General features: G+C 44.2%; 5 protein-coding genes, 1 long non-coding RNA gene and 1 pseudogene across 7 annotated transcripts; 3 read left to right on the top strand and 4 right to left on the bottom strand.

The window, feature by feature from the left end:
- The first annotated feature begins 1,623 nt into the window (after positions 1 to 1,623).
- Positions 1,624 to 3,236, top strand: LOC147981472 (uncharacterized). The gene is made up of 5 exons (XM_087515982.1): positions 1,624 to 1,746; positions 1,943 to 2,112; positions 2,377 to 2,386; positions 2,675 to 2,802; positions 3,194 to 3,236. Exons 1-5 carry the CDS (start codon positions 1,624 to 1,626, stop codon positions 3,234 to 3,236), a joined length of 474 nt encoding a protein of 157 aa, XP_087372108.1.
- A 28,760-nt stretch (positions 3,237 to 31,996) lies between these two features.
- On the top strand, positions 31,997 to 34,161 carry LOC147981471 (uncharacterized). Its single transcript, XM_087517119.1, has 2 exons — positions 31,997 to 32,292; positions 33,268 to 34,161. The coding sequence occupies exons 1-2, from the start codon at positions 32,071 to 32,073 to the stop codon at positions 33,814 to 33,816; spliced, it is 771 nt and encodes a 256-aa protein (XP_087373245.1). The 5' UTR covers positions 31,997 to 32,070; the 3' UTR covers positions 33,817 to 34,161.
- Positions 34,162 to 36,459: 2,298 nt separating this feature from the next.
- On the bottom strand, positions 36,460 to 37,359 carry LOC125549172 (uncharacterized). Its single transcript, XR_007301271.2, has 2 exons — positions 36,794 to 37,359; positions 36,460 to 36,712 (listed from the first exon to the last, which is right to left on the bottom strand). It is a non-coding gene; the product is annotated as an uncharacterized LOC125549172 (long non-coding RNA).
- A 16,100-nt stretch (positions 37,360 to 53,459) lies between these two features.
- On the bottom strand, positions 53,460 to 59,441 carry LOC147981470 (F-box protein At5g49610-like). Its single transcript, XM_087513980.1, has one exon. The coding sequence runs from the start codon at positions 57,708 to 57,710 to the stop codon at positions 56,532 to 56,534; it is 1,179 nt and encodes a 392-aa protein (XP_087370106.1). The 5' UTR covers positions 57,711 to 59,441; the 3' UTR covers positions 53,460 to 56,531.
- A 127-nt stretch (positions 59,442 to 59,568) lies between these two features.
- Positions 59,569 to 60,402, bottom strand: LOC147981469 (uncharacterized). Its single transcript, XM_087515981.1, has 3 exons — positions 60,333 to 60,402; positions 60,175 to 60,282; positions 59,569 to 59,893 (listed from the first exon to the last, which is right to left on the bottom strand). The coding sequence occupies exons 1-3, from the start codon at positions 60,400 to 60,402 to the stop codon at positions 59,754 to 59,756; spliced, it is 318 nt and encodes a 105-aa protein (XP_087372107.1). The 3' UTR covers positions 59,569 to 59,753.
- A 700-nt stretch (positions 60,403 to 61,102) lies between these two features.
- LOC125549171 (F-box protein At5g49610-like) lies at positions 61,103 to 64,462 on the bottom strand. 2 transcript variants are annotated; one of them, XM_048712645.2, is made up of 2 exons: positions 62,995 to 64,462; positions 61,103 to 62,402 (listed from the first exon to the last, which is right to left on the bottom strand). In XM_048712645.2, exon 1 carries the CDS (start codon positions 64,370 to 64,372, stop codon positions 63,230 to 63,232), a length of 1,143 nt encoding a protein of 380 aa, XP_048568602.1. In that variant the 5' UTR covers positions 64,373 to 64,462; the 3' UTR covers positions 61,103 to 62,402; positions 62,995 to 63,229. The 2 variants fall into 2 exon arrangements, with proteins under 2 accessions (XP_048568602.1, XP_087370105.1); XM_087513979.1 differs by having other exon boundaries at positions 63,165 to 64,462.
- A 3,854-nt stretch (positions 64,463 to 68,316) lies between these two features.
- Positions 68,317 to 69,771, top strand: LOC147981468 (uncharacterized; annotated as a pseudogene).
- The last annotated feature ends 1,639 nt before the right edge of the window (positions 69,772 to 71,410 follow it).

Here is a 71,410-nt window from a genome sequence, read left to right as displayed (position 1 = left end):
TGGCCATTAACGGTTATCCATGGCACTAAAACTACTTGATCTCAATACATTCACCTCACAACACTTGTTGGCGAAAACATGTGCTATAGCACCAAAGAAGTTGAGGTCAAATTAATGAGGTGATAGCTAAACTCCTTAAACTGGATATATTTGTGTTCTGTTTGCTTCAAGTATATAGACATATATTCCTTGATCAAAACTCATTGACACTGCTACCACTAATTTGCTTCAGGTCATCGACTTGAAGATTGATAAATATGGTTCTGTTATTATGCAGGAGTTGTGTGATCTGAGGAGAAACTATTCTCATGCAAATCGGATAATTGTTGTAGGAATTAAAAGGCACATGATTGTACTGTTGTTCTGGGATTTCGTTTCTCACGTTCCTCGACCCTAATGTCTACATGAGATGTGAGTTCAACGGATAAAGGAAATCACATTACTAATAGAATGGTAGGTAGAATCACGGTGATTCATACAAAAATTCACTTAATTTATCATATAACGAATCATATAATTTATCAGCTGCCTCAACGGCTCACACTTTTGCAAGTCTTCATATTTTAGAAAATACGAGTGAATTTGATAATTGGATCAAATGTAGTTATATGTCTTGTACTTGCTTTGGTTGAATCTGAAATTTTGTCAGAAACATAACGAACCACTTAGATATATAAAACATTGATCTGTGCAGAACTGAGAGATGTTGTGTTTTTACAGTTCTTACGCTGTTGATTGAATTTTCTTATCCCACATTTTTTTTCAGATGCCGCAGCAAAGAAAATGCTCTCAGCCTTGGACGATCCATTCACTCGATTCTTGAAACCATTACCTTTTCTGAAGCAAGACTAGCTAGCACCCAAGGTGCCCTGGCAGGTGTAGGTTTACCCATTGGCTACCCGTTGGAGCATCACTTGCGGTGCTCTTTGTAATGTCACTTGGTGGGTTTTGTAGAAATGACTGTCTAGAGACGTTTTATCTTGATAATTGACAACATAAGAGTGCAAAATATTTGACAGCAGATCGCTTATGGTAAGACCTAGCTATTATCAATAATTTTAGTCCATTAAATGCGGTCTTAGTGAAAGGGTGTTCCTTTATCATGGTTGAAGGTTGCATGACTTCTGCTAGGTGTTTTGATACTTTTCGGTCTCTACTTGAATGTTGCGTACCTAATTTTTTAGTGGCCAACAATCTTGCACTGATTCTTGCTAGGGGTCATCAAGGAAACTCAATAGATGGCTATTTCGGTGGAGATTATACCAGAGATGTTGTTTTGAAGTAAGCTCCTGCACACCATTCTTTTGTAGTTCTTTCAGAAGTAATGTTTCATTCTTTTACTTGAGACTAGAGTGGTTGATGCTCATTCATCTTAATTTAATACAGAGTATATGCCAGGAGAGAAAGATATACTTGAAACCCGATGAGGTCAATGATGTGGAGATTTTACCAGAGATGTTGTTTTCAAGTAAGATTTTGTGTGGGATTATACCGATCGCACCAGCACGCCACATTGTTGCTCCATGGCAAAGGCAGCGAGGTAATTTTTCTTTTTGCACTGATGTAATTTTCCTTTTCTTTTAGCCCACTCTTAGGTCTCTTCCGTTCATATTCTAATCACGCATGGTGAGCGGCTGTTTCGACGGCGACTGGTTGGCTGCTGCTGGCTTGTACGTGTGGAAGGCAGTTGTTCACGGCAGACCAGTGAGCGGCGGCGGGTGGGCGCGACCACATGGTGGTTGGAAAGTAGGCTTCGCGGTGTTCAGCCTCGGCCACCATCGTACCACGATCTCGGCCCACCCGGAAAGTCGGATGAAGAGGTGGTGGATGGTGAGGACCAATCATTATAGCTACTGCTCCATTACTTCCGCTCCTCGAAAAGCTCCCTGAGCCCGACTAACAATGGGATCTTCCTCTGAGGTTCACGCTACCCCTTGTCCAGACTGATCCCAGAGAGGAGAACAAGCCTCCAAGCACGTGCTCGTCAACTCCATGCCGGCCGCTCCAAGCGCCCCTGCTTCGTGTCTTCGAGGCAGGCGCTGAGATAGCCTTTGCAGCGAGCTGTGGTGTGTGGACTCTGCGGCGAGATAGGATTCAGAATCCTTTTCCGTGGTGAGATAAACCTGCCACCACTCATATGCCATTGCATATAAGTGAATCTGTTTTATAGAAATCAATCTTGCACATTGGTTAGCTCCGTAATTTCTTTTATTCCGTAGCAGACTGAGTTGCTCACAGCCTATTTGCTGGAACGCCAACGAGGAGTCATTTTTCCATCTCCACAAATATTCTTGGTCTCTTCAAATTAATTGCTTCTTAATCCAACTACCATTTTTCAAGATTAGTTTGTTTAAATAATACTTATTTTTGTACCAGTATTGATCAAGTAGGTTATTATTGTGAGGAATCAGCAGTAGGATGCACATGTATTTGTTTCTTGCCACTGGTTGCAAAAGCCTAAAAAATGATATGTTTTATTCACCTCTTAACAGTAATACGAGTATTTTGTTTATTTCCTACTCCCTTTTAGTGATTACTGATTAGTCACTCTTAAAGGTGAATGCATGTGCATAATAGGTGTGTCATCTGTCATGGCTGCATTTTGCGGCCCCTGACTACTGGAAAGTAATCTCCTTTGGATGATTTGTATTTATTTTCTAGAATTTGTACTTAGATAGCACCTCCAAGGAAGGAAGGAAGGAGATTGAGGTCGGCACCTCCTGAAGGCATGCATGCTCTCGACCGAGAGAGAGAAGGGCATCTTTTTCTTGGGTTGCAGTTTCCACCTTGTTGTTGGGTGAGGTGAGTCATGATTTCTCTCCTCCCGCTTCATTCTTTAAAGATACTGAACTATAATTTCTGTTTTGTGCTCATGAATTGCATACTTGGAGGTTTATTCGATTTAGAGATATCACACACACACCCACCCACACACACACACGCGCGCACGCACACGCACGCACGCACGCACCCACACGCGCGCGTATGCGCGTGCACACACTTACACACACACACATTTACACACTTATGATCTATAAGAGAAGCTGCGATTTTGGCAATAGATGCGCGACAAAGTAGTGGTTAGTGTTGGGTTTAACCAGTTATCAAATGTTTTTCCAATAATAGAAAATTACCTTCCTCGTAAATTTATTGTCCTTCTGTTTCATGGTCCAGCTGATTCGTTGTTTGTCAGAGCTCTTGTGGATAATCAGACATGGGGTTCATGGCAAAATTAGGACAGACTGAAGGCAGCAAATTCCACGTTGGCCGTGCACTTTGAGGAGAAGACATTGTCTTTGTATAAGTGCCCCTACAATCATCTCTTTACAGCAGAGATAAGGCCTTCAGGTAATTTGTGATGATCTTTTTAGCATTCTTAATTGATGACATTTCTGAAGGGAGATGATCCTCAGCATTTCATAGTTATTTTTTGTACTGTTGTAATCTCAAATTTCACATTAAACTTAACTTGTTATCAAATAATTTTGGAACAAAATCTTACTTTTACCTGCCCTCCACAAAACCAAAGGTTCACGAGGACTTTTGTTGCTCTAATGCTTCTTCGATGACCATCTCGCCATTCGCCCTTGCAGATAGATATGGCCGCATAAATCGCACCGATGGATCCAGTCCTTCGCTAGGTCCAACCTACCCCGCACCAGCCTCAAGCACGCGAGACACTGTTACCTTGTGTTCTAACTGGTTACCACAATCAAATCCATTTTTGCCCAGTTAAATTAGTTAGCTCATTTTGTTGATAACTGAGTTGCATTGGTAATATATACTGAACTGTCTTTGGCATTCTGTTTTGCAATATATTCTAATTGTCAGGAATTTTGCTACATTTTTGGTGTAGATTTTAGGGACATTAATGTAGTGCTAATGCCTTCCGTGCAGGTTATTCAGTCAACGCATATTCCGTCTTTTGACATGTGTATGCTTGCTCTTGTGCTCATGTTGTAATCGTGATCTGTAATCAGTCCATGATCCTTGTGTGACCAGAAGTTGGGCATAACTGCATTGTTACTGAGAAGATGTGAATATTAACTTAGGGATCGGAGCTGAAGCTCTAGCCGATAGCAAAGATATGAAGTCTGTGCTCTGTCTTATGTTTGCAAGTATATTGATGTAACTTCACATCTTGCCCCCGTATTTGGCAGATGCTTCAGAATGGAGTCACTCCTATGTGTACTACCGATGTAATCACACAACATGAATTTTCCATTTTTGTGATCAGAAATTTTGCCAAGAAACTTGTTGGATTAACTACGGTTTTGTCCTATTTACTACTAGCATTTTTATTCTTATCTCTCAACATATTCTTGCCCCTATCTAGGACAGTCGGAAGAAGAGAGCTTCGATTGGGAAACAACGTGTTGAAGCAATACCTCTTGTTAAACCACCCAAAACCAAAGATAGATTGCGAGAGGCCTGTTGTGTTTAGTAAGAAACTTGGCGTAAAATATCCAAAATATCAGGAACACTATGTATTGGGCAGACCTGAAATACCAATATAAGTGTATCCAATTTTTCCTACGATTCCCTTACTCGCCCATGGACGTGGACCACGTCTCTGGCTTTGCAAGTCCAAGGCTCCAAGTTAGGCGTTATTTTTCATAAAGTTTCTATCGATTTCTAATCAAAATATTTCTATTAGCGTAACCCTATCCGGCGACCTCCATCAGCCGGAGGCATTCCTGGAGTCAAGGCAAGCATGTTGACCAATTGACGTAAATGTGCAATGTAAATTTACCTCGGCGCTTTGTTTTTGAATGTGATGGGCGTTGTCTGATACGTCTCCTCCGCACCATAAATTTACATAAGATTAGATTAATGATAAAAGACCCGCAGCAACGCACGGGCATTGTACTAGTATGCATGAGTGCATGACACGTTAACCTTTTGCTTTGACAATTTTTTTTATCTATACCAATATAAAAAGACCTAAAGAGGCAGATCGAATTAATCTCGGCCATTAAATCGTGTCAATCCAACGATCTAGATTGCTTCAATGTCGAGCGCTCAGCACATTTAGCGTGCAGTCAATTTCATGTCAAATATAGTGCTAATCACATAATAACACGCAAAAAATATCCTACTTAATATCCGCATGCACTTAATATAGTTCCAAATTAACGTGCATTGCACGTACACTATACTAGTTCCACAAAAGGAGCTACCACTCCGCAAGAAAACCAGGTTTGGGATCCGATGACATGGTATGCGCATAATAATTTACAACAAGGATATATGGCTTTTTTGTGTAATACTCTGACAGGGATAAAAGAATTACTCCCTCCGTTCCAAAATAGATGACCCAACTTTGAATTAACTTTGTACTAAAGTTAGTATAAAGTTGAGTCATCTATTTTGGAACGGAGGGAGTATCACTAGAGAAGAAGAACAGTGCTATTAAGGATATATAGGTTTAACCCGCCAAAGAAAAGGATATATAGGTTTGGAAGTACTTTGCACAATGTACTTATAAGATCTATAGTTCCTCTTTACAGGGAAAACGAAATAGGTACAAAGCTGTGTCCATGGACCAGGTTGCGTACCTTCAATCTTATTAATGAAACGAACGGAGGTTCTTAAGCTCTAACTTACATGACTGCGGTGGTAGTAATTCTTTCCTCACATTGGCACCGAACAGCCTATTTGGTTTTAAATTCTTCAGCCGCCTTATGGGCAGCCAGATTACTCATTCAGGTTTGTTCCTTCGCAAGGACAAGCTCAGTCCGAAGGGCCTCCACCACAGCAGCACCATATGTAGTTACACATACCTCAGTGTACAATTCCATCTTCATGCTCATGTTATCATGCGTAAATATACCGGCTGACCCAAAAACATACCTTGCGCCTAGTCGAGACGCTTGTTGATCAGCGTGATGTCATCCGCCTCTTCAATCTTCCGCTGCAGATCTGCAACCTCCGCAGATCGGGCAGTTGCAGGGGAAGTAATAACCTGTGTTCAAAGTAGTCATATTATTTCCTGGATAAATATTTTTGATCCTCTGATTGCCTCCCTTGGGGAGCCTATCAGAGTCTCAGGGGCTACTATCTATACATAGAAGTATTTTGTGAATAAAACACAATTGAAAGCATTGCAGCACAAACCTCGAAACCTCTTAACAGACTCGTGAAGGCTTCATTCAATCCGCTTTTCGCGGATAGGACCTTTTTAACCACCGTGCCCATCAAGGTACGATGGTCTTCGGAGACAGACGCCTGTCGCAGCATGTTCGTCAATATATCCGGCGTTTCTGGGTCTCCGGAAGCAGCCGTAGCAGCACGGCCTCCCTTCAAAGGGATCCGTTCGTTCGCCCCTAGAATTGTCTCCGGCTGAAAGCCGGACAGTCCGGGGCCTTGACTGTTGGCCCCCGGACCCTGGGCTACCGAAGTGTCATCTTCGGTTCGTGTTTTCATCACCCCTCGCATCACTTGCGGATCAGGAGAGATCCTCCGAGACGACACCTCGAGGTCATCCACCTTATTGGATGAGGAGACTGGTGGAGGCGTCTCGCTTTCCATCATCTCTGGGAGAAGGTCTCCTGAGGAAGATGATTGTTGAGAAAGATTGTGCGCCGAGCTGCAAAAAACATACATTTTAGATGTTACCCTGGTCACAGGGGAGGGACGGGGTATGTGTAAAATGCCCTTGTTTACTTACGATTTAGGCTTGGCCTCGCTGGAGGACTGTGCGATAATGTCGTCCTTCAAACCTGAGCCGCCCGACAGAGGCATCGTGCCTCGCTTGGGAACCTTTTCTTCCCAGTCTTCGGAGATGGTCCTTTTCTTACCATAGGGGGAATGAATGTTGGCTTCCCCTTTACTTTTGCCTTCGGGCGATGGAATTTTCATCTCCCCGGACACGGCGTCTAAAGTATCTTCGGGATGGAGGCCCTCTTTGGTCCTCCCGCACCCCGTATTGTCCTCCTTTGCAGACATCTGGTATGGTGCCGGGGGCAGCATCCTTGCTAATACGGGATCTGTTGAGGCTTTGGGAAGGGGGGCCGAACACCTAATTAGTTCCGCTTTCTTTATCCAGCCCTGAAAGAAGATAGTTTGCTCGGTAACATATCACGATATACTTAACTACGAAGTGTTCGAAAGACAAGTGCTTACCGGGGTGTCCATATGGTTGCAGTCAAGGCCGACGTCTTCGGAGGTGTCCGGCCAATGTTTTCGTTTCCCAAAAAATATCTTCCACGTCCCTTTGTGCGTAGCACCGAAGAAGTGTTGGAGGGTTCGTGGACCTTCCGGACTAAACTCCCACATGCTGAGAGGCCTACGCTGGCATGGCAGGATTCGGCGGATCAGCATTACTTGAATCACGTTGACAAGATCGATGTCCCTCTCGAGGAGGGTTCGTACGCGGCTCTGTAGAGTCCACACTTCGTCAACTGATCCCCAGTGCAGCCCCTTATTGACCCATGATGTAAGCTGTAACGGAGGGGCGGAACGGAACACAGGTGTAGCCGCCCACTTGGTGCTACGGGGTTCGGTAACATAAAACCACTCTCGCTGCCATTGATTGGAAGCTTCGGCGAAGGAGCCTTTTAGTCAAGGAGTGTTGGTAAGTTGGCTTACTACTGCACCGCCGCACTCCACTTGTTCCCCATCGACTACCTTTGGATTCACACCAAAGGTCTTGAGCCATAAGCCGAAGTGTGGGGGGATTCAGAGGAAGGCCTCGCACGTGACAATAAACACCGAGACGTAAAGGAAAGAATCCGGAGCTAGATCGTGAAAATCTAGTCCGTAATAAAACATTAGCCCCCAGACAAAGGGGTGGAGAGAGAACCCTAGCCCTCGGAGGAAGTAAGAGATAAATACAACCCTCTCGCCAGATCTGGGGGTCAGAATAACCTGTCCTTGAGCAGGGAGCCTGTGGTGGATCTCCGCGGTCAGGTATCGAGCCGTCCGAAGCTTTGTAATATCCTCCTCTGTGACGGAGGAATCCACCCATCGACCTTGAGGGCTGGGTCCGGACATGATGGGAAGCTTGAAGCAATGAAGTCGAACCTTGGGTGCTAGAAACTCGAAGTTGGAGAGGTTAAGGAGAGGCTTGGTGTAAAAAGACGGCCCTTGGTTCCTTTATAAAGGCCACGGGTATTGAACGCCTCGTCCTAAGCCTAAAACCTGCCTGTTCCCAAGGAATCTTTCCAGTGGAACGGTTGGGTTACCCACGCTTGTATTAATGAGGATCCCGCAATAAGGGGACATGATCTCTGCTCCGACAGAACGTGCCAATAAGGGCCACGCCTCGAAACGTGGAACAGAAAACGGTTCGAAATAACAACCGGACAGACGTGATATCATCTTGTAAAAAATTGTCGGCAGATGGGACTCGTGAAAAATTATATTCTCTGCAGTCGTGTGTGGTATTTATGTTGCAGATCTGAACACCTTCGTTTTATCCGAAGACTATCTTGGAGTATTCGGAAAGTGAAACCCATCTTGCAATGCCAAAGACAATCTGCGCGCCGAACACATTGTCATTGAAGCCTGGTTCAGGGGCTACTGAGGGAGTCCTGGACTAAGGGGTCCTCGGGCGTCCGACCTATTGGATATGGGCCGGACTTTTGGGCCGTGAAGATACGAAGACCGAAGACTCTACCCGTGTCCAGATAGGGCTCTCCTTGGCATGGAAGGCAAGCTTGGCGACCGACTATGAAGATTCCTTTCTCTGTAACCGACCTTGTGTAACCCTAGATCCTTCCTGTGTCTATATAAACCGGAAGGCTAGGTCTGTAGATAACCCCCGAATAATCATAGCCAGGTTAGACTTTTAGGGTTTAGCCATTACGATCTCATGGTAGATCAACTCTTGTAATACTCATATTCAATAAGATCAATCAAGCAGGAAGTAGGATATTACCTCCATAGAGAGGGCCTGAACCTGGGTAAACATTGTGTCCCTCGTCTCCTGTTATCATCGATCCTAGACGCACAGTTCGGGACCCCCTACCCGAGATCCGCCGGTTTTGACACCGACACCTGCCAATGTCATTTTCTCTAGAAGACTGAGAACCGATAGGATTCTATTTGTATTTACACTGACATTCTCTCTCCTTCGACTAACTGAACATCGAATTACTGTGGTACATGCATCCTACTTCATATGAGCAGGGCTTGTGTTTCGAAAAAAACAGTGTGAGTTTACTATTAAAGGGGATGCCTTGTTTCTCCAGGCCCGAGCTTAAAAACACATGACCTACTGTGACTAGGGTCCACTTGATTAGGTGCATGTGTTAGTTTTATGTTTTGTAACATGTTAGGCGTAGGCAGTATTTTTGGACTGAGGCCATTGATGCGTGCTTTAGTTGTCAGCTTCAGTTTTGGAAAGTGCATACTACATTGAGGAATGTAGCATTTACAATGACTAGTAGAATGCCCGTGCGTCACTACGGGCTACAATGCATAAAAATGAATCAAACAAATAATTAACCTCGTCTTCAAGGCCAAAGCTTATTTCTCCCTCATACATCCGGCCATGTTTGGACATCAAACGGGCTCCCCAAAATCCAACACGTACAGTCCGGGCTGTTGGGGAACGTAGTAATTTCAAAAAATTTCCTACGCACACGCAAGATCATGTGATGCATAGCAACGAGAGGGGAGAGTGTGATCTACATACCCAGTAGATTGACAACGGAAGCGTTTGGTTGATGTAGTCGTACGTCTTCACGGCCCGACCGATCAAGCACCGAAACTACGGCACCTCCGAATTTTAGCACACGTTCAGCTCGATGACGATCCCCGGACTCCGATCCAGCAAAGTGTCAGGGAAGAGTTCCGTCAGCACGACGGCGTGGTGACGATCTTGATGTACTACTGCAGCAGGGCTTCGCCTAAACTCCGCTACAATATTATCGAGGACTATGGTGGAAGGGGGCACCGCACACGGCTAAAGAAAAGATCACGTGGATCAACTTGTTTCCTCATGGGGTGCCCCTTGCCTCAGTATATAAAGGATGGAGGAGGAGGAGGCCGGCCAAGGCTTGGTGCCGCCAGGATGTGGAGTCCTACTAGGACTCCAAGTCCTAGTAGGAGTCCACCAAGAGGGGGGGAAGGGAGAAAGAAGTGGAGGAGAAGGAAAGGTGGCCGGCCCCCTTTTCCCTAGTCCAATTCGGACTACAGGGGAGGGGGGGGGGGCGCAGCAGCCCCTTGGCCCTTTCTCCTCTTCCCACTAAAGCCCATCAAGGCCCATTGCCTCTCCCCTAACTACCCGGTACCCCGAAAAATACCCGAATCACCCGGAACGATTCCGATATCCAAATATAGGCTTCCAATATATCGATCGTTATGTCTCGACCATTTCGAGACTCCTCGTCATGTCCATGATCACATCCGGGACTCCGAACAACCTTCGGTACATCAAAATACATAAACTCATAATGAAACTGTCATCGTAACGTTAAGCGTGCGGACCCTACGGTTCGAGAACAATGTAGACATGACCGAGACACGTCTCCAGTCAATAACCAATAGCGGGACCTGGATGCCCATATTGGCTCCTACATATTCTACGAAGATCTTTATCGGCCAGACCGCATAACAACATACGTTGTTCCCTTTGTCATCGGTATGTTATTTGCCCGAGATTCGATTGTCGGTATCCAATACCTAGTTCAATCTCGTTACCGGCAAGTCTCTTTACTCGTTCCGTAATACATCATCTCACAACTAACTCATTAGTTGCAATGCTTGCAAGGCTTATGTGATGTGCATTACCGAGAGGGCCCAGAGATACCTCTCCGACAATCGGAGTGACAAATCCTAATCTCAAAATACGCCAACCCAACATGTACCTTTGGAGACACCTGTAGAGCTCCTTTATAATCACCCAGTTACGTCGTGACGTTTGGTAGCACACAAAGTGTTCCTCCGGCAAACGGGAGTTGCATAATCTCATAGTCATAGGAACATGTATAAGTCATGAAGAAAGCAATAGCAACATACTAAACGATCGGGTGCTAAGCTAATGGAATGGGTCATGTCAATCACATCATTCTCCTAATGATGTGATCCCGTTAATCAAATAACAACTCTTTTGTTTATGGTTAGGAAACATAACCATCTTCGATTAACGAGCTAGTCAAGTAGAGGCATACTAGTGACACTTTGTTTGTCTATGTATTCACATAAGTATTATGTTTCCGGTTAATACAATTCTAGCATGAATAATAAACATTTATCATGATATAAGGAAATAAATAATAACTTTATTATTGCCTCTAGGGCATATTTCCTTCAGTCTCCCACTTGCACTAGAGTCAATAATCTAGTTCACATCGCCATGTGATTTAACAGCAATAGTTCATATCACCATGTGATTAACACCCATAGTTCACATCTATATGTGATCAACACCCAAAGGGTTTACTAGAGTCAGTAATCTAGTTCACATCGCTATGTGATTAACACCCAAAGAGTACTAAGGTGTGATCATGTTTTGCTTGTGAGATGATTTTAGTCAACGGGTCTGTCACATTCAGATCCATAAGTATTTTGCAAATATTTATGTCAACAATGCTCTGCACCGAGCTACTCTAGCTAATTGCTCCCACTTTCAATATGTATCTAGATTGAGATTTAGATTCATCTAGATTAGTGTCAAAACTTGCATCGGCGCAACCCTTTACGACGAACCTTTTTTTTCACTTCCATAATCGATAAATATATCCTTATTCCACTAAGGATAATTTTGACCGCTGTCCATTGATCTACTCTTAGATCACTATTGTACTCCCTCTCTTAACACAGTGTATGGTATACAATAGATCTGGTACACAGCATGGCATACTTTATAGATCCAATGACTGAGGCATAGGGAATGACTTTCATTCTCTTTCTATCTTCTGCCGTGGTCGGGCTTTGAGTCTTACTCAACTTCACACCTTGTAACACAGGCAAGAAACTTTTTCTTTGACTGTTCCATTTTGAACTACTTCAAAATCTTGTCAAGGTATGTACTCATTGAATAACTTATCAAGCGTCTTGATCTATCTCTATAGATCTTGATACTCAATATGTAAGCAGCTTTACCGAGGTCTTTCTTTGAAAAACTCCTTTCAAACACTCCTTTATGCTTTGCAGAATAATTCTACATTATTTCCGATCAACAATATGTCATACATATATACTTATCAGAAATGATGTAGTGCTCCCACTCACTTTCTTGTAAATACAGGCTTCACCGCAAGTCTGTATAAAACTATATGCTTTGATCAACTTATCAAAGCGTATATTCCAACTCCGAGATTCTTGCACCAGTCCATAGATGGATCGCTGGAGCTTGCATATTTAGTTAACACCTTTAGGATCGACAAAACCTTCTAGTTGCATCGTATACAACTCTTCTTTAGTAAATCCATTAAGGAATGCAGTTTTGTTTATCCATTTGCCAGATTTCATAAAATGCGGCAATTGCTAACATGATTCGGACAGACTTAAGCAGAGATACGAGTGAGAAAATCTCATCGTAGTCAACACCTTGAACTTGTCGAAAACCTTTTGCGACAATTCTAGCTTTGTAGATAGTAACACTACTATCAACGCCCGTCTTCCTCTTGAAGATCCATTTATTTTCTACGGCTTGCCGATCATCGGGCAAATCCATCAAAGTCCATACTTTGTTCTCATACATGGATCATATCTCAGATTTCATGGCCTCAAACCATTTCGCGGAATCTGGGCTCATCATCGCTTCCTCATAGTTCGCAAGTTCATCATGGTCTAGTAACATGACTTCCAGAACAGGATTACCATACCACTCTGGTGCGGATCTCACTCTGGTTTACCTACGAGATTTGGTAGTAACTTGATCTGAAGTTACATGATCATCATCATTAGCTTCCTCACTAATTGGTGTAGTAGTCACAGGAACAGATTTCTGTGATGAACTACTTTCCAATAAGGGAGAAGGTACAGTTACCTCATCAAGTTCTACTTTCCTCCCACTCACTTCTTTCGAGAGAAACTCCTTCTCTAGAAAAACTCCGAATTTAGCAACAAAAGTCTTGCCTTCGGATTTGTGATAGAAGGTGTACCCAACAGTCTCCTTTGGGTATCCTATGAAGACATATTTCTCCGATTTGGGTTTGAGCTTATTAGGATGAAACTTTTCATATAAGCATCACAACCCCAAATTTTAAGAAACGACAACTTTGGTTTCTTGCCAAACCACAGTTCAGATTGTGTCGTCTCAACGGACTTAGATGGTGCCCTATTTAATGTGAATGCAGCTATCTCTAATGCATAACCCCAAAACGATAGTGGTAGATCGGTAAGAGACATCATAGATCGCACCATATCTAATAAAGTACGGTTATGACATTCGGACACACCATTATGCTGTGGTGTTCTAGGTGGCATAAGTTTGTGAAACTATTCCACATTGTTTTAATTGAAGACCAAACTCGTAACTCAAATATTTTACTTCTGCGATCATATCGTAGAAACTTTCATTTTTGTTACGATGATTCTCCACTTCACTCTGAAATTCTTTGAAATTTTCAAATGTTTCAGACCTTTGTTTCATCAAGTAGATATACTCATATCTGCTCAAATCATCTGTGAAGACCAGAAAATAATGATACCTATCGCGAGTCTCAATATTCATCGGACCACATACATCAGTATGTATGATTTCCAACAAATCTGTTGCTCGCTCCATTGTTCCGAAGAACAGAGTCTTAGTCATCTTGCCCATGAGGCATGGTTCGCAAGCATCAACTGATTCATAGTCAAGTGATTCCAAAAGCCCATCAGCATGGAGTTTCTTCATGCGCTTTACACCAATATGACCTAAACGGCAGTGCTACAAATAAGTTGCACTATCATTATTAACTTTGCATCTTTTGGTTTCAATATTATGATTATGTGTATCACTACGATCGAGATCCAACGAACTATTTTCATTGGGTGTGTAACCATATAAGGTTTTATTCATGTAAACAGAACAACAATTTATTCTCTTACTTAAATGAATAACCGTATTACAATAAACATGATCAAATCATATTCATGCTCAACGTGAACACCAAATAATACTTATTTAGGTTCAACACTAATCCCGAATTTATAGGGGAGTGTGCGATGATGATCATATCAATCTTGGAACTACTTCCAACACACATCGTCACTTCACCCTTAACTAGTCTCTGATTATTCTGCAACTCCTGTTTCGAGTTACTACTCTTAGCAACTGATCCAGTATCAAATACTGAGGGGTTGCTATAAACACTAGTAAAGTACACATCAATAACATGTATATCAAATATACTTTTGTTCACTTTGCCATCCTTCTTATCCGCCAAATACTTGGGGCAGTTCCGCTTCCAGTGACCAGTTCCTTTGCAGTAGAAGCACTTAGTCTTAGGCTTAGGACCACACTTGGGTTTCTTCACTTGAGCAGCAACTTGCTTGCTGTTCTTCTTGAAGTTCCCCTTCTTCCCTCTGCCCTTTTCTTGAAACTAGTGGTCTTGTCTACCATCAACACTTGATGTTTTTCTCGATTTCTACCTTCATCAATTTCCGCATTACAAAGAGCTTGGGAATCGTTTCCGTTATCCCTTGCATATCATAGTTCATCACAAAGTTCTACTAACTTGGTGATGGTGACTAGATAATTATGTCAATCACTATCTTATCTGGAAGATTAACTCCCACTAGATTCAAGCGATTGTTGTACTCAAACAATCTGGGCACATGCTCACTAGTTGAGCGATTCTCCTCCATCTTTTAGCTATAGAACTTGTTGGAGACTTTCATATCTCTCAACTCGGGTATTTGCTTGAAATATTAACTTCAACTCCTGGAACATCTCATATGCTCCATGACATTCAAAATGTCTTTGAAGTCCCGATTCTAAGCCATTAAGCATGGTGCACTAAACTATCAAGTAGTCATCATATTGAGCTAGCCAAATGTTCATAACGTCTGCATCTGCTCCTGCAATAGGTCCGTCACCTAGCGGTGCATCAAGGACATAATTCTTCTGTGCAGCGATGAGGATAAACCTCAGATCACGGATCCAATCCGCATCTTTGCTACTAACATCTTTCAACACAATTTTCTCTAGGAACATATCAAAATAAACACAGGGAAGCAACAACGCGAGCTATTGATCTACAACATGATTTGCAAAATACTACCAGGACTAAGTTCATGATAAATTTAAGTTCAATTTAATCATATTACTTAAGAACTCCCACTTAGATAGACATCCCTCTAATCCTCTAAGTGATCACGTGATCCAAATCAACTAAACCATGTCCGATCATCACGTGAGATGGAGTAATTTCATTGGTGAACATCACTATGTTGATCATATCTACTATATGATTCACGCTTGACCTTTCGATCTCCGTGTTCCGAGGCCATATCTGTATATGCTTGGCTCGTCAAGTATAACCTGAGTATTCCGCGTGTGCAACTGTTTTGCACCCGTTGTATTTGAACGTAGAGCCTATCACACCCGATCATCACGTGGTGTCTCAGCACGAAGAACTTTTGCAACGGTGCATACTCAGGGAGAACACTTCTTGATAATTAGTGAGAGATCATCTTAAAATGCTACCGTCAAACTAAGCAAAAATAAGATGTATAAAAGATAAACATCATATGCAATCAAAATATGTGACATGATATGGCCATCATCATCTTGCTTCTTTGATCTCCATCTCCAAAGTACTGTCATGATCTATATCGTCACCGGCATGACACCATGATCTCCATCATCTTGATGTGTCTGTGTCGTCACGTGGTCGTCTCGCCAACAATTGCTCTTGCAACTATTGCTATCGCATAGCGATAAAGTAAAGCAATTATTGGACGCTTGCATCTTATGCAATAGAGAGACAACCATAAGGATTTTGCCAGTTGCTGATAACTTCAACAAAACATGATCATCTCATACAACAACTTATATCTCATCACGTCTTGACCATATCACATCACAACATGCCCTGCAGAAACAAGTTAGACGTCCTCTAATTTGTTGTTGCAAGTTTTACGTGGCTGCTATGGGCTTAAGCAAGAACCAATCTTACCTACGCATCAAAACCACAATGATAGTTTGTCAAGTTGGTGCTGTTTTAACCTTCGCAAGGACCGGGCGTAGCCACACTTGGTTCAACTAAAGTTGGAGAAACTGTCACCCGCAAGCCACCTATGTGCAAAGCACGTCGGGAGAACCGGTCTCGCGTAAGTGTACGCGTAATGTCGGTCCGGGCCGCTTCATCCAACAATACCGCCGAACCAAAGTATGACATGCTGGTAAGCAGTATGACTTATATCGCCCACAACTCACTTGTGTTCTACTCGTGCATATAACATCAACATGTAAAACCTAGACTCGGATGCCACTGTTGGGGAACGTAGTAATTTCAAAAAATTTCCTACGCACACGCAAGATCATGTGATGCATAGCAACGAGAGGGGAGAGTGTGATCTACATACCCAGTAGATTGACAACGGAAGCGTTTGGTTGATGTAGTCGTACGTCTTCACGGCCCGACCGATCAAGCACCGAAACTACGGCACCTCCGAATTTTAGCACACGTTCAGCTCGATGACGATCCCCGGACTCCGATCCAGCAAAGTGTCGGGAAAGAGTTCCGTCAGCATGACGGCGTGGTGACGATCTTATTGTACTACTGCAGCAGGGCTTCGCCTAAACTCCGCTACAATATTATCAAGGACTATGGTGGAAGGGGGCACCGCACACGGCTAAGGAAAAGATCACGTGGATCAACTTGTTTTCTCATGGGGTGCCCCTTGCCTCAGTATATAAAGGATGGAGGAGGAGGAGGCCGGCCAAGGCTTGGTGCGGCCAGGATGTGGAGTCCTACTAGGACTCCAAGTCCTAGTAGGAGTCCACCAAGAGGGGAGGAAGGGAGAAAGAAGTGGAGGAGAAGGAAAGGTGGCCGGCCCCCTTTTCCCTAGTCCAATTCGGACTAGAGGGGAGGGGGGGCGCAGCAGCCCCTTGGCCCTTTCTCCTCTTCCCACTAAAGCCCATTAAGGCCCATTGCTTCTCCCGTAACTACCCGGTACCCCGAAAAATACCCGAATCACTCGGAACCTTTCCGATGTTCGAATATAGTCGTCCAATATATCGATTTTTACGTCTCGACCATTTCGAGACTCCTCGTCATGTCCCCGATCTCATCCGGTACTCCGAACTCCTTCGGTACATCAAAACTCATAAACTCATAATATAACTGTCATCGAAACCTTAAGCGTGCGAACCCTACGGGTTCGAGAACAATGTAGACATGACCGAGACACGTCTCCAGTCAATAACCAATAGCGGGACCTGGATGCCCATATTGGCTCCTACATATTCTACGAAGATCTTTATCGGTCAGACCGCATAACAACATACGTTGTTCCCTTTGTCATCGGTATGTTACTTGCCCGAGATTCGATCGTCGGTATCCAATACCTAGTTCAATCTCGTTACTGGCAAGTCTCTTTACTCGTTCTGTAATACATCATCCCACAACTAACTCATTAGTTGCAATGCTTGCAAGGCTTAAGTGATGTGCATTACCGAGAGGGCCCAGAGATACCTCTCCGACAATTGGAGTGACAAATCCTAATCTCGAAATACGCCAACCCAACATGTACCTTTGGAGACACCTGTAGAGCTCCTTTATAATCACCCAGTTACGTTGTGACGTTTGGTAGCACACAAAGTGTTCCTCCGGCAAACGGGAGTTGCATAATCTCATAGTCATAGGAACATGTATAAGTCATGAAGAAAGCAATAGCAACATACTAAACGATCGGGTGCTAAGCTAATGGAATGGGTCATGTCAATCACATCATTCTCCTAATGATGTGATCCCGTTAATCAAATAACAACTCTTTTGTTTATGGTTAGGAAACATAACAATCTTCGATTAACGAGCTAGTCAAGTAGAGGCATACTAGTGACACTTTGTTTGTCTATGTATTCACACAAGTATTATGTTTCCGGTTAATACAATTCTAGCATGAATAATAAACATTTATCATGATATAAGGAAATAAATAATAACTTTATTATTGCCTCTAGGGCATATTTCCTTCACGGGCTCCACCAATCCAGCCTATATGTGAGAAAGAAACATGTTTGTCCAAACTATTCACCATGTTGTCTCGGGAGGTCCCACAAAACCCCCACCCCACGACACACTTATCCCTTTACCTACCAGGCCCGTCCCTTCCCGCTCGGTTTCCCGTCGTAGCGGGACATTCTTCTTTCAAACCGGATGACCAACCTATACAGTCCGGGCTCCACTAATCCAGCCCATATGTGAGGAAGAAACATGTTTGTCCATACTATTCACCATGTTATCTTAGGAGGTCCCACAAAACCCCCACCCCACGACACACACATCCCTTTACCTACTGAGCCCTCCCCTTCCTGCTCGGTTTCCCATGGTAGCGGGACATTCTTCTTTCAAACTGGATGATGCCCACTATTTAATCTTGCAGACCTCAGATTTCTCTCTTCGATGACATTTCCTCTCACCCACAATCTCCTCTCGGCTCCTGCAGTAGGTTGGGGCCATGGGGCATCCTCCCACGTAAGCTGAGTAAGAGATACATATATCTACAGACACAAGAGTAGAGGTAGATGCTAATGTAGCTAACCGGTGTCGGTCCACATCTTCAGCTCAGGTCCTCACGTGAACACTTCCTTTTTCCAGCCTCACCTAATGATTTTCTCATGCTCTCTGAAGCAAACAACGCCATATTCTCATTGATTAGCAATTTAGGAGAGTAGTGAGTGATTTAAGAACTGAACAAGAAGCTAGCATGATATAGTTGATTGGTTGATTGGTTGTAGTACATCAATGGCTTTCCTCGACAATTAAGCATCCATATATGTTAGTACTACTGAAGGCTGACCTTGACATAAACATGTCCATTACAGTTGCTAGCTTCTGCCAGAATCCAAAGTCATAGTCTTTCTCTTGGATCTAACCAAGGGTTGAACTGCAGTGCAATGTCACGCTATAGGCACAGTTCGCGATGTTGCTTCCATCTCCTTCCTTCCCTTCCAGTCCACATTGCTCCCTCATTATCTTCTTTCTGCCAGCACTGCCATCTGCATAGCCTTCATTCTACTTTTCTTCAAGGTTTCATGTGAAAAGTATGAGGGCGCCGGCACACACTACAAATAAAATTCTCAATAATTAAGTGTCGTCTCCGGGATACCAACATCAAGTATTTTCTACTAACTCCGCTCCTAAATATAAGCCATTTTTGCAGTTCAAGGGTCTATTTGGTAACAAAAAAACATGAAATCAAATCAGAGCATCCAAAATGGAAGCCTATCATAAATTATTGAAGAATCCAAATTACTGCCATGATTCCACAAGGAACTGATCAAAGTGTCGACATATCTATCATAAAGTGTTTCATTTCTGTCATACAAAAATTAAAATAGCTCAACAAATGAAGTCAGAACCTGAACAATGGAAATTAGTTAAGATATTAGCGACAAGAGATTTTATGTTTACTAGCAAGATTTAATAATCAAATGATCACTTTCATATGCATTATCAAAATTTTAGAGCATGTTCTTCCTATACATAACAGTAGACTTGGTACAAAATTCAGTAACGTTTTAAAAACTTCAAGTATCAATCCTAAAATTCAATATTACCTAATAACCTGAACTTCGACAACGATCTTTTAGAACATCATCAATAAGAAAACCATCTTCAATCTTTGACAAATCCCTAAACTTATTCCATCATGAGTCATGTTGCTCCTCCTAGATATAAATAGACATGAGAAGAGCACTTTCACCTAGATCGATTCCATGGGCGTTTGGGTAGTCATGTGGACCTAACACGGTGAAATTATATATGACATGGATTTTTCTTTCAAGAATGAGATGTTCGTGCTTTTATTGAGCTCAGACCAACAGGAAATTGCAGCCAATAGGAAGAGAACAAAGAAGCTCTTGTATGCACACACCTGAGATTCAAGAATGATCATTTCCTAACTCCAGCCCACATAATTTATTCTTAGAATCCTGCTTGAAAACATGAGCTATACTTATTCTTCTCAATATGAATAGAAGACAACACCAAACGACAACTCTAAACTGAATATCCGGGCTGGAACGAAACAACGCTTGTCTAGCTAACACACTCGTACAATAACTGAACACTGTAAAAGGCTGACAAAATATCTCTCTCAAAAACACAACCCATAACTGAATAATCATGGCGAAGTACATATCTCTCCAGAAAGAGGTCACGTCACCAACGGACATCTGTTACTCGTTCTGCATAGCAAAAGTCGCAAACATGCAAATGACTATCACATTCACTTCTGACTACAATATGTTGAAACGACCGAGAGAGAGAGAACTCACCACATATTTTTTGTAACAAAAACATCATTACATCCCAGTCAGCACAATTTGGTTGTTTGTTTGTTTGTTGAGTTCTACCACATAAAGCTAATAACCAACATATAATCTAGTTTTGTTTCACCTTTAATAGTAAAGCGGGAACCTAGACGAGAAATAATTTGGTGTGGAAGATAATGCCGCATATCATAGTAGCTAGCAGGAATGTCGCATGCTTTCATCCAAGTCATCTATACTCATAAGGCTTGCGATGATGGATGAGCATGTGGTATAATCCTCCCCCCTTTAAAATGCATGGTTAAAACTAAAATATATCGGAAAGAACTATGGATATTAGATACGATAATCTAGCATGACAAACTGGGCACACAAAAAAATACAATTCACAATACACAACAATAACTATATTTTTTATAAAGCGAATATATTAATATCATGAAAATACTAATTACACCTAGCTTCTGCATCAACAAGATGTCAAAAGACCACAAACGAGATAGTGGTTTCACTTGTATTAAGCAGAAAATGGTGTTACATAGTTACATGCTTGAGAAACCATACTTGAGATGGACGTACATGACTATTGCTAGCAACAGTGCTGCTGTTTTTTGTACAATATGAAGAAAAGCTCTATTGACAGAAACACGAGGCAAAACAACCTTTCTTTGTTACTCCAACAGAAACACGAGGCAAAACAACCTTTCTTTGTTACTCCAACTGAAGAAGTAGGAAGAGTATATAAACGGCATGGCATATCTAACCAATAATCGATGAATTGCGTTGTTGTGGGACAGTAGCACAATGCTGATGCTAGTAATGTACTTGATTGTTGTTGCTCAACACCAAGTAAGCTGAGCGAAATGGAGGTTTCCTCTTTGCAATACCAAATATATTGCAATAATAAATGCTGATAACGTTAGGGGAACATCCATGCGGCCATAGTACCTATGCAAATATACAAGAGAAACATCAGAACTCCAAGTTGTAGCCATATTAACAGGAACTGACAACCAAATGTAGCAGTCCTTCCCTCTTAAGCAACCCCTCCCCACCTCAATTACATGTGCACACAAAGAAAAGCATATAGCATAAATTATTATGATCATCTGAAACAATGTGACGAAGCTCTTATCTAGTAAAAAAATGCTACGAAGTGAGCTGAAGCAATCAAGCAACATCTATAAGCTGATACCTCGGAAGTATACTTAAATGCACTGATACTTCTGACTCAATAAATTGAGTGATAAGATGGGGAATTCAATGATGAAAAGGTAATCCATGAGGCCTAATTCTCATTGTGTCTAGTGATCCCACGATCAGAATGGTAAGTATTTGCATCAAGCTAAAGCTACAACTTCCAGACTAAAGGTTCCAATGTCAACATTTGAGTTAATTGCTACCTTCTTGCCTCTAAATCAAGAATTCCCAGCCAATTTAAAGAGTGAGTGAGCCAACACAATTTTTTACTGGTGGCTATCATCTCAAGAACCCAGGTGTGCACTATGACCACTTCACAACGACTGCGAGCATACCTAGCACATTTATACCAAAAATTGTGACTAAATACCACATAAATTACAGTAATCACAACAAAGTTCTAGTACACTGCAGTATAAAAAACAACAAATGCGGGGCTTCCTTACAACATAAGGATGGGCATGAGAGCGCAGATGCGGAGCAGAAGTGGGACACGTAGCGCGTCGGAGGGGTGCCACAGACGAGCCTAAATTTAAGTACTCGTGGTCATCGGCACGGATTACGACGGTCATGGCGGCGGTGAACACCCAGCAGCAGGTGACCACGCCGCCGCCCGCGCTGCTGAACTCGTCTTCCTTGTCGACCTCCCATTGGCCGCCATCCACGCTACCAGGACGTGCGGCACCCCCGACCTTGAGCGTTGTACATGGCGTCGATGGCGTCCATATTTCGAGGGGCGGGGGCGACGCGTCGAAAGGCCACGCCCGTCGTGGCATTGATATAGATCATGGGGTGGCGGTGGCGCATGGTGAGAAGGAGCAGAAAGGTTGCGGCCGGCAAGCGGCGGGGCATGTGTGCGGCGGCATGATGGGCGATTGTGAGGAGGAGTAGGGAGAAGAGCCTGGGTGGGGATCGCAGGACGCGTGGTCGTGAGTGAAAATCGATCCCTCTATCGACCGGTTATGAAAGTTAGGATTTGAAATTGAATGTCCTAAAACTGAATTTTATTGTATGGTAACGTGCTATCGATTTCTTCCTATTTGTAACATGTCTGGTTAGGAAACTTTGAAAAGATTAGGATTTTTTTTAATAGGAGATGGAAAAACCAACGGGAGGAGATGATGGTGGGAGGTGAGATGGAAACAAATCAGACGAAATAAAACCGTGGAGGTGACGCTACCAATATGACATTAGGAGTAGAGATTTGCTTTTCAAATTTTTATTAAAGATTGATCATGACTCATTCCTTTCCATATAAAAGTTACCAAATACTACGAAAATTGATCTTACTAAAGATTGATCATGATTTATTCTTTCCATACAAAACTTACTAAATACTATCGAAAATTGATCTTATTAGCAGATAAAATCGGTTTAAATAGACCGTGAATAAAATCCGGTTTAAATGTGTTGGTGGGATAAAAAACGGTGTGGAAGGATTAATCGGAGTGAGGCGAGACTACCAACTGCTCCATTAGGAGTAGAGAAATTGATCTTATTAGCAGATAAAATCGGTTTAAATAGGCTGTGAATAAAATCCGATTTAAATGTGTTGGTGGGATAAAAAACGGTGTGGAAGGATTAACCGGAGTGAGGCGAGACTACCAACTGCTCTATTAGGAGTAGAAATATAAATTGGAAAGCAAATTCCATGATTCTATTAAATGTCAACTTATCAGCATTTTCATTTCATTTTTATCATTTTTAGGCTCCATTGTTCTGGTGGAAACGACATATGCTCCTCCCCTGCATGACTTACTCCTGTTGTTTGTTTCAGATATTCAGTCTAAGATCTAAATTTCACCAATATATGTCTTTCGTTTATGTTCCCTGATGTGTTTTAGATGAACCGAATCAGTTGTGTTTGTATGGATACTAGCTAATGGCGTAGCATTGATAACATAACCATGTAGTGTCGAAAGAAGGTATGTGGAACAAGACATAAGCCTATTTCATGACGAAAACGAGCAACCAAATTGCTATCCACGTTGCCATGAAGCAGTAGTCAGAAAACTGAACGACGAGCAACTCGCCATCCACAGGCATGACCATCACATCCCACTTCTCAAATTTTCCGTACCGCGCCATGACCTCCCCAACCGGCAATTCAACCGGCACTTGAAATTCCATACCTCGCTTTCGTAGTCCTCACCATCCATATGTCAATTATTGTCGATCCATCATTAAAGCTGGACATGCCGAGCATGCCATCAATCTAAAATAGATTAGCGCGACTAGGAACAACATCAACTAGATTAAAGCTGGACGAGGAAGACGTGCAACGCTAGGCGCGGCCGTCGACGAGCTAGAATCTCCCAGATGGTGATCTTGTCCAGGAGGCCAGAGAGGAGAGAGAGGCGGCTCGTCTGACGTACAGCTCACACACTGACGTGTGGGCCCGGACCCATCCGTCAGCGGCCCAACGGCAGGGAGCCGTACGTCAGGGGATCCGGCTCCGGAGGAGAGAGGCGTCACTACTCCGACACGGTCGCTCTGGATCCGTCCGAGGAGCAAATATGCAAGAGCGGTGGAGTTGTGGTGGTTTTCTTTGGAGTTGTGGTGGTGCTTCTCAATCTCTTTGGCGGGATGTATACTATGGGCTGGGCCAAGCCCATCTCTTCGGCTCGGGGGCGTCGGGCGTACTGACTCGGTGTTGCTACTTCCTCACGCTCGCTCCGCCGCCGCCGCCGCCACCGCCGCCGCCTCGTCCCTCCCGCCCCAAACCAAATCGTTGTCCTCTCCGCCCAACTCTCTCCACCTCCGGAGCCTTCGCCACGACATGCTCCACTTCTCATACCGTCTTTCCCGGTGCGTCTTTTTCTGTCTACCTGTGTACATTATTCTCGTAGGCACCACACACGCGCGCTGGAGAATTGATTTTTGTCTCTTGATTCACACCAACATTGTGTTTTGCGCTAGAGTTCTAATCTAGCGGATATTTTACTACGGAGTATTTCACTACGCCTGCTCTCATCCCACCGTACTAGCTAGCTACAATACTGCAATTATCAACCAATTTTCAAGGCTCTTCAGTAGGATTGCAGTTTTATTTTCAGATCCAGCGGATATTTTATTTCACATATATGGTGAACCAATGAGAGTCGTATGACTGCAGTTTGGTTCTTGCAAATTATAACATCTCTGTATATTACGCGAGCCTGACTATAAATTGCTCTCTTGTGATAGATCTGCTTACGGATCCTGGTTTATGGCAAGGAACATCGGATTAAAAGGCGCGAAGGAATGGGGGAAGCCGAATTGGTGCCGGCGCCTCCCTTATGCCAATGATCTTCTCCGCACCTCAAGTAGTTCCCTAGGTGAACATTTTGCGACCACCAAAGGGACAGATAGCGCAGAAGTCCATGTTAGCTATCCTGCTAACCGTGATGATGGTGGTTATGTAAGCTCGGCCTACGTCATTAAGAACACCAGCCATCGCCACGGTTCTATATACGCAAGAGACTCTGGTCTTCGGGGACAATGCCGTATTACTGAGCGTGGTGAGAGTAAGTGTTCCAAATCTCTTCCCTATCTTCTTCTAGTTTATTGTTAGGATATTTGACAAGCAAAGCGGTTTATCGACTAAAAACTTGACTCTGAGTCTGAACATACATCATTATGTTTTGGAATATGCAATGTATATCTGGAATGTCCTAATGACATTGTGTATAGCAAAAAAATGAATCTACATGTATGATCTTTAATAGTATAAACATCTAGGAAATTTGGTGATAGATAATGGACAGTTAGAATCTTGACAATAGTCCTATAGCCCTATAAATAGGCCCATGGACACGAAGCCAACAGGCAATATGCTTAATGATCCATGTGATGCTGTAGTAATAGTCCTTAAGTTCCACTGAGGGTGTCAGTATAAGAGAGTACAAGACTCATTATCTTAAGTTGCTTTTTGGAATTGCAGCATCTTTTGATTTTAAGTTGGTCCGGTAGCCCTATTAGATAAAGAACGCACAGTCAATAGTTTTTTAGATGATCAGGGGGCAAACCCCCTTCCCCACCCCGTTCCATTATGTATTAATGAAACCAGGGAAACCAGTAACAAAAACAACATGCAATGCACGTTCATAGCAGACAAAGAAATCTAAAAACAGCAGCCGAAGACTACTGCCACTAAGTATAAAGACACCACAGCAACCGAAGCTGCACTGCCAGTTCACACACAGTCAGCAGATTGGTGAAACCTGGGCGATGGGGCTCTAACTTCTGTTGCTTATTACAAGGGAGATAAAACAAAAACCACTAGTTTTATAGATGTTACATCTTCCATAGCTAATCGCCCAAGCACCCAGCACCTCGACGTCCAGCGCGGTTGCTAGGTGAATAACTCCTCTTTTTTCAGCTGCCAGCGCCCTCTGGTGAGTTCCTGGTCCCTTGAGTTTCTTCACCAATGGTGTACTAGGCGAGCAGAGCAGATCCAGTGATGTGACGGGGCTGAGGAAGCTTTGCTTGTTTGTCTGTTTACCAGGGCTTCTGGGAGGGGAGTCAAGCTCCATCCTGCAGTCGGGAGGCAGGCTGTTACTCCCCAGATTCAGGTTGTTTCGCAGCACCTGACTGAAAACATCTTCAGTGTTTTTGTCAGCGGCAACTACCCCACTGAGATCTGAAGGGGGTCCTTGAGGAAGCAAGATATCACCCACAGAAGTTTTCCACTTTCAGTAGGGATTCCTTCTTGTAAAGGATCAACCACTTTCTCATTGTCCTCAGAATCAGTAGCCACACCTGTTTGATATTAGTCCAATACACATTGTCAAAAATCATTGAGTTCCTGAATTTCCAGATGCACCACAGCACACAGGAACAAATAGAGTTCAAAGCACTCTTCTTTTTGTTGGCAGGCCAAAACTTTGCAATAGAGAGGTAGTCATGTCCTAGATTAACACCAAGGAACTCAGAGGCCAAAACCCAAATCTGTTTGGCCACCACACAATCAAAGAATAAGTGATTGATGCTTTCAGTTTCATTGCAGAAAGCACACCCAGGGGGTTTCAGGATCCCTCTTTTTGCTAAGTTGTTTTTAGTCACTAACTTGTTGTGAGATATTGAGTCCCCTTGATGATTTGCTCTAATTCATACCAGCTTTCCATCATATGTGGAGAGAAGGTTCTTCTAAATGCCAGTCTAATCTCTTGGCCATTCCAAATCTCAGCAAGAGTAGCACACTGCTGCTGGCAGATGGAATATAAAGGCTAGTATTGGACAGATAGAGGGGGTGTTCCAAATCAAATATCCTCCCAGAATTTGATATTGGATCCATCTCCTACCACCCATCTATTTCCAAATTTAAGAGCTTTGGCAGCCCACATGGCCCCCTGCCAAAATCTGGAAGAGTCGTGGGTATTACTAGCAAAGATATTGGCAGAGTCCCTCACATACTTCTTATCTGTGATGGTTCTCCAAAATTTTCCTTCATCCTTAATATATCTCTTCACCCAGTTTCCGAACAAACAAAGATTAACATCCTTGATGTTATGAACCCCTAGTCCACCATGATCTTTCTTCCTGCAGACTATAGATGCCAATTGGCCAGGTGGAGTTTTCTATTCCCCTCAAAATCACTCCATAGGCAGTGGGCTAACTGACAATTTATCAAGTCCAGAGGCCACTTGGGAAACTTGAAGAAGGAAAGCAAATAAATTGTTTGATTTTAGGAAGGATACAACACCGGAGCGTCGCCACCGCCCGACCCGAGGGTCAGAGTTTCCCCTGGAGCAACACTACGGGCAATGAGAGCCGCAACGACGCCTTCAAGAAGGGAACGAGCTTCGCCGTCGCCGGTCTGTCCGAAGATATAACAGGTTTTCACCCCGGCCGACACTCACCGCCACTGAACGCCACACCCCGGCAACCACGCCGCCCACACAGCCATGGTCGTCACCGGGCAGCACCGCACTACCACCACCAGAGCCACCGCCCCAGCATCTAAGAGCTTGATACCTCCTCACCCGAGACCCGCGGCTACCCCAACCAAAGAGACGAGTGGTGGTAGTACCCAGCTTCGAGGCCCTCCGTAGGAGGTAACACCCCTAGTCCTGCAAGATCTACTAGATGGATCACAAGAGGGCTACATTGGTGCTCCTTGAGCTGTGTTGGGTGGAGGAGTAAGAAGAGCTAGCTCTCTCCTTCTCCTAGTGTTTGAGTGTGTGTGGCGGGGGGGGGGGGGGGGGGCAAAGAGAAGACCCTCTGCATGGAGGGCTCCAGGGAGGGGGGGTCTTATAGTCTGCCCGCAGGGTACAAGGGTAAATGTACATGAGGGCGGGGCCCTAGCGTCAGTCTCTGAGCCTTCTCGTGAGGTCCGCCGACTCTGGGGCCTGACGGCAGGACGTCACTATGGCATGTCGCCCGCCGCGTCACGGAGCAGTTGGCACAGTGTCGGGCCGCGCGGACGCTGGTCGCCCGAGTCAGCAGTGAGGGGTGCACTGTCGCCATGCTCTCCCCGTCATGGGGGAGCGGTCTTGTCGTATGGTTGGATGGGACGGGCGCTGACCTGCCGTCTGCCGGCCCGCGGCCCAGCCGGACTGCCCGTGCTGTCGGCCCGGCTGGAGGGCTAGCCGGACTGAGGGGAGCTTTGCCGCCCGTTGTTCTGAAAATTGCCAAGTGTTGATGGACCTACCCGGGGGTCATCCCCCCAACACCTGGGCGACCCCCAGCATCGAGACCCAATAGGCCGGCCAAAACTGGCCTCCATCAACTTGTCCTGCGGCACCGGGCGAGAGACGAGCTAGGTCCTGCTGCTAGGCACAAGACGGGCTCGATCCTGCTGCCGGGCGGGAGACAAGCTTGGTCCTACTGCGGGGCGAGAGACGAGCTTGGTCCTGCTGTCGGGTGCGAGACGAGCTCGGCCTGCTGCTGGGCGCGAGACGAGTTCGATCCTGTAGCATCGGGCGCGAGACGGGCGATGGGCCGCAGCTGGCAGAGGGCCAACCCTTCGACGAAGGTAGCGCCCAGGCGACGAGGAGAGGAATCGAAGGCCAACACAACACAAGCCGCACACCGATGGGCCCACGCCGGATATGTCTAGCCACCGCCGTGAAATGACCCAGACCACCGCCATGAGCCACCACCACGCTATGGCAGCCCACATCCACGCCCGGACCCTGAGGGGCAGTCCCGAGACATCTGCACTGCAAGCTGTTATCTGCCGCCGAAGCAACTGAAGTTGACCCACCCGTCCACCATCTCTCCACTCCTGCGGCACCAACACCACAAGCCGAGTCCACGGCGGGGGTGCTAGCCTGTAGCCCGTGTCGCTTCGAACCAAATCCAGCCGCCAGATCAACGCCGAACCGCGCCCAGGCGCGCCCATCCATGGCAGCCGTCGCGCCACCACGAAGCCCTAGGGGGACATCGAGCCGCCGCCACCAGGAACGCACAGAGTCGCGCCGTCGAGCCCCACCATAGCCCAGCACCTCCAGCGGCCAGCCATCCTGCAGCGGCTAGGGGGTCCACGAGGAGGGGAGGAGGCGACCCCGTATCCGCCCACGTCGGCCGGGCTTCGCCCGACGGCAACCCGAGGCGGCGGCGAGGGAGGAGGAGGCCTGATGGGAGGGAGCTGAAGTGCGGTGGCTAGGGTTCCGCCGTCCGATCGCGGGAGCGACTCGGGGGAGAGGGGCTTTTTCGATCACAGCAATTTATGATGTAATACCCTGAAATAAGCTACTGAGAACTCTATTTTCATGTTACTATTAGTAGCTTTTTGCTCATTATTTTCTAGGAATAGTATTGTGTCATATGCATATTGTAAGCAAATGACTCCAGGAATACGCTCTGAGCACAAGCCACTAATCATCCCATGAGTAGCTTCCCTATAGAGCATCCAAGTTAAAACATCTACCACTAGGTTAAAGAGAAGGAGGGACAAGGGGTCTCCTTGTCTCAATCCTTTACTAGTTGTGAAGAAGTTCCCTTCGATTCCATTAATCTTAACCCCTACAGATCCTAGATGAGTAACTTGTTTGATCCATTTTAACCAAAGTGGACCAAACCCTCTTTTCTCCGGGAGGTCCATGAGAAAAATCTATGTTGACCTTGTCAAATGCTTTTTCATAGTCTAATTTTAGAACAAGCCCTCGGTTACCAGAATGGTAAGTGGAGTGCAACACTTCATGTGTTGTAACCACACTCTCAAGTATATATCTGCCCTTTACGAAAGTTGATTGATTACTAGATGTCAATATATTCGTCAAAAGAGCTAACTTGTTAGTCAGGACTTTAGTAAATACCTTAAAGATGCAATTGAGGAGACTGATTGGTCTAAGTTTTCTCATACTAGTTGCATCTTTTTCTTTAGGGATAAGAGTTAGGACAACAAAATTAAGTCTATATAGATCCAATTCCCCTTTGTGGAAGTCATCAAACAAGGCCATAATGTCTTTTTTTATGGTTCCCCAAAAATGTTGTAGGAAGAGGAAGGAGAGACCATCTGGGCCTGGAGATCCACCTGCATAAGAGCTAAAGATTGCCTCCTTCACTTCCTCTTCAGAGAAAGGCTTTTGTAAGGAAATATTATCCCTACTGGTGACTTTTTCTCCTTCAGAGAAGAATCTACCATCTAAAGTAAAACCTGATTCATCCTCTTTTTTCAAAAGGTCCTTGTAGTATAAAGAAGTTATGTCCAACATACCTTTAGTATCAGTAACAGGCCTATCTGGACCATCTACAGAATTAATCAGAGTTTTCCTCCTCCTTTGATTAGCTATTGCCTGGAAATATTTAGTATTCCTATCTCCATGCAGTATAACCCTATCTCTAGCTCTTTGTCTAGCATAGGTTTCTTCCTTAAGCCAAATTTTCTGAAGCTCTTGAAGAATGATTTTCATCCTATCTATCTCAAGATCAAAGAGAGGTCCAGTCAAGATCATCATACTCAGTTGACAAGGAGTTCTTACTCTTCCTAATCTCAGCATTAATATTACTACCACCCTTTGGTGAATTTCCTAAATCTCTTGGCTTTTTCCTGCGAAGTGCTAATAGCTTTGACACTTTTAACACAGGAATTCTAGTTTTTCTCTACAAGCTCTTTAAAATCTTCCCCAAGTAACCACCATATTAAAAAATTATAACTATTGCTTTTTTCGTGTGTGTGTGTGTGGGGGGGGGGGGGGGGGGGGGTTACTCACCCCTGAGACCCAGAGGAGAGGGGTGTGGTCACTACCTATCCTAGGAAGGGCTTGAGAGTTGCTTAAAGGGAAAATGGCATCTGGTTCAATAGTGCAAAAAATTCTATCTATGGTAGACATGATCAAGTTCTCCTGGTTATTTGCAGGTAAATTGCCTTCTTGGCATTTTGATCTCTAATAGACTCCAGATTTCAGCACAGACATTGAACTTGTCACTCCAGGAGTTGTTGATATTACCATTACTTTTATCCTTCTGATATATAACTAGGTTGAAGTCACCCCCAATCAGAGTTGGTTGGTTATCATCAATGAACAAACTATGTAATTCAGAAATGAGGTCATGCTTGCCTTCATCATAGGGAGACCCATATACAGCAATGAATCTAATTTTTTACCACAAGCTTTAATATCTAAGTTACGTGAAACAGAAAATCTAAGAGAAGTCCAGTCAACTATATCAAAGATATCACTATCAACACCTACTAGGATGACCCCAGAGATGCCAATAGGTTGCAGATGTTGCAAGATAAAATTCTTATTGCCACTAATAGATTTAAGGAAAACTGTAGAAAGCTGCTCTTTCTTAGTCTCTTGGAAAGCAATAATACTAGGGTTAATCTTGGCAATCATATCCAAGATGCATGTTTTTTTCCCAGGGGTGGTGATCTCTCTAATATTCCAGAAAGGCAATTCATTTTGAAAAGGCTTTCCTAGGGTGCTTGCCCTGTCCATATTTAGAGATTTTAGACCAGATCACACTATGATCATCTAACATAAAAGGAATCCCTTTTAGCACTTCAGGGGTAATAGGTGGATCTAACAACTCATCAGAGTCAGGCAGCCCTTCAGGCTCACTGCACTCATCACAAGCTCTAGCATGCCTATTACCAGGGTAATAAGAGCTAAGTTTTTCACCAGGATCCAGTCCCACAGACTGTTTGGTGACCTTATCAGGAACATCATCCTTATGAAAGATAATTGCTACTAGTGTCTAGTGTCTATGCTAATGGTTTGATTTTTGTGTGAGCAGTATATGCTAATACATATAGCCAAAAGGCTAGCTATCTACAACATGCTTAGTTATGTATATGCACAATTAGTGTTCGTATTATAGCCATCTCAATCTGCAACAATGTTGTTACAGTTGGTGCCAATTCATAGTTTTCTTTATTACTAAGAGAGTATAATGCATTTTGTCCTAGCAATTTTTTTTAGAAATCACATTAATAAATAAGTCTCATATAAACTCATGTATTTATACCAAACTGGAAATGGGAGAGGAGGATATTTTGATGTGTTTACCTTATTGTTTATTAATACAGATGTTTTTTTGGTGAAGCACAACTGGAGCCAATGATGATAACAGAACCCACAGATTGCTGCCCTGATAGGGCAAGGTGTTGTGTGCATTATACTAGTTGCATGATGCAAATTTTCTCATTAAAGTTGGCTAGAATTTCTACTAACATGGACTCCATACAACTATATGGATACATAGCAGTGCGGGATTGTCAAGATCAATTGCTTAATTATGTTATTAATCGTAGCAGGGATGATCCCGTCATTATGCGACAGGTGCATATCTATACTTGCACAAATTGTTTCAAATAATTCATTTATTTTAATTATTAGTTCAATCCCATCACATGCATTGCACAAAATGGATCAAAAATATAAACATTGTTTGGGTATATACTTGAACTACTTCATCTCTTTTTAATCATAAAAGTTGGGATCGAAGGTGGAATATTGTACATGCTTAATATCTTTTATCTCATGTGGATTGGTATATGTAATGAAAATACTATTAGTTATGTTCTTAGTTTTGTTGTGATGTTCTTAGTTCTTAATAAATAACACATGCTTAGTTTATTTTTATTGTCGTTCTTTAAATAAGTATTTCATAATGCATTGATTTTTACCTATTTAATAATATTTTTGTGTTGTGGTTGCATATTTTCTTCCATGTGCTTAACTCTATTAAGAAGTGTCATACCGAAATTGTGAAAATAACTACTATTTGTCCACTATGTTACCAATTGGAGAATCATGTTGTGGAATTACAATTAGTTAGAAGAAACTTACTACTGAAACTATAGTGTGTAATTTAGTGATCTATTAACAAGTAATAGACTAATATGTATTTAATTAATATCAAGTCGGATAATTTTGGACCCTTAATTCTTGTAAGACAATTACTCCTATAAACATTTGAGGTGTTGGTGATGCTGGCTCTATTTTATGGATTTTATTTTCATGGATTCTTGTATGCAAATATGTGTGCAGTTGGAGGATGTTATACCAAGATGAGTTTGTCCTTTTGCATATATGTAGCATGCTTATGGTTAATTATGTTTGGTTTAGCAACGTTAAGTGTCATGTGCAACCGACTTAGGTTTATGGTGAAAAACTCACATTATTTTAGTTTTTTGTGAATAGAAATCATTTTTTCATTTATTTGAGTTCAATTTCCAATTGGCTAGAGGAGAAGTATAAGCTTTAGATAATTCTTGTGGTACCGTGAGGAGCTACTTAATAATAGTCTTGCAGGGTTCTCTCATTGAGATGACTGGACCTAAGCGAGGCATCTCAATGACTTCCTCTGTTCTAATAGAGTTTGACATGAGGATTAAGAAAGGAGAGCAAGAAGAAGATGATCTACAATTAGTTGATGGGGCAGCAGACTACTGCAATCTAACCATGCCTTGCACGGCATTCACGAATCGCATTCATGGGGATTGTGGTGCAGTTGACATCACTTTAGCAATGTTGTACAGGGCAGTGGAGGCAACAATAGAGGTTGACATATCAAAACTGCAGAGTAGATTCAATTTGTCTCTCAGTTCGTTCGTGTTTATCCGTGGGTCACCTCACAGAATTGAGCTCTTTCGTGGCACTATTGGTGAGTCATGTAGCTTAAGAAGATGTGTGATTTCCATAACAAAGGATACTCCGATGCATCTAAAGTTCAAATATGGTCAAGAAGGCTCTAAAAATGGTGAGCTTGAACGCTGCTGCTACTTCAAAGCGAGCATCCATGGACGTGCCTGTCGACAAATAAAACTCGAGCCTGCCTCTATCTCAGTGAAGGTGACTTGATCTGCTGTTTTTTGAGTCATGTGGCTTAAGAAGATCCGTGATTGCCGTAGAGATGGATATTTGGATGCATTTGAATTTCAAATACGGCCGGAAAGGGCTCTAAAAATGGTGATCTTGGACACTGCTGTTACTTCCAAGTAAACATCCATGGATGTGCCTGTCAACAAATAATGCTTCAGTCTGTCTCTATCTTGGTGAAGGGTGACTTGGTCTACTGTGCTGGACTAATAAGTCCTTGTTTGTTTCATATTTGAATCTTATCCGCGCCATTTGATCTTGCTGGATGTATGCTTGCTTGGCACCGGGTGGATGTTGCAGATTTTGTGCTGGAACTGAGTATTGTTATGTGCCTTTGATGTTTCAATGAGAAGCAGATGATAATATAATGTCTTCTGCCTGTACTCTAGGGATTGCTTATTATTTTTCATAAAGGTAATCTCTGCGTAAGCACTGCAGAAAAAGTAACTGCAGTCGCTGTGAATAAGAAATATAAATTTGCCCTACTGTGGAATTACTGAAATGTTTGCTTTTTCTAAGGTCAAAATAAACTAACAAGTGTCGCCCCTTGGTTCAAAGTGTAATTTTGCATAAAGCTCTTCGTCCTTTGTCCCAGTGTATTTTTGCCCAAACTTCCTGTAGATTCAGGCTAGTTACAGTGTTCATATGCATGGCATGTAACACAAACAGAGTCTGATATTTCAAGTGAAACTGAGATAACATTACAAGATTAATCTTGCACAGGCATGCCCTATTATGCGCATTATCCAGAAATAAGATCTCATGTACATCTGTAATAATTCCTGTTTATACAGGGGAAATGAGTTCAAGACTACAGTTTGCATCAACTTAGTTTTATAAGCTACAAAGTGAACATCAGGACAAAGATTTATCTGACCGACAACAGTGCTCCACGCATAGTGAAGAAAACAAGAATAAATTGTAACAAATTTCTACACATGGGAGCTCTTATGATGGCACTAAACCCTGGCGCCAGCATCAAGTGTTGGAAGTCGGGATGCCATGTCACGCCATTTGTCATGCTGCATGTTTGGCTGAATCGTTGGGGTGATGTTTCAGTTGATGAGTTGTGTAATGCAATGCAAAAAAAGATTGCTCATCTTATCACGCTGACCGCGATTCCAATTTAGGCACTCTCAGCAAATCATCAATCCTTGCATCCTCTAACCCTGCCTTCAGCCACCCTGTTAGCTTTGATTGTTGCTAATATCATCACGATGTTCCCCTGCAGCAGATCCAAGAAAACAGAATCAGTAACACGGTCCATGCTCTGGAGTTAATTAACTGTCCAAGTCTCCTCATATTTGTAAGAATTTTGTTCTCACCGAACTAATTTACAAATGCAAATTACCATAACACCAATTTGAAATGTGATAATCGTGCTTGCCTCCACAATGAAGAGAGTTTCAGTATTACTGTTGGCATATGAGATTTTAAGTACGCAACAGGTGCAAGGTTTTTTAAGTGGCATTAAACCAAATTTATAGCATGTCAAGATAAAAACATAAATGACTCGAGAGTATCAGAACTACTGTTGACATATAAGGCATTGTTATTTCCAAGTATAGCTCTAGCATGCTGCGCTGATACCAATGGAGAAAAAGTACCTCTGAATTTTATTATCGCCTGCTTCATCACATTTCATAATTTTTAATCGTGGTCTTAATCTTTTCATCAAGAGATCGGCCTTTTGAGTCCCGGGGGTAGGGGCACCCTCTTATCTTCACCGTTCTCACCTGATCCCTTTCCCTTAAGATGTGAACCGTGCCTGCTACCCCATCACAATTTGCAGAACACATGTGAATAGTAATCCTAGCTGGAACAATGCCTTGTCCTATCACACATCACATGCAAACAGTGCGGCTCGGGAGCTGCTGCAGATTCCCAGGTCCATCGGTCAAAGAGACAAAAGCATCTGCATAAAAAACCTGTTGATACTGCAAACGGTCTGCAGCTGGACAGTGACTAGCACGAATCTTGGACTCACTGAACGAACAGGATAAAAGGGTGTCGGGGCACCCGGGTTCTATTACACATTTTTGTTCCATCAATGGCAGCCAAACATGACTGAGTTATTCCACAATGGACAGGAGCAGCATGTGCATAATCTTTCAGTTGATTGTTTCAATATAAATTTTCTCTCTCTTATCATTCTCGCTCTCACTAGTAGAAAACAGGGCTTTGGTCCAGGCCGGGTCAGCCCATTAGTCCCGGTTCAGTCCAGAACCGGGACCAATATGGGCATTCACTACAGGAAACAAATAATTTGCCGTCTGTGGATCACAGACGGCAAAGACTTTGCCGTCAGGAAGCAGACGACAAAGTCAGACGGCAAAGATTAATCGGCAAAGAATTCTTTGCCGTCTGCTGTTTGTCGGGATGACGGCAAAGAGTTTGCCATCTGCCAATATGGTTTGCCGTCAGCAGACTAGCTAGACGGCAAAATATGCCAACAGACGGAGCGGTCGCGTTGACGGACGGCGTCAAGTACTTTGCCGTCAGTTACGCTATGTCTTTGCTGTCTTCCTTGTATGCCCAGACGGCAAAGCAAATATTTTTATTAAAAAATATAAAACAACACTACAAGTGCAGAGGCCGTAGATGGCCGAAGGCATATGGAAAATCTTTCACAGCTATGACAAGTGAACGGATTTTTATAAGACAGAAATATTCTATTTACATACTATATCCATCATCACAGTATTTACACAATATAATGTTCTCCATTTATAAGAACAACGAACAAACCAAACAAAAAAAAACAATTACAAAACGGGCGAACTGGCCCTTGCCAACATCCAGATCCGAGCACGGGCGTCGAGCTAGACGAGGTGAATGGTGGTCTTCCGGCGGAGTTGACCATGGCGCTATGGAGCCCCTGGATTGGACAAGTACAGGGCAGAGTTAAATCAATATCACATCCAGGGTAAGACGAACTTCTCGCGCCCAGGAAGCCTACCAGATCTCGTCGCCCGCCGCCTCAAACCTCATCCGGGTGCCACGAGGAAGGAGAGCAGCCCCTGGGCCTTCTTCTTCACGGCCACGGCGCCATCATCTCTGGGATGCTTGTCGGCGGCGCCATCGTCGCCGGCCACGGCGCCCTCCGCATGCCAGAGGACCTGCCGTGTTGAAGGGCGGTGGCGGTTGACGAGCACGGGAGGAGACTCCCGCGCGGGCGAGGCGGGGTCGACCAGCGACCAGCGGCGAGCAAGGGAGGAGAAGGCGTCGGGTCACGGGCAGGGGAGGACGAGGAAGATCCCGCGTTGGCCTCCGGCTCAGGCAACGGAGAGGCGGGGTCGAGCGGCGGCGGTTGACGAGCAGGGGAGGAGGAGGAAGATCCCGCGCCGGCCTCTGCTCAGGCGACGGTGAGGCAGGGTCGAGCGGCGGCGGTTGACGAGCAGGGGAGGAGGAGGAAGATCCCCCGCCGGCCTCTGCTCAGGCGACGGTGAGGCAGGGTCGAGCGGCGGTGGTTGACGAACAGGGGAGGAGGAGGAAGATCCCGCGCCGGCCTCTGCTCAGGCGACGGTTGACGAGCAGGGACCGGGCGGAGTGTGTGCGGCAGAGAAGGTATCGAGGGAGAGATGGGGTCGGGCGTGGGAGAGAGATTGTGGTGGGGCTTGGGGATAAGAGAGAGAGAGGGACTAGTGGGATGGGTGGGTGGGGCGTGCGTGGTGTGGAACGGATGCGGGTGGGGGCGCCCCAGATCGTGCCACCTCATCGATCCGTGGGATCGATCCGTGGGATCGATCCGTGTGCTGTGCTTTTTCTTCGCCGTCTGCGATTGTTTTTACAGACGGCAAAATAAATCGCAGACGGCAAAGTTTTTGCTGTCTGTGATTTTTTTACAGACGGCAAAAAGAGCTCTTTGCCGTCTGTAAAAAAGAATCCCAGACGGCAAAGAATCTTTGTCGTCTGTGTTTTTTTACAGACGGCAAAGTATGGATTTGCCGTCAGTTGTTCTTTGCCGTCAGCCACTGTTGGCAAAGTTTGTCTTTGCCGTCTGGCCCGACGAAATGCTGACGGCAAAGAACAGTACTGACGGCAAATCTCCAGTTTCCCGTAGTGATTGGTCCCGGTTCGTGAGCCTAGGGGGCCGGCCGGGCCACGTGGGCCATTGGTCCCGGTTCATCTGGACTTTTTGGTCTCGGTTGGTGGGATGAACCGGGACCAATGGGCCTCGCTCCTGGCCCACCACCATTGGTCCCGGTTGGTGGCTTGAACCGGGACCAAAGGCTCCCCTTTAGTCCCGGCTCATGTCACCAACCGGGACCAATGAGGTGCCTATATATACCCCTCGCTCGCGAGCAGAGCACCCCAGTGCTCTATTTTTCTCTGGCCGAGGGGGAGAGGGCTTGGTGGTGCTCTAGCTCACCTCCTATGCACACAAGGTGTTCGATGGAATGCCCGAGCCACACTACTTAAGCTTTCTCCTCTCCAAGCTCGACCTCCAAGCTCCATTTTCCATAATATTTGTCTAGGTTTAGCGGTCCGTCATGCCCCGTCCCCGTCTTCACCGCCGTCGATCACCCGCGCCGAGCTCATCGCCGGCACCACCGTGGTGAGCCTCTTGTTTTATCTTCTTTCTGAATGGAAAAATATTCTTACTTGTATGTTTACATAGATACTTGTATTATTTTCTTACTTTTATTATTGCATCTTATATAGTGCGATGGTTTTGGTATCCGCCCCCGTCGGCCCTCGTCCTGTCTATGATTCGGATGTGGTATATATATTATCTTTATAACTATTGGTTCATTTATTGTTTATAAAAATTATGCCGATCAACGTGACATAGATTTTATTTATGTAGGATGTATGTGAATCGGAAATGCCAACCGACCCTATTGTCGAGAGGTTAAATTTAGTTGAAGAAGAAAACAATTTGTTGAAGGAAAATATAAAAAAAATTGAGGAGGAGAAGATGATATTGGAGTTGCATGTTGCGGATGTCGTCGATGATCACAAGATCAAGATGGATGCAATGCGCTTGAAGATTAGAAAGATTAGAAAATATGTTATTCATACCGAGGCTTGGTATCATTATGCCGTTGGATCAATTGTTACCTTGGTTGCGATTATGATCGCATTTGTTTTCGCATTGAAATGTTTTACATAGTTTCAATGTATGGTTTAATTAATTAGATGCTCTGGAGAGCTATATGTTGTTAGATGAGAACTATGTATGCACTTTGGTTTTAATGTGATGATGAACTTCTATTAATTTGGACACTTAATTATATATAATGCACGTAGATGAACCGGCAACGGATGTACGGTGACAGACACACCCGCGAGTACATTAAGGGCGTGCATGAGTTTCTCGATGCGGCTGCGGCAAACAAGCAGAATGGTTTTATGTGTTGTCCATGCACTGAATGTGGGAATACGATGTTTTACTCTAACCGGAAAATCCTTCACACCCACCTGCTTTACAAGGGTTTCATGCCACACTATAATGTTTGGACGAGGCACGGAGAAATAGGGGTTATGATGGAAGACGGCGAAGAAGAAGAGTACGATGACAACTATGTGCCCCCTGAATACGGTGATGCTGCAACGGGGGGAGCTGGTGAAGATCAAGAGGAACCGGACGATGTGCCCAATGATGCTGCAACGGGTGAAGCTGCTGAAGATCAAGAGGAACCAGACGATGTGCCCGATGATGATGATCTCCGCCGGGTCATTGTCGATGCAAGGACGCAATGTGGAAGTCAAAAGGAGAAGCTGAAGTTCGATCGCATGTTAGAGAATCACAAAAAAGGGCTATACCCCAATTGCGAAGATGGCAACACAAAGCTCGGTACCGTACTGGAATTGCTGCAGTGGAAGACAGAGAATGTTGTGGCTGACAAAGGATTTGAGAAGCTACTGAAAATATTGAAGAAGAAGCTTCCAAAGGATAACGAATTGCCCGACAGTACATACGCAGAAAAGAAGGTCGTATGCCCTCTAGGATTGGAGGTGGAGAAGATACATGCATGCCCTAATGACTACATCCTCTACCGCGATGCAAAAAAGGATCTGAACGCATGCCCGGTATGCGGTGCATTGCGGTATAAGATCAGACGAGATGACCCTGGTGATGTTGACGGCGAGCCCCCCAGGAAGAGGGTTCCTGCGAAGGTGATGTGGTATGCTCCTATAATACCACGTTGAAACGTCTGTTCAGAAACGAAGAGCATGCCAAGTTGATGCGATGGCACAGTGAGAATCGAAAGAAAGATGGGAAGTTGAGAGCACCCGCTGACGGGTCGCAGTGGAGAAAAATCGAGAGAAAGTATTGGGATGAGTTTGCAAAGGACCCAAGGAATGTATGGTTTGCTTTAAGCACGGATGGCATTAATCCTTTCGGGGAGCAGAGCAGCAATCACAGCACCTGGCCCATGACTCTATGTATGTATAACCTTCCTCCTTGGATGTGCATGAAGCGGAAGTTCATTATGATGCCAGTTCTCATCCAAGGCCCTAAGCAACCCGGCAACGAAATTGATGTGTACCTAAGGCCATTAGTTGAAGAACTTTTACAGCTATGGAATGGAAACGGTGTACGTACGTGGGATGAGCACAGACAGGAGGAATTTAACCTTAAGGCGTTGCTATTCGTGACCATCAACGATTGGCCCGCTCTCAGTAACCTTTCAGGACAGACAAACAAAGGATACCATGCATGCACGCACTGTTTAGATGACACTGAAAGTATATACCTGGAAAAATGCAGGAAGAATGTGTACCTGGGCCATCGTCGATTTCTTCTGACCAACCATCAATGTCGAAAGAAAGGCAAGCATTTCAAAGGCGAGGCAGATCACCGGAAGAAGCTCGCCATGCGCACCGGTGATCACGTGCTTGCTATGGTCAATGATTTACACTACATAATCTTTGGAAAGGGTCCCGGTGGACTAGCTGTTCCGAATGATGCTGAGGGACACGCACCCATGTGGAAGAAGAAATCTATATTTTGGGACCTACCCTACTGGAAAGACCTAGAGGTCCGCTCCTCAATCGACGTGATGCACGTGACGAAGAACCTTTGCGTGAACCTGCTAGGCTTCTTGGGCATGTATGGGAAGACAAAAGATACACCTGAGGCACGGGAGGACCTGCAATGTTTGCACGAAAAAGACGGCATGCCTCCGAAGCAGTATAAAGGTCCTGCCAGCTACGCTCTTACGAAAGAAGAGAAAGAAATCTTCTTTGAATGCCTGCTCAGTATGAAGGTCACGACTGGCTTCTCGTCGAATATAAAGGGAATAATAAATATGCCAGAGAAAAAGTTTCAGAACCTAAAGTCTCATGACTGCCACGTGATTATGACGCAACTGCTTCCGGTTGCATTGAGGGGGCTTCTACCGGAAAACGTCCGATTAGCCATTGTGAAGCTATGTGCATTCCTCAATGCAATCTCTCAGAAGGTGATCGATCCAGAAATCGTACCAAGGCTAAGGAGTGATGTTGCGCAATGTCTTGTCAGTTTCGAGCTGGTGTTCCCACCATCCTTCTTCAATATCATGACGCACGTCCTAGTTCATCTAGTCGACGAGATTGTCATCCCGGGGCCCGTATTTCTACACAATATGTTCCCCTTTGAGAGGTTCATGGGAGTCCTAAAGAAATATGTCCGTGACCGCGCTAGGCCAGAAGGAAGCATCTCGATGGGCCATCAAACAGAGGATGTTATCGGGTTTCGTGTTGACTTCATTCCTGGCCTTAAGAAGATAGGTCTCCCTAAATCGCGGTATGAGGGGAGACTGACTGGAAAAGGCACTCTCGGAAGAGACACAATAATATGTAGGGACGGATATTGTTGGTTTCAAGCAAATTACACAGTTCTACAGAACTCTACCTTGGTGACCCCGTATATCGATGAACACAAGAATAGTCTGCGCTCCAAACACCCGGAGCAGTGCGACGACTGGATTACATGTGAACACATCAGGACTTTCAGCAGTTGGTTGGAAACACGTCTCAGAGGTGACAACACTGTTTGTGATGAGTTGTACTTGTTGTCCAGGGGACCATCTTTGACTGTATTGACTTACAAAGGATACGAGATAAATGGGAATACATTTTACACGATCGCCCAAGATCAAAAGAGCACCAACCAAAACAGCGGTGTCCGCTTTGATGCAGCAACCGAGAGCGGAAAGGACACATATTATGGTTACATAGTGGACATATGGGAACTTGACTACGGACCTGATTTTAAGGTCCCTTTGTTTAAGTGCAAATGGGTCAATCTGTTAGGCGGCGGGGTACAGGTAGACCCACAGTACGGAATGACAACAGTGGATCTGAAAAATCTTGGGTACACTGACGAACCGTTCGTCCTAGCCAATGATGTGGCACATGTTATCTATGTGAAGGACATGTCTACCAAACCGAGAAAAAGAAAAGATAAGGAAGCGAATACATCATACGATGAGCCAAAGCGCCACATAGTTCTTTCACGAAAAAGGGACATCCTGGGAGTGGACGGCAAGACAGACATGTCTGAAGATTATGAAAAGTTTCATGAAATTCCTCCCTTCAATGTCAAGCCTGACCCAAGCATCCTGATAAACAATGAAGATTATCCATGGTTACGGCGCAATAAGCAAATGACACAAGCGAAGAAAAAGTGAAGACTTTCTCCCGCAACTATTATGATGATACCATGCCAATTTTGTAACACACGAACATGCTACCATTGTCCGTTTTGTACATGCACATGCTATGTGGGTGAAATTATGATACCATGCCAACTTTCAACTTTTTCAGAGTTCATTTGAAATGCTTTCATGTCTTATGGTTCGGCCCTCGTAATACCATGACCATTAGTCCCTGGCCCATGCCAACTTTCGACTTTCTAAAACTAATGGCACTAACAGAAAGTTTATAATTTTGCTCCTCGCCCCTAGCCCATGACCATTAGTCCCGGTTTGTGCCACAAACCGGGACTAAAGGGTTGGTCCTCGTTGCGGGCAGAGTTTAGTACCACCTCGCCACCCGAAGGGGGCTCACACCGTTTTATAAGCCCTTCCCTCTCTGCCTTGTTGAGCTCCTCTCAAAGTGAAAATAGATGCCCTAATAGAGAAAAGTTTAACCTAAATTCATAGTGAATTTCTCTGAAATTCATAGAAATTTACTAGGAATTTAGGTTGAATTTTCTCTATAAGCGCATCTATTCTCATTTTTTTAGTAAGTTAATCACAAACTTGTGATTCAAACAATTTTCAAAGAATTCAAATTTTAACTATTCAAATTTGAAAACTAATGGCACTAACAGAAAGTTTATAATTTTTCTAAAACTAATGGCACTAACAGAAAGTTTATAATTTTGCTAACCTAAAAGCAAACAGAATTAAAAATTAAAGAAAAAAACAAAAGAAAATAAATAATGCAAAAAACAAATCAAAAAAACAGGAAAAACTGTTTTTATAGTAAAGTTAATCACAAAATAAAATAAATAAAGCAACAAAAAAAACAAAAAAAACTAAAAAAGTGTTTTCAAATTTGAAAACTAATGGCACTAATAGAAAGTTTATAATTTTTCTAAAACTAAAAGCAAAAAGAATAAAAAAATAAAGCAAAAAACAAAAGAAAATAAATAATGCAGAAAACAAAACAAAAAAACTGGAAAAAAATAGCAACAATAAGTATTTTGTTGTAAGTAGAAACAAAATAAAATAAATAAAGCAACAAAGAAAACAAAAAAACAAAAAAACAAAAAAAGTGTTTTCAAATTTGAAAACTAATGGCATTAACAAAAAGTTTATAATTTTTCTAAAACTAAAAGCATAAAGAATTAAAAAATAAAGCAAAAAACAAAAGAAAATAAATAAAGTAACAAAAAACAAAAAAATGCCACCTACTGGGCCCCCACGGCCTGAATACGACTAGAAACCCATCCAAGGGCCAGGATTCAGGCCCGCAGGAGGCCCAGTAGGCCCACAGGCATAGTAGTGACAATTAGGCCCGTAAGCCTGCAATGGAGAGGAGCTCAAGAGGGGTGCGGCGGTGGGGCTTATAAACCACTGCGCACCCCTCTCAACTAGCGAGGTGGGACTAAACTTTCGACGTAGCAGCCGCACAAGGCCTTTGGTCCCAGTTGGTGGCACCAACCGGGACTAAAGGGGGGCATTGGTCACGGTTCGTGGCACAAACCGTGACCAATGCCCCCCTTTAGTCCCGGTTGGTGCCACCAACCGAGACCAAAGGCCGCCGCTTCCCGCCCTTTGGGCTGCTGAAAAAGAGGCCTTTGGTCTCGGTTGGTGGCACCAACCGGGACTAATGCCCACCTTTAGTCCCGGCTGTTGCCACGAACTGGGACTAAAGACTCTGCTATATAAGTCCACACTTTGGAAATTTTCGCCAACTGCTCCATTCCCCATCGCCGACGCCGCCAGGCTGCTCGTCCTCCTCGTCGCCATCGCCGCGCCCTGCCCCATCCCCGCGTGCTTGCCGTCGCTGCGCCCTGCCCCGTCGCCGTCGCCGCGCCCTGTCGCTGTCGTCGTCACTGGCTGCCCTGCCCCGAGCTCGCTGCCGTCCGCCCTGCCCCGAGCCCCGCCTCCTCGTCCCCGTCGCCGTGTGCTGCCCCGAGCCCGCGGCCGTCCCCGTTGTCGTGTGCCACCCCGAGCCCGTCGTCCCCGTCATCGCGTGCCGCCCCGCGCACGTCGTCCCCGTCGCCGGCATCCCCGAGCCCGCCGTCCTCCTTCCCGTCGCTGGCCTCCTCTCCCCGTCACCGCCCGCCCCCAGTGAGCTCCCCCCTTTCCCATCCCCGTCGCCGACGACGCCACCCATTGCCGCCGCTGCACTCTGTTTATGGATATGGCTATATATGCATGTATTTTCTCTGTGTATATATATGTCCATATATGCAAAAGTTACATTTTTAGAAAATCATCTATATATGTTCAGAAAAGTTCTATATGAATGTGGATATATGTATGTTCATGGAAAATAATTTTGCTCGATGATCTTTTTGTTCACGATGTACATATAATTTTTTTCATGTATGTATAAATGTCGATATGAATTGTACCTATAATGTTTTTTATTCATAGATGAATATGTATGTGGCTATGTATATGTATGTGGCTATGTGAATATGCAAAGAAGAGGAGATGAAGAAGATGATATATTTTCTTATTCGTGGGTGTGTCGAGAGGGTCATCGATAACTTTAGTGAATTTTAGGTTATTTTCATTTTAGGTCATTTTAGGTCGTGGGTGTGTCGAGAGGGCGGCCAAGGGGTCGAGGGTCGTCGAACATGAGAGGGGGGATGATAGATGATGATGAGGGGGGGAGGGGGGACGTCGGACATTCATGAGAGAGGCGGGGAAGAAGGGAAAGAAGAGGGGGTCGAGAGGGGGTCTAGGGTCGCCGAGGGGTCGAGGGGTCGAGGGTCGTCGAACATGAGAGGAAGAAGAGGATAAAAAAAGAGGAATAAGAAAAAAAAGAGGAGAAGAAAGAATAGAGGAGAAGATCTCCTCTATTCTTTCTTCTCCTCTTTTTTTTCTTCTTCTTCCTCTTTTTTTATCGGGAACAAGGGTCGTCGAGGGTCGCCGAGCGGTAGAGGAAGAAGAGCATAAAAAAGAAGAGGAAGAAAAAAAGAGAGGGGTCGACGGTCGCCTAGGGGTCGAGGGTCGAGAGGGGGTCTAGGGTCGCCGAGAGGGGAGAGGAAGAAGAGGAGAAATAAATAAGAAGAAGAAAAAAGAAGGAAAAGAAGAGGAGAAGAAGAAAGGAATAGTGGAGAAGAAGAGAAAATAGAATTCTATTTTCTCTTCTTCTCCACTATTCCTTTCTTCTTCTCCTCTTTTTTTCTTCTTTTTTTCTTCGATCTTCTCCTCTAGTTATTCCTTTCTTCGAGGGTTCTATAGGGTCGAGGGATCGAGGGTCGAGGGTTCCAGGGTCGTCTAGGGGTCGAGGGTTCCAGGGTCGTCGAGGGTTCGAGGGGTCGAGGATCGCCGAGGGGTCGAGAGAGGTTTCCTAGTGTCAAAGTATTGAACAAATCCATGGCTTCATCATTAGCCGGAAGTAACCAGGGCATGACGAAGTCCTCCAAAGTTATTTTGGAATGGTGTCCCAGATAGGATAATTTGCCTTTTTGTATGAATTTCAGCAAAGGCCTTCCAAATAACGATATTTGGAAGGTTCTTGCTGAACTCTGTACCAAAAAGCGAATTATCTTATCTGGGACTCCGTTCCAAAATAACTTTGGAGAGCTTCGTACCATCATGCACCTGTTACTTTCGCCTAATGATGAAGACATGGTTTTGTTGAATCCTTTGACACTAGGCAACCTCCCGACCCCTCGGCAATCCTCTCGAACATGAGAGGAAGAAGAGGATAAAAAAAGAAGAGGAAGAAGAAAAAAAAGAGGAGAAGAAAGAATAGAGGAGTTCTTCTCCTCTATTCTTTCTTCTCCTCTTTTTTTTCTTCTTATTCCTCTTTTTTTTATCGGGAACGAGGGTCGTCGAGGGTCGCTGAGCGGTAGAGGAGAAACCCTAAATAGAAAGTATCGTCGGTGTGAGATCTCTCCTCTTTTTTTCTTCTTCTCTTCTTCTTTTTTTTTCTTCTTCTTCCTCTTTATTTTATCGGGAACGAGGGTCGTCGAGGGTCAGGGTCGCCGAATGGTAGAGGAAACCCTAAATAGCAAGTATCATGGGTGTGAGATACATGTGGCCGTCGGTGTCGGACACTACATCCACGTCCCACAAGTGGCACGGGCTTCGACGCCCACGTCACTTGTGGGACGTGGATGTAGTGTCCGACACCGATGGCCACATGTATCTCACACCCACGATACTTGCTATTTAGGGTTTCCTCTATCGCTCGGTGACCCTCGACGACCCTCGTTCCCGATAAAAAAAGAGGAAGAAGAAGAAAAAAGAGGAGAAGAAAGAATAGAGGAGTTCTTACTCCTCTATTCTTTCTTCTCCTCTTTTTTTTCTTCTTCCTCTTCTTTTTTTATCCTTGAAGCGTTGTCGAGGCCACCCCAAACCCTAGAGAAGCAGCGTCGAGGCCACCCCAAACCCTAGAGAAGCAGCGTCGAGGCCACTAATTAATATTAGTTCTACGTTTTTGCCACTAATATATCCATCTATCATGTTTGAATAATAATTGCCATGTTGTCAATATTTGTAGAAACTATGGACACCGCCCGAGACGAAGTACAAGAAGAGTTGTTGGGGGACATAATCGCACGAGGAAGTGATGCCATCTGCTCGTTGTTTCTCAACAAGACCGATGGTCTGGAAGCAGCTGATTATGATGGCTCCGGTGACCTAATGCCGGTGCAAGAAGGAGACCGTGAGGACGGCTCCGGTGACCCAATGCCGGTGCAAGAAGGAGACCGTGATGATGTCTCCGGTGACCGAACCGAGTCCGGGCAGGTATATATATTAGTTAAGCTTCTGCTGACTAGCTAATTGATGCATTCATTGTTTTGGTATGTAGACATATTAATTAAGTCTTTGTTCTTTTTTCTAGACCTCCGGATCGAGCACAACTTCAGTAAAGAGACGAGGCCCGAAGAAAAAGTTGAGCTCGGATGAAAAGTTTGAGATCATAGCAATCGCGCCCGACGGCCAACCGATTGAACCCCTCCGGACAAAGAGCGCATTTGTTGCTCAGTGCAGGGTTTTGGTTAGGGACAAGATCCCGATCAGCATCCAGCAATGGTTTAAGCCGGCTACAGAAGACCCTGAGGTGTCTTATGTCAATGATATGCAGAAAAATGATCTTTGGACTGAGCTAAAGTCAAACTTCACCCTACCGCCAGAGGATAATCCAGAGAAGCCAGTTAAAGAGCAATTAATCAACTCTTTTGCTCTTAAGAGGATGGCAGAACTATTCAGGAGGTGGAAGAAAGAGCTGAATAAGTTTGTCGAAAATAATGAGACACCAGAATTCAAGGGCAGATATGAGAAGATCAGAGATCACTGGCCCGCATTTGTGGCCCACAAGACATCGGAAAAGAGTAAGAAGATGTCGGCGACAAACAAGCAAAATGCTGTGAAGAAGAAGCATCACCATCGCACGGGGTTAGGTGGCTACCTCGTAGCCCGGCCTAAGTGGGCCAAGACTGAGAATGATCTGGTTGATAAAGGGATCGAACCAGAGACAATTAACTGGCCAGACTGTTGCCGGACTTGGTTCTTCGGGGCTGGTGGAACCTTGGACCCTGTAACAGGGAAGTGCATTTGGACGAACGATCAAATGGACATACCAGTCAGGAAGCTTCAGCGCTATATCGAAGCAGCGCAGCAAAGGACGTTCTTTCCAGACAGAGAGAACGACGAGCTCACAATGGCCCTCGGGAATCTTGAGCACCCTGGACGGACACGAGGCATGCCAGGCTCCATTCCGTGGAAGGTTGGGTTTCCGGACGCAGGCGGTTACAAATCCCATGAGAGGAGGAAAAAAGTGCAGCAGACCCAAATGCAGGCGCTGCAAGCAAGGGTACAAGCGATAGAGGAACGAGAAGCAAATCGCAGCAAACGTATTGCCGAAGCTTCCCCCGAAGCTACCCCGCCATCTCAGCGGAGAAGCAGCGTGGCTTCCACCAAGCTGCTTCAGCCGGAGCATGCCTTGACGGCTCCTGCCAGCTATCCCGTGGATGCTATCACGGACTCTCAAAATTGCCACCTTATGACGCAATGGATGAATTTGAAGGTCAAGGTGGTTGTTGGCTCTGTTTATCCTACTGAACCCGGCGCAACTTTTCACTGCCGGCCGATTCCAGAAGGATATGCTAGGGTGATGGTGGATGAAATAACAGAGGGATTTGAGGACCTCCAGCTTGACCACCCTACCGGTGAAGGGGAGACTAGGCTGGGGTCTACTTTGAAGACTCCATGCCTATGGCGGAAGGAGCTCATCAACCTTCCGAACTGGACGCCTCCGCCTCCTCCTCCTCCTCCGGCAAGTCAGGGCACTCCGCCTCCTCCACCGCCTCCTCCTCCGGTGAGTCAGGGCACTCCGCCTCCTCCACCGCCTCCTCCTCCAGCGAGTGACCATCAGGACACTCGACCGGCTCCTTCTCCAACGCGTGGCGACACTCCGCCTCCTTCTCCGCCTGCGCTGACGCGCCCGAGCAGCCAGCCTCCTCCTTCTCCGCCTCGTCAGCAAGGGCGGAAGAGACCTGCCGCCGCTCCGGCTGCTCCAGCGCGTCGTAGTCCTTCTCCTCCGCCTCGTAAGCAAGTAAAGAAGACAACCGCTCCGTCTGCTCGGCTGGCGTCTAGCAGTACAGCCAGAGGCGGGAGGACATACAGATTCGGTCCTTCTCTGAAGACTCCAGAGAAGTTATCATACGAGAGGACCTCGGAGGAGAACGCTGAGATCGCACGAACCGAAGTGGATGACTGGTTTCAAGGGTTGAAAGCAAAGAGACATCCACTTCCGGAGGAGAAGGTAGATCCGGTGAAAGCGAAGCGCACTCTGGCTGCCCTGACAAAACCACCCAAGTCTCCGCCGAAAGGAAACTATGAGCGCATTATTGGAAAGGAATTTGCCGAAGCGGAGCGGTCAGGAAGTACTGTCAGTGATCAAAGGCTGAAAGAACGATGAGCTGGGAAACAAATTGCCCAGCTCGGCGAACAAGTGAAGCAATCATGCCCCCCGCTCAAGGTGCCTAGCCACAACGTCGCTAATGATCCGAGGATGGTGCCCGGTTATAGCAATCTTGCAGATTACCTGCCCGACGATGTACATTATGAACCCATGGAGGTGCAGATACAAAGATACGAGTACGGGAAGCCTCTCGTCAAAGATGAAAGATCTCTATCAATGATGATGCGAAGATTGCATGATTGGTACTTGAAAATCTGCAGAGACTCTAGGGGGAGGAGTACTTTGTATGTGAAAGTTAAAAAGGAGCATGACCTCGTTGGAATTGAACTGTTGCCTGTTCCATTTGAGGAGTTCTATCAGTTTTTCAATCAATTGGCCCTCGATAAAACAACGGTTGCCTGCTACTGTCTGTAAGTAGTACTACTTCTGTCATTAAGTCTCTCTATATAGCTCAGCTCTTTCATTGCATGTATTTATAATCATCCTCACTATATTATGCAGATTGAAGATCGTCGAATTGAAGAAAAGACAAGTCGATGATATTGGGTTCATTAACACATATCTCATAGATGCAACTCAGGTTAAATTTCATGCCGCAGCTACCGAGGCCAACTTGCTACGATCGTTGGTAATAAATGAAAACAAAGATATAATACTCTTTCCTTACAACTTCAAGTGAGTGTTACTGTCTTGTGCGTATTCGGTTTCCCTTATATATTAGTCAAGGTTATAGTAATATAATTGATGAGTTATGCATGCGTGTGCAGTTTCCACTATATTCTCCTAGAGATTAAGCTTGAGCAGGGACTAGTAACCGTCTTAGACTCAAGACGAAAAGATCCCCAGGACTATGCAGACATGACTTAAATACTCAAGAAGTAAGTTAAATCGATCATTATCCACCATATCAGCAACTTTGTTCATTTCCTGATATATCAAGTAATTGTTTTCTTTGTCCGGCAGGGTTTGGAGAAAATTCACCAGAAAAGCTCCGGGACTGCCGAAGGAGCTGCAATTTAGACACCCGAAAGTAAGTACTATAGTAGCATGTTCCGCGCATCTACTAGTCATTCAAGCGCTAGTTTCATCAATACCATTTGGCATTCTTGCTTATCAGTTTGATTGACCTCTATTTTTTGTAAAGTGGTTGTGGCAGGAACAAGAGAATGATTTCTGTGGATACTACATTTGCGAGTCCATCCGCCACACGACCTGTGAGCGGGGCTACACTGACGAACAATATGAAGTACGCAAATAACAACATTCACAATTTTATTTTATTACCATCATTTGTGTTGAGTTTCATTCATTCATATATATATGTATTGACCCCCTTCTTTAAATTAGATGTTTCGGAAGCGGGATGAACTCCTAGCACCAGCTCGCATGCGAGCAATTCAAGAGGAATTGGCAGCATTCTTTCTTGACCACGTGATCCCTGAAGACGGAGAATACTATGTGGACCATGAGTCCGTATGATTATATTTGTAAGAGATAATTATTGTATATATGTAGCCGGTAGTGTCGGATAGATATACGAGAATTTGTTGTTCGACCAATCTCTCGGAGAAGGAGAGGTGGTCGATATATCACTTCTCTCTGTATGCATATATGTTCATGACGATCTTCTGTTTCCTTCGTTTGCTTACTAGCTAGCTAGCGTGTCTAGTCCTCTCTATACGTATGTATAGTTCGTAGCGTCAACCAAGGACGGACATAAGAGAGGACACTTCTCTCTATTAATTATAGCTAGCTAACACAATATATGAAACACCTAAATTAACCCCCCAAAACCCCCAACCCCCCCCCTTTCAAAAAAAACAAAAACCCCAACCACAGAAATGCTGATGCGTGGATGCCTATTGGTCCCGGTTGGTGCCACCAACCGGGACCAAAGGGTCTCCTGCCTGGGCTCCGCGCACAGGCCACGTGGAGGCCCATTTGTCCCGGTTCTGGATTGAACCGGGACTAAAGGGACAGGGCATTAGTACCGACCCTTTAGTCCCGGTTCCAGAACCGGGACAAAAGGCCCTTACGAACCGGGACAACAGGCCCTTTTTTTACCAGTGTCTAAAAAGTAAAGGTAAAGATAGGAGCAATTTTTGTTAGTAGTACTCAGTTCGTAGGGTGGAACTGAAGCATATGGTTGAAAAAATATGCAAGAGTGATTAGGAGAACAAACCAAAAGAGATTGAGCTGTTCAAGCATTAGATGGACGGCATAAGTGCACTTTGGATGTGTTTTGAAGAGAAAGAAGAGTAAATTTGTTAGCAACGGAAAGAAACAGAGAAAGAACGCTTTAAAGAAAAAACCTAAGCGATAAATCACGAGTGAACGCGGTGCCACGTGAGGATGTAATCCTGCCGGTCAGCTCCCTCGTGATTCGTACAGTTTTAATACACAAATCGCGTATACTAATATCTTGTCACCGTATCCAGGTAGTATAGTTTTTCCTATTCGCTCTGAGCGCATTAAGTTTTTGTCAGGCTGAATGGGCAACTACAACACGCCCCCTGCCGTTGTGTGCAGATCAGTACGCATTGAGTTACTGTCCATTTATGTGCTACCGACTTCAGGCAAGAGGGAAAAATATTAGATGCTATCACACATTACATGCTATCATGCTACCATTTTTCAAAAACATGTTTAATTGTTTCACAAAATTCCGACAAAATTTGTGAGTGTTCAAAAGGCATGTGTCTACAATCTGTAAAAAGTTCAAATCAAAATTCAAAACACACATGGAGGAACAAAAAAGACAAATTCAGTATGAATAGTGCCACAAAAAGACAAAAGCCAGAATGACATTATTTACATTCTGATTTGTCCTTTTTGTTTCCCCATGTGTATTTCGAATTTTTGAGTTGAACTTTTTACAGGTTGTCAACATATGTCTTTTGAACACTCATAATTATTTTCAGAATTTTTTGAAACAGCTAAATATGTTTTTGAAAAATTGTATCATGGGAGCACCTAATGTGTGGGGGCATAGGAGATGGACAGGAATGGCAGTTGTGAAAATAATCCAAACTAATATGTCAGTGACTATGTATGCTGGCCTTTCGGCAGCAATGATGATGTCTGGCCTACATCCCGTTTGCCATTGATCCCACCATAATGATGTTGATAATGGCTCATTATCACAACCCACCCTAGCAGATTTACTCACGTTCATGTTAATTTGCTAGTATTATTTGCATAATTATCAAGTACCTTTAGTATAGTAATGAAGACCACAACCCAGCTGCCCCTAAATGTAATACTAGTTTCTTGCAATCCAATTTTTAAAGCTTGGCATATATAGATGTTTGTGTTAACATTTTTTATTTCAAGTAAGGTTAAATCTCCTCCTCAATAATACTACTAACTAAATTGTCTTAGGCCCCTAACATCATGTATATGACGTTTGAAAAATGAAAACATCATATATATGCCGAACCCTACCATCTCCACTAGGGGAGGCATTATTACAATCCCAACAAGTACTATATATGAAGAACTTAAAAAAAACACCTAGTATGAACAACCGTTGACCAAAGAAGAAAAAAATGAGTCATTAACCCCACACGGTTTAATTACCAACATTCAAGGTGTACAGGGAAACCACTGGCGCAACACCTCACATTGATCTCTCAAGTATATATCGGCTTCATTTAAGATGCCCAACCACCAGCCCATATACATGTATTTGCTGAATTAACCTAGCATAGCGTTGGCGTATTCATTTAATCGCTATATAAAGTGCTAATCACATAGCATGCATGGACTGCCCAGATTACATCCACGCGTGGCACCATGTCCCAAAAATTCACGTCCAAACCTAAGTGACTAATCTTTGTTTCATCGCTTATATATTTTACTTTGATTTAATTGACCCCTCAACCAGCAATCGTCTAACTGGATGAAATGTAGATGTGAACTGAATATAAAATTTTGACAGTTGTTAACTCAATGAATTGACAATGCCAGTAGACAGATGAAATGTATAAAGTTCCATTAGTTAAAAAAATTGGTGAAGTTCCACTAATTAGCTCTTTTTTTTGACAAACTCGCGAAGCTTTATTCAGCCCATCAAAATGTTTACAGAGATGAAATGAATTCCACCAGTCTGGCCTAACCAGACATGGCGACCAGGTCCTAACGACAACGCATGCTTCGCTTAATTTGTGAGCCTTAACATTTGAGCTCCTAAATTCATGGACTATATAACATGAAAAGGAAGATGATAAATTAAGTTTGATCTCCTGGATGATCGCCCCGTAAGCTGCAGCACTTCTTCGCTGGACATCTCGAACCACTCCTTCACAGTCCGACGCTAGATGAATTTGGTGCAGGTTCAAATCAGTAGCAAGAGCTAGCCCTTCCCTCACTGCTAGAGCCTCCAGTGTAGTTGGATCATCAATGTTTCTAAAGACTATTGCAGATGCTTCAAGAAAAGCCCCTCCATGATCCCTGCAAACCGCATCCACAGCTCCGCATCTCCCCTTTCTGACAGCCGCGCCCACATTCAGTTTTGCATAAAGATCAGGAAGTGGAAGCCATCCTGTTTGTCGCTGATTAGCACTGCGGATTGTAGCATTTTTCTGTGATAAAACATTAAGTTCCATCAAATAAGATGTTATATGCCCATGAATTGCCTGTGGACTCTTGAAGATGTCCTCGTGGATGGCCTTTCTGCGGGCACTACTCCAGATGGGTCATAGAGTAACCACCGGCGTAATAAAATCTCCTGAGGATAGAGCACCGTCAAAAAACAAAATCTCCTGAGGATAGAGCTGCGTTCATGGCAAAAATCCAGCTCTTTGCGCTCTCCTCCTGGTGTGTGCTCAATTGGTCCAGTATCACATCCGAAGATAGAGCCCAAGTGCTGCGTGACATAGGGCAATCTAGCAGTGCGTGCCTCCAAGTATCATGCATGCCGCACAGATTACACGATGACGTTGTTGCCATGTTCCACGAATTAGTTGATGATTAAACTTATCAGGATCCCAAAAGGCCACCAAACCCAGGGCCAGGGCGACCCGGAAATCCAGGCCCTCCAGCTGGTGCCAGCCTGATCCTCCAGGCCTCCATGGCCTCCCCAACCTGATCCTCCAGGCCAGCAGATCCATTCCAACAACAGAAGCTGCTGTCCAGTTAAGAACTCCACCAAGGCACAATCCTTCTTCAGAAAATGAACCAAGAACTGATGCAGCAGTTCGAGGTGAAGAAATTATAGATGTACAGTAGTGTCTTGAAGTGTGACAACTAGCAGCTGTGCATGCACCCGCCGTTCCATGGATAACTCAATCTCACCTAATGGTCCATATTCAAACTCCTACTCTGAATTCTCTTGCCCTATAATATAAGGACAAGTTTGAGCATACACATGGCACCAAACTGAGGCGACTACTGTTCAGTTCGCTCCATTGCATCGACCATGAGCTCTGGTACAGCTGCATGCGAGCTTTGCACCAAAGAGCACATCATACGGTTTAAGGTGAAGAGAATTTCAACTGGATCAATTAATCTAGATGATGAACTTACTTTTACTCTGATGCGGATGTGATCAGAGTGACTTTCAACTTACTTCTACAGCTGTACAGTCACAGAACAGGCATGGTGCTGTCCTGCTTAAGACATGAACATAATGTTGTCACGGCTCCGTCAGATCCGACGTCACCGGACGACAGACAGGTGGACCCAGGGTCCACTGGTCAGACTAGCACCGCGCATGGGTGACTGCCAGTGGGCCTGGTTAGGTGTGTGTGGGCGTGGTGTGTGTGGACTACTTAGTCCCAGACTGTAACTGAAACAGGCATCAAATGAAAAATAGTCAGAATCGTCTGAATCTCTCTCTCGTTCTCTGAACTCTCTCTCTTCTTCTCTGATCTCACTCGTTCCTCTCCTCCCCACCTATCTTCTCCTACCAACCCACTAGGAATCCTGTGAGATCCATCTCCGGGGCCTCACAAATGTGGGACCTCAGCCACACCATGGCAAAACTCTTTGTATTTAATAGTGCAAATTTTATTTCTCGAACTTTTGTTCAGAACGTGCACTCCGTGAAGCATTATTAATCCTTAAAATAGTTGGCAGACAAAGGGAAATAATAAGAGCTCGTTCCAAGCAGTGCAACGTAATTAAAAACAGTGTCCGTACAGAAGAACAAAAAGGTATTCATAAATTTTCAGATTACAGTACCAGTCTACATCCTACAAGAATATTAAAACTGAACGAGACAAATCTATGTATTCCCTCCGTCCAAAAATAAGTGTGTCAGATTTAGTATAAAGTCGTACTACTTTGTGCTGAATCTGCGACACTTATTTTGCAAATAAGTGTCCGTTCTTGCTATAATGATGACCTTATTAGTCTCCATAATACCTACCTAACCAGATGCAATTGATTCATAGAGAACAACGAATTATGAATTCGTGACAGAAGGTTCCATGCATTGAGAAGTTGACTCCTACGCGACCTAATGAGTAAGTGTTCCAAGGTCCTCTAAAAATCAGACGCAGCTTGCAAGTCAACAAAGAGGAAAATCTGCCTCTTTCCATCGTCAGCTACAAGAAAGGGTAGAGGCAGGGAACACTCTATATATCAATAATTAAGAAGACCAGTAGATAAAAAGGTAAGTTCAATTCTTCAGTTCAAAGGAGAGAAAGGCATATACCATATAGATTACTGACAATTGAGTACTAAGAAGACCACTAGATAACTAAAATAAAGCAAAGCCAGTTCCCCCAATTGAGTATACTAAGAAGACCACTAAATAATCAAAAGAAGCAAAGCCACTTCCCCGCCCAATTGAGTATACTAAGAATAAGAGGACCACTGTATGATTACAATAAAGCAAAGCCAATTTCCCAGTCCAACAAAATAGACACATGAGGCAGATCAGTTGACAAATATTTTAAAAGCCGAGCATTCAACACAACATTAGTCACTTCAGTCCAAAAGGGTACCGGCGCAAGCATAAATTTCATGTATAACCACATAACGGTAAGAGTTTCAGATCATAAAATGTATATACATTAATGCAAAACAGAAAAAGAGGACAATAGCCTCATAGTTAATCTAATTCAAAGATATTCCAGCTCATAACTTCATAAGGAAACAATAGGTAGGCCGTTAAGAATTGCCACCTCACGCAACAGCCGTCAGACAAAAGGCAAAGCATTCACAGCATAACCTTCTAGAGATGGAAAAAAGGTATGCTTAACAAGACTTTGCTTGAGCCTACACTGAGACGCATAGACATCTCCAAACAAAGGATTGAAACTGTTGATCAACTTGCCATCACTGTCAACATGAAGCAGATGCCAACCAAATCTGACAAGCAAGAGCACGTCACCATTCCCCGAAACAATGTCCACATCCCAATACCAGTGGCCAACACATGGTTCAAACTTCCTCCAAATTTCTGTGACCGGCAATTGAATCTTGTACTTGAAATCCCAAACCTCGCTTTCGTAGTTCTGCAACACCCATACATAAATAGTCGCTCTGTCCCTGTTACGGCTATGGATGCCGAGCGTGCCATCCATCTCAAATATATATGAATAGGTGGGAACAATTGGAGCGCGCATATGGCGAAAGGACTCAGCTATGGTGTCGAATACAATTAGCAGTCCGCTTTCAGTCTTGTCAAAATCTAGGAGTGGGCTGCTTTCACTCACATAATACATTGGGTACCAGTGCAGGCTATCGCGTACCTGGACGGGGTTCTTGAAGCACAACAATGCTGTGTCCGGACATCCGATGTACCTCGGCGGCTGGTGAGAGCCCAACGCAAGGACATAGCAGCCAATTTGTTCTTTAGGTGAGTCCCTGCAGCCCCTCCGTTGCAGCAGCACACGGTACTCACCGGTAGGGCGGTGCCGGTACATCCCCAAGGTCTTGAAGTCCCACGGTTGCCCAAGAGAAGCATGCTCACGCGTGGCCGGATTGCAGATAAAGTGGCAGGTGCCGGTCTTTTCAAGCCTGGAGAGGAGGAGGATGCCGTCGCAGGAGGCCTCCGGGGAGAAGGACCGGCCAAGCTGAGCCACGGTATGGAGCTGGGCGTCAGCGGCGGCCTGGTGGTCGAAGACGATGATGTTATAGCGGTGGAGACCGGGGATGCGTTGGACGCTGTGGAGGAGGGGGAGGGCGGGCTGGCGGGCGTGGTGGGCGAGGAGGAAGCCGCGGGCGGAGGTGGCGCAGCGCCAGGCGCGGCAGACGGCGCAGCAGCGGAGGAGGGATTTGGGGTCGAGGCGGACGAGGATCTCCCAGATCACGATCTCATCTGGGAGGCTTCTGAGGAGACGCGTCGCTCGTCCTGCCGCGGCCACATTCGCCATGATCGCCGGCTGGGCACGAAAGAATTGTGGAGTTGTGCGCTCGTGCTGGTGGGTGGTGGCGGCCGATTGGAACGAGAAGATCGTTTAGGTTGAATAGAAATGGGCCTAGCCCATGAACTCTTGGAAATAGTAGCCTAAGAAGAAGATCACTGTGAACTTTTTTTTAGGGAAATAGAAAAACAAATTCGCATTGCTAAAAAAACAAAATCGCTGAAAAATGCAAAATTTTCCTTCTATTGCTAGAGAAAAGCAGATTTTACCTTCTACTCCCTCCGTTCACTTTTATAAGTCATTTCAGACAACTAAAATTGAGTTGTTTTGCACGCTGTCTGAAGTGTCTACACTCTACAACGCCTTACAAAAGTGAACAGAGGAAGTGCTTCTAATAAATGTTTTTTCCTTGAGATAATAAATAAAATAAAGCAAATTCAGTTCCTCGACCCAATAAAACAGAGATACCAGGCAGATCAATTAGCAAAATATTGATGCAGCAATACTCTCACCAGCTTTGTTCCAGAGTATCTTCTGAACATGATAGGTACAAGTAGAACACCAGCCAGGCAAATAATATAACTGTTACTCTGTTCTATGTACCAACAGCTACTCTAATCAACATTGGTATCCTCCGGAATAGCGTATAATTTTTTTTATGTAAACTTGAAACACCTACACGGCTAGAATATGTAAAAAATCAGCTATGTACTGTATCAGCTCAGGAATTATTATATGCAAATCAAATCTCAAGTTCATAGCAGAAATAGTGAGCTGCAAATCACATCTCTAGTTCTCAACTATTTATAATTCTAGCATGCTGCACTGGACTAACACACCAATGGGGATAAATGGGCTCTAAATTTTTCATTATCACTTGCTTAATCAAGTCTCATAGTTTTTAATCGTAGCCTTATTCCTTCCATCAATGGAAGCTGAATTTGTCAAACATGATTGAGTTATTCCACACTGGACTGAGCAGCATGCGCAAAATTTGGTACTTAGTTGATTGATTCAGTGCAAATTATCTATCTCCATCATTCTCCCTCTCAGAAGTAAAGGCGAAAAAGGGAGGAATTTTGTCAATGTGTAAGTTCCTAGGGTGGAAACATATTGTGCAAGTTGGCTAATCTAATATTGGTGCACAGATTCCTAGAAAAAATATTGGTAATTGAGAAACAGAAATTTTGTTGTACTATTAGCACATAACTGCATTCTAATGTCCCCAAGGTCTGAAACAATAGTGCACCCCTATATGAAGGTGAAATGGTTTTCATGGTGAAATATGAGCAAGACCCGTTGCAAAATTATAAGAAACATATAACACCATCGACCATTTCCTTTGAAATGGTTCAGTGCAAATTATCTATCTCCATCATTCAAGCTCTCAGAAGTAAAGGCAAAAAAAGGAGGAATTTTGGTCAATATGTCAGTTCCGAATATTTTGGTCAATATTTTCCTATGTGCTGAAACATTTTGTGCAAATTGGCTCTGATATATATGCAGAGATTCCCAGAAGAAATATGCAAGAGTGGAGTAGCAGAACAAACCAAAGGAGACAGTACTGCACTCCTTACATGAAGGCGAAATGGTTCATACTGAAATATGAGTAAGACCTGTTGGAAAATTATAAGCAACATATAACACCATCGATCATTTCCTTTGAAGGCGCTGGCAAGGTAAATATGCAGCCCTCGCCTGTACACAGTGCATGCTAAACAAAAAAAGGTGTATGTAAAGTAAAATTGTGTCAAATTAAGTTTATGGTATGGTATGATCTAATCTAATCAACAGCATATGGTAAAATTAGAACACCTGCCCGGCAAAAATTATGTAAAGAACTGAATCTACAAAAACCGTCAAGAAATAGCACCAACAAAATGTAACCGATAATTGCATTCAGTCAGTACAAACAATATAAGTGCCACGTAACTGCATACAGTCATCTCCAATAGATACAGGACAATTATTTTCAGTAGTGTGTGTACTACTGTAGCAAGGGGTACTCCCAACAGCCAGAATGTTCACACAAGTAAGCTCTTCAGCCAACATTTAGGCCTGCATTATTTGTTGTGGTGGATATGTTGGGCTGCTATCAGAAGGGTGGTGGTGGTGAGCCGCCTGGGCCCGGGGGTCCGAAGAATGGGGCGCAGCAATCTTGGAGCAGGCAGCAACAACAGAGGAGGTAGAAGCTGCACAAGAAGTATTCGTCCTGAGTTTCAGAGAATATAAACTATCTGTTTCAAACAGGGAAAAAAACTTCAAAGGAAGAAATATAAACGATCGACTAATGTATGCTTCGCCACTTATATATTGCAATTTGATTGAGTTGACCACTAAACCACTAACCATCTAACTGAATGAATCGCTTTCCATTTTCTGTTGGAGATGGTGACTTGATAGTAAATTGATGTTTTCGCTGGCAAAAATGCATTAGTTTAAATTTCTGTTAGTAGCTGAGGATTCAACTTACCAGGATCCGAAGAAGCCACCAAACCAAGGCCCCCAAGAACCAGGGCCAGGGCCTCCCCAACCTGGTCCTCCAGGCCCACGAGGACCCATTCCACCAACACAGAAACAACTGGTTAATACAGACTACAGCTTCGCAAGAACTCAACCAGGACACAATACAAGAGTTGATGCCCCAGTTGGAGATGAAGAAGAATTTATAGATGTAGGGTGAGAATAAGTAGCTGGGCATGCACCTGCCGTTCCAAGGATCACCTGTGAGTCTTGACTCTCACCCACTGGTCAATCAAAGTCTCTGTTCCAAGTTCCAACTACTATTCTGAACCCTCTGCCTGCTCTTCCCTTGCATTAGGACTACAGCTTTGATTTCTTAGTCTTAAATGTAATCTGGGCGATCAACTGCATCTTCACTATTATGTTAATTCTAATCAACACCTGTGTCCTCCCAATAGCATATAGTATAAGTTAAAGTAAAACACCAGTCCGGCAAAAACATGTGAAGGAATTTATATTGCTTCATTATCTAGAAAGCAGCAACTACAAATTGTGTCAGGAATTTATATATGCAAAGTAAGTACTAGTACATCTTAAGTTATTAGCATCATCGGTGAGCTTATATTGCTTCATTATCTCACTTTGCTTACATTTCAGAGAACACCCTCTGACGAGAAACAATAGTAGGCTTCCGTTTCTGTAGGCTGAAAGGATGATATTCAAGCTGAGGGAAGAGAGCATGCAGGCTGAAAATGTGTTTCAGGCTTCAACTTATAAGGAAGAAGCAGATAAAACTAAGTGTCTTCTTCCAGCCATAACCCCTCTATATTAAATGTCCCTCGTGTCTTGCCAATTACCACGAGGGTCATTAGCTGCAGTTACATAAGATAGAAATGATCTTTCATGTTAAGTCTTGCACATAAAAAATTCAGGCGGCAGCTCCATGTTTAGTCGGAAAAAATCTGCTACTCTTGGCAACATACGTTTATGATCTGCAGACTATTGGTCGACTTATCTGAAAAATACTTTGTACAGAAACATTGTCCAGATGGTTTTGATTTTTGTACATAACCAGATTACTACTAGTATCAGAAGCCTAGTTGTATAGAACAGTATATTTTGTACAGAACCGTCCAAAGTGCTTCCTGCTCATGTAGCTTAATCAATTAACCTTGTCAGTTTTTTTTCCTCCCGGTGAAGTTTTTATAGCGTGTTTGAGTTTGATTCTAGGGAGAGAAAAACATTGCAAGTTTCTGCATATTTTCTACTCTGGTTGGTATCAAGCTCCGAACTATGAGTTTGTATTCTGATTTCACATGCTGGCTTATGAAAAATGAATTATGACAGAACATTTCACTGAGCAGTTGACTAGGATGCAACCATTTAATTTAACTACCAGTGCGCCATGGTCTTCTAAAAATTCAGATATAGCTTGCAAGTCAACAAAGAATCTGTCTATGCTCATCGTCAGCTTCAACAAAGGGTAGAAACAGGTAACACCCCTACTAATATTGACTATTAAGAAGATCACTAGATAAAAATGGTAATGTCAATTCTTCAATTCAAGAAATATGGTACTAAGAACTAAGAACACCGCTAGCAAAGTCGGTTCCTGCCCAGAAAATAGACACGTGAAGTGGATCAGGTGGCAAATATTTTAAAAGCAGAGCAAAGCATCAACACGGCATTAATCAGTTCAACCGAAAGGGAGACAAGCAATATAACATTCAGAGTTTATGATCCTAACTTATATTACATCAATGCCTAAAAAGCAAGATGCCAGCAGCCTCATAGTTGATCCATTTCATAGATATTGCAGCTCATAAGGAAACGACTGCTAGTCCGTTAAGAACCACCACCTCACTCAACAACAACAATCAGATGAAAGGTGAAGCATTCACAGCATAACCTTTTAGAGACGGAAAAAAGGTATGCTGAACCAGACTTTGCTTGAGACGACATTCATAAATACAGAGGCCTTGGAGATCAAAATTGAAAATGTCAATCAATTTGCCATCTGTGTCAACGTGAAGCACACACCGACCAAAATTGACCAGCAAGAACATGCCATCATCCCCCGAAACATCGTTCACATCCCAAACATTAATGTCCCGATAGCCATAGTCTTAATAATCTTCGACCCGGCCCCTGATTTCTTCAACCGGCAGTCTGATTTGGTACTTTAAGTCCCAAACCTCGCTTGTAGCTGTTGTTCCATGGATTACTTGTGAGTCTTACCTGAGTTCCATGAAACCAAGACTGGTCAGTCCGGTCAAGTAGAAAGCTACTATTCCAAAAACAAAGAAAAAAAATGAACATGGCTGAGAATAACAATGTCTCCAGAGGAACATGTCGTGTGACCTGATAAGCCTTTCTTCGGCTTATCGGTACAGGTTTTAGTTCTTGAGCTTATGCTAAGATTGAATATCAGATGAAGCACCAGTTCCTTTTAATGGCTGGCAGCTAAAGAGAAATGGTAGACATAATTCCTAATGATGCAACAGAGAGACAGAATTATAGCATAATACTCCTTAATTTCATTGTATTTGAAATATTTGATTACCTAAACAGATGGAATGGATTCATGACTAGAAATAAGGTGTGGCTTGGTAGTCAGTAAAGAGGATAATCTGCCTTAATTTCATCGTCAGCTACAACAAATATTGGGACCAGGAAAATCTTGTATATTTGCTAAATATTTATAGTATTAATAAGATCACTGTATAATTCCAAAAAAGAGGAAGCCCTCTATAAGAAGTCAAGTCAATTCTTCAGTTAAAAAAAACAGAGACAAGAGGCAGATCAATTGGTCAATATTTCAAACACTAACCCAAAGAGTTGGTAATTTTAGCATCAGCTTGTCCGTTAGCCACTTCAGCCCAAAACCATATCCAAAGAAATATGAATTTCATGCAATCATATTACAGTAGGAGGTTCTTGATCATAACTTTGCATTACATCGATAAAGAAGCTAGGGCTCATGGTGGATCAAATTCATACATATTGCAGGCTTCAAGGATACAGACAGGTTGGCCTCTAAGAAGGACCAACTCACTCAACACCACTCAGATGAAAGGCCAAGCATTCACGGAATGACCATCTAGTCTCGGAAAGAAGGTATGTGGAACAAGAGTTTGCTTGAGCCGATGTTGAGTAACTAAGAGGTCTTTGTGATGAAAACTGACCAACTTGCCATCAATATCAAACTGAAGTACAGACTTGCCAAACTTGACCAGCACAAGCACAGCGCCATCACAAGAGGCGACCACCACATTCCAATAATCGACAAACTGACCAAACTGCACAAGGAGAAGATCTGCATTGGACAATTCAACTCGGTATTTCAAGGTCCAGACCTCACTTTCATAGTCCTGCTCCTGCATCATCCAGACATCAATGATTGGCCATGTATCGTTAAACCCGGACATGCCGAGCATGCCATCCATCTCAAACAGTTTATGGTGGTCAGGAACAACCGGAGCACACATCTCACGAAACCTCTCGGCTGTGGTGTCGAATACAATTATAATGTTGCTTCTGCTCTCATGATTCTCGGGCAAGTACCAATACTTTTGTAGGTACCAATGCTTATTCAGGTGCCAATGCAGGTTACCGCGGAACGGGACAGGTACCCCGCTGAACCTCAGTTGCTCCGCCTCCTGCAGCGACCCGATGCTCCTCGGCGGCTGGACAGAGCCCAATGCGAAGATGTGGCAGGCATCTTGCCCGTCGGTCGCTGGAAGACCAATTTCCTTGTACAGCAGTATTCGGTACTCGCCTGTGGGGCGGTGCCGGTACATTCCCAACGGAATGAAGGCAGAACTCGCCGGCAGGGGAGCATACTGACGAGTGGCCGGGTTGCAGATGGAGAGCTGGTTGCGCTTGGAGAGGAGGAGGAGGCCGTCGCAGGAGGCGCACAGATAGAAGGCCTTGGCAAGCCGGGCGACGGGCTGGTGCTGGGCCGCCAGGTAGTAGCAGCTGCCACCGTCGTCTTCCAGGCCGCAGGCGAGGGGGAGGGCGGGCTGGCGGGCGTGGTGGGCGAGGAGGAAGTCGCGGGCGGAGGTGGCGCTGCGCCAGGCGCGGCAGACGGCGCGACAGCGGAGGAGCGATTTGGGGGGCAGGCGGACGAGGATCTCCCAGATGGCGATCTCGTCCGGGAGGCCGCTGTGGAGAGGCGCCGCTGCTGCTGCTGTTGCGGCCTTCGCCATGGTCGCCGGCGGGAGAGGAGAGGAGCGGAGCAAGAGGAGTGAATTGTGGTGTTGTGGTAGTGACGGCGGCGGAGGTAGGTCAGGTCAGGCCATCAGCGAGAGACATCAATGGCATTCGGGCTGCAGTGAGCCCATCTCGAATAGATGGACATCGTAAATGGGCTGGCCATAACATCTTCGTTAGCCCAGGTTCGTTTGCAAGCTCAGTAGCCCCTAAAAAAACAAATAGCTCAATAACAAGACAGTTTTTGTTTTCCCTCAGAAAACAAGATGGTTTTTTTAGTTCTAAAAATAGTTTTTATTAAAGGGTTTTTTTACCATTTGTGCCCCTAGTACTCGCTAAAAAAAGTTTTGCTACTAGGAATTTCAACTGCTCAAAAATACCATCGCTTCGTTAGAAGCATGCTCAAAAATGCAACTGGACACCATTGTTGTTAGCTAAAATCTCATTTGCCATGTTATAATGAAATAAATACCTATGGACCAAGATGTCAGTTTTCCCACTTGATTGATGACTAGAGAATTCTGCCAATCACTATTTTATCTGAAAGATTAACTTCCACTTGATTCAAGCGATTGTAGTACCCAGACAATCTGAGCACATGCTCACTGCTTGAGCTATTCTCCTCCATCTTTTTAGCTATAGAACTTGTTGGAGACTTCATATCTCTCAACTCGGGTATTTGCTTGAAATATTAACTTCAACTCCTGGAACATATTGAGCTAGCCAAACTATCAAATAGTCATCATATTGAGCTAGCCAAACGTTCATAACGTCTGCATCTACTCCTGCAATAGGTCTGTCACCTAGCGGTACATCAAAGACATAATTCTTCTGTGCAGCAATGAGGATAATCCTCAGATCACGGATCCAATCCGCATCATTGCTACTAACATTTTTCAACATAATTTTTCTCTAGGAACACAATAAACTGGAAGTAACATCGCGAGCTATTGATCTACAACATAGATATGCTAATACTATCAGGACTAAGTTCATGATAAATTAAAGTTCAATTAATCATATTACTTAAGAACTCCCACTTAGACAGACATCCCTCTAATCTGGACTATCCTCATTGCTATGTTAATGAGGATAGAATAAATAAATACCTATGGACCAAGATGTCAGTTTTCCCACTTGATTCCAACACAGTTCTGATTTTTCTGTAAAATTATCCGCTTGCTTACTCCTGACAAGTGGGGCCCACACTTATTATTGTGAGATAAAGAGAACTGACATGTGGGTCTGGGGGTATTTTTGTCATATAACATGGTCAACGGGTTTGACCTGACAATGACGATGTCTAATGACATTTTTAAGTAAACATCTAATGAAACGATGGCATTTTTTAGATATGTAATGGCATTTTTGAGAAACATCTCACAGAACGATGTTATTTTTGAACAATGACAAAACTGAGTAGTGGGACACAACTAGTGGCATAAATGATATTTTCTTTAAAACGACAACAAGGGAGTCCTACTTCCCTCAACCAAAAAAAACGAGATTTTTGCTCAATACTGATTTGAATGAAGAAGGAAAAATCTTCCTCTTCTCAAAAGAGGAAAAGGAAAATCAAACCACTGATTCCCCTTGAACCCTAGACCCCCAATTCCATCTTGCCAGCCGACACGCGGAATAAGTTGCATGTGTGATGTAAGTGTCTATTTTCCATTCGCTTACTATGTGAGTTATTGATGTTTATCATGAAGTTGTTTGAATTGAGTTTGCACTATACATACATCTAATTGGACTGGATTGGTTCAGCAATTGAGTTTGAATTATGTGCATATTATATATTGCTTACTTGCTCGATTTTTAGGTTTCTTCGATTTGATGTTTCTTGTGTGTTTCTTGTTTCTGAATTTTTGTACTCAATTTTTGACAGGTTCCACCAAATCCTTGCCAGCACTGTTTCTGGGAAGATGGACCAGACAACTATGAGGAATTTTTGGTCAGAGCTGGGTGCTTCAGCTGTGGATTGAGTAGTTTTGATTCGGCTAGTGTCGTCGCAAGTGAAGAAACGGAGGTGGAAGAGGAATGTGCAGGAGAAATGCAAAAGCACTGTCAGGAGGCAGATCAGGTGTACCACTAACATGAATATCATCAAATGCATTGTCAAATGTCATGTCTTTGTGATTAACAAACACCTAAAAGTACTGAAGCTTTGGAACAATTGTTGTCATGTGGAAAGTGTCAGTGTCACAATCCACAATCCGCAGTGCATCATCTAAATTCTTTCCAGGCAGTAACCAGCATAGAACATTCTTGGATTGGTCACTATATCCCAGTTGTTGCATAAAATCATTGAGCCAAATAGGAGACCGATCTACTTCGCAACCATCAAACGGAGCAACTTTCCCATCGACATACATCTTCGACCGGCCAAATCCACACAAAAAAAAACCTCGCGTGAATTAGGACTGAGCTTGTGCAAAGTACAATTCCTTATTTGGCCATTTCTTAAAATTTGCTACCCTTTTTAGCCCAAAATTTTGTATTTTTCCTTTTCTTACACTTAAACTTTATTTTGTTCCCTATGTGACACTTTCGTCAGTTTTGACCTGTAACGGTGTTAACTTTAACCCGAAAAAACTATTTTACCCTTAGTGTTGTATGTGACCAAATTATTTACACGCACACATGCATCTGATCACCTCGATGTGTTGGAGCTGAACACGTACCTGCAAGCTAGCCCAACAAAGCAGCTAAACAGGCAGCTTAATTGATCTGCAGTACCTAGCTAGCCGTGCACGTATATATGTATTGGCCGGCCGGCGACGCACCAGATAGCCTGTTGCAATCCATCTATTTGTTTCGCGTTCGTTCCAACTAGAGAAGTCGCTACGTTCTGAGAGACGATCAGATCGATCGAGCAAAAGCTAGTCGCGTACGTACTTCTACGCAAGAGTTAGGTCAGAATCAATTAAGCTGCCAGCCTACTAGCATGCACGTACACTGCTGGTACTTGAAAATCAATCAAGCTACTTGCGTCTGCTAGCTTGCACGTATGTACTCTCTGTTCCTAAATATTTGTCTTTCTAAAGATTTCAACAACTAACTATATACGAAATAAAATGAATGAATCTATACTCTAAAATATATCTATATACATCTGTATATGATAGTTTATTTAGAATCTCTAAAAATAAATATTTAGAAACGGAGGAAGTATTATTTCTAGAGGATACGAGCTACAGTTGTAATACGATGTACACACGGCAGACAACCTGGGCCGTCGTGCATGGGAGGTGGCAGCGGCAGCGGCCTCGGCGCACCCACGCACGGGAGGAGGATACGGCCGGCCGCTTGTCGGGCACTGGAAACTCGGCCCCACAACACGGATACATGGAAGAGCAAGAAACATATACGCACACGTACAACATATACGCACACGTACAGAAGGTTATGTTGTGTTTTAACTTTTAACATAGATTTTTCCCTATTTTTTTAAAAAAACTCCCAACACAGATCCCTCCCCCCTCTCCTTTCCTTTTTTCTGTTCCTTCATGCCCCTTCTCTTCTTTTTTCTGGTGACATACTACCATCAAGGGCAAAATTGTCATTGCATGTGCCATTTAACATCATTGGATGGAAAAATGGATGAAAGGGTCACATAGGGCATAAAACAAAGTTTAAGTGTCAAAAATGGAAGAAATAATTTAAAGGGCCAAAAAAGGAAGTAAATTTTTAGAAAGGGCCAAATAAGGAATTCTCTCAAAAAAAGAAAATAGGGGATACCACCCGTGCGAGCCAATTTTGCGATTTGGAAGAAAATAGGCCCGGCACCGGAGATGGGGCGAGGACTGGGGGAGATGCTGGTCCTGCTTGCTGCCGCTCTTTATTTGGATTTGGGGAGATGATGGATCGGGACAGAGCAGAGTGGATTTGCTGCTGCTGTGTTCGCTGCATGAGAGGGGATCCAGTGTAGACTGTAGAGATGAGTTTGGGGGGAGAGAGAGCGCGAGAGGATGAAGAAGAAAAGAATGCTGGAGTGTTGCTTGCTGCTGCTATTGCTTGTGCAACTGTGCCATTGCTTGATGCTTCTGCTCATTTCTCCGTGATCAATTGTTGCGATTTTTTACAACTGGGGTCCTTCTTCATTTTGGCAGGGAGGAGCAGGCCCTTGGATTCTGTCCTTGAGATCGAAAATCAAGCCAAACAGCAACTCCAGCGTGCAGCTATGCTGGCCGCTGCTGCACACGCTGAAGTTCTCCCGCTTTCCAAGGGGAAGAAGGACCAACCCGGCTGTCTGGAAACCTCGCCGGTCTTACCATCCACGGCGATTGCAGACTGGTCCTGTCTCCCGTACGACCTCGTCCGCCGCATCCCCGAGTCCTTCCTCGCCACCAACGACGTCGATTGGTATATGGACTTACGCGCCGTGTGCCATGACTGGCGCTCTGCCACCGATGACCCCAGGAACAACACCTCGGATTGCCGGTTTCGCCCGCGCGGGTGGATCATCCTTGACGAGGCCTTCGAGAGCGCTCAACACTGCCACCGGGCGATTAATCCACAAGGAGCTCCTGCCGCTCAGCGACTACTATGTGGTCGCCACCACTCTTGAGGGCTTCTTTATCCTGGCTGACAAGAGCCCTCCTCACACCGCGCGCATCTTCAGCCCTCTCACCGGCGCCATGATCCATTCAAGGCGCCCATGCCGCCCGATGGGGAGGTCACCGCTGCAGTCTGCTTTATCATGGATTTGCCCATTCTTAATTTATTCTGTGGCTCGTCTCACAAGCATTACATGGCGTATACTGAAAGTGAATGTTTCTTCGCCCGCGACTATGAGGAGGCAATTTATAGTTTCTTGCAGAGGGTGATCAAAGGTGGGTTTGATGGCGGTTGGACGGAATCAACCATGTTAGATGAGATGGTCCGCAAGATGGGCAATTTGATGATGTTGCTTCGTGTTGATCCTCATAAGTTTTTCTCCGATGATCTTCCTGTGACTGAACATGAAAATAATGTCCGTTGTTTCCTAGTCGAGTTTGGTGGACAAGTGCTGATCATCATTAAGCGACAGCTGCTCACCATGGTTTGCAAGTTTGAAGCCAACAGTGACAAGCTCGTGCCTTTGACGAGCATCAGCAACCATGCTATCTTTATGGGTCATCAGAGGTGCCTCGTAGTCGATGCGGATAAATTCCCAGGCATCGAGGCAAACTGTATCTACTATATTGAACACCTGGGTTCGTCAGCACACATCTGTATGCGCAACCTCCAGGACCAGAAAGCAGAGAGGATCTCTAAAGCTGTTGATTTCGTGAAGCAAGACAAGCAATTTGTCCTCATCGCCGATCGTCCTTTCACGATTATCCAGCTTCTCTCGAGCTAAACCATCGACATCCGGGATTCTGAATTGGCCATACAACAACAGATCACATGAGGCGCAGACAAACTGGATGGCTGAGCCTATGGTAGTATGCATTGCTGAAGAAACAGTTCATGTTTTCTCTCTGGAGTTTTTCGTTTTGTTATTTGGTTATGCCTTGACTGGTTCTGGACAAAAATCAGGTTGACTCTAGGTTGTATGTTCTGTGATGGAATTACTGTTTGCTATCTTAATTAGGACATGCTGATATGTGTCCGATGGTCCACTATTTAGCTTGATGCTATCTTGGGTGGGATGTGGTTCTGAAAATCTGCAGTAGACAAACTAAACCTCCCCCCACCACGTTTCGGTATCTAGCCCTGCAACTGAATCTTTCAATATGTCCCTTGTTCTCCATAAGCTTTATTCATTTGAAATGTCTTCTTGTAGGCAAGGACATGTTTTAGATTTGCTACCGATTGTCTCTGGAACTGTTGTGTGTTCACCGGGCCTTAGAATAGGGTATGAGATGCTTCCTGGTGTCTAGGCATCATCCTGTGCCCTACTTTATTTGTAATTTGTTTTTTGGTTGGATTTCCTGAAGTTACCGCAGAAACAGTTTGTAGCGCCCTACAAACAAAGATGTGTGTTGCAGCTCACCATTGCTGCCAAGAACTTAAGACAGGCTTTTCATAAAAATAATAATTTAACAACAGAGTTTGTAGTTGCTGTTTCTAGATGGGTTTTGTAGGTTTAAATTACATGTTTTCTGCTGGGGAAGGTGTTTTACTTTTACATGCATAGATGCATGTGTTGATTGGATCATAGTATGAAACAGAGCTGTTGAGAATGAACATGGTCAGGGAGATGTAAGGCAAGAGTAAGTTGAGGATTCGGAGTAGTAGTTGGGACATGGACAACCAGATGGATAGTGGTTCAAGGGTCAACTGAACCGAAGTGCAATATGTCCTTTAGCTTTCTTCATCTGAAGCTCTCTCTTTCCTTTTGGAAACTGTTACCTCTGATTTTCGAATGAATGCTCCAAGATTGCCGCAGCCCGCTCATCGGGCACACCTTCTGACAGCAGGGCGATCACACGCACCACTGCTGATAATATTACTGCGCTGCCGTTTTCGCTGAAGAATTCACCTGGCCGAACATTCTTGCTGTTGGCAGACGGCAGTGGCCCTTGCCACAGTATAAAACACCAGTGAAAACCGTTCTGTTCTTTCAGTGGTTCTACTCTACTTTGTACCTGGCGCAGAACCTCCACTTGGCAGGGTTGCAACGCCCTCACTGCTGCAAATGAGGGATCATCAAGATCATCTGAACAAAGGATGCGTCGGGTGCTGACTAAGACAAGGCCGACCCATGAGAAGAAAATGAAGAACATGCTGATGCTTGTGGCTTCGCATATATGGATGGAGAGAAACAGTCGCTCTTTCAGACAACAAAGTTACTCAAATCAGTGGTGTCATTGCAGCAATTCGGCGAGACATGAACTCCTGGAGGATGAGGAGTAGATTGTTTTTCTTTTGGTGAAGTGACACCAGACTCTTGTAAACCACCATGATCAGTTTGAAACCCGACGCTGAGTAATCGATTATTTGCGCCACTCTTGTAAACCACCATTCCACTAAAAAGTTTAATGCTTAGATGTTTGCGCCGCTTACCTACTATACCCCTTCCTTTGAAACCCGACGCATAATCTAGT

The sequence above is a fragment of the Triticum urartu genome, chromosome 3A (genome assembly GCF_056163025.1).
Source record: "Triticum urartu cultivar PI428250 chromosome 3A, HENAU_Tu73, whole genome shotgun sequence".
Taxonomy (NCBI): Eukaryota; Viridiplantae; Streptophyta; class Magnoliopsida; order Poales; family Poaceae; genus Triticum; species Triticum urartu.
The sequence above is the reverse complement of the archived record's forward strand: the minus strand, read 5'-3'. Positions and strand labels throughout refer to the sequence as shown.

Coding starts and splice junctions, on each gene's coding strand:
- LOC125549171 (XM_048712645.2), bottom strand. CDS start 64,372: ATGGCGAAGGCCGCAACAGCAGCAGCAGCGGCGCCTCTCCACAGCGGC.
- LOC147981472 (XM_087515982.1), top strand. CDS start 1,624: ATGGTGAGCGGCTGTTTCGACGGCGACTGGTTGGCTGCTGCTGGCTTG. Junction 1,747..1,942: donor GACCACATGGTGGTTGGAAA/GTAGGCTTCGCG, acceptor CCCCTTGTCCAG/ACTGATCCCAGAGAGGAGAA. Junction 2,803..3,193: donor CCACCTTGTTGTTGGGTGAG/GTGAGTCATGAT, acceptor GTTGTTTGTCAG/AGCTCTTGTGGATAATCAGA.
- LOC147981470 (XM_087513980.1), bottom strand. CDS start 57,710: ATGGCGAATGTGGCCGCGGCAGGACGAGCGACGCGTCTCCTCAGAAGC.
- LOC147981471 (XM_087517119.1), top strand. CDS start 32,071: ATGATGATAACAGAACCCACAGATTGCTGCCCTGATAGGGCAAGGTGT. Junction 32,293..33,267: donor ATCCCGTCATTATGCGACAG/GTGCATATCTAT, acceptor ATAGTCTTGCAG/GGTTCTCTCATTGAGATGAC.
- LOC147981469 (XM_087515981.1), bottom strand. CDS start 60,402: ATGCCCAGCTACTTATTCTCACCCTACATCTATAAATTCTTCTTCATC. Junction 60,283..60,332: donor CAACTGGGGCATCAACTCTT/GTATTGTGTCCT, acceptor TGTATTAACCAG/TTGTTTCTGTGTTGGTGGAA. Junction 59,894..60,174: donor GGTGGCTTCTTCGGATCCTG/GTAAGTTGAATC, acceptor CTTCTTGTGCAG/CTTCTACCTCCTCTGTTGTT.